Genomic DNA, 70436 nt, shown 5'->3' on the forward strand with positions numbered 1-70436 from the left:
AGACCTTGCCTCCTACGGCGGCGATGCCGTGGCGCCGGGCCATGTGCGTCTCCATGTGCGCCGGGCCATGTCCGGCAGCGCGATCCGCTCGCCGTCCTCCGGCCGCCACAGGAACGCGCGCAGCGTGGCCGGGTGCAGCGCGAGCACCCACCCCTGCGGCGTCTCGAGGCAGCGGTGGTCCTGGAGCAGGCCGATGGTCTCGTCCGTCAGGGACCGCCCCGCGACGCTGTACTGCGACTGGGGCTCGTCGTACTCGCCGCCGACGTCGTGCACCAGGAACGGCCGCCGTGCCTCTAAATAGTAGCGCTTCCCCGGCATCGCGTCGGAGTCGAGATCCGAGTCGGCCTTCAATTTGCTCCGGCTCCGGCTCGGTTTCCAGCAAAAATCAGTTTCCAAGATGAAGGAATCAAGCGAAAGTTTTGCTCTGGGCAAGTATCTGAAGGAAAGGAGTTTTCTTGGTTAGCACTTGGATGGAGTGATTATTCACTCTCCTGGAACGGATGCATCCGTTGACACTAGTTCATGGTATGGCGACAAACGAGGCAAGAAGTTCCGGGCATGGTTGGACAGACTTGTTACATCACAGATTGGTTCAGGTAGCTGGATGGTGAGGTTTGATCACTGGGAGATGGGAGGTCTGTCCTCAGCACTCCTCACATGACAAACCAACTGTTCGGCACCGGCAGTTGTCATTTTGTTCAGATGTTGCTACACGACATCTTCTTCAATTGTAGTATGCCAATATTCTTTTGTTTCTCTACCGCTTGCATTTTTCATGTAGCTGCTCTGGATTAAGTGTGCACTGAACTTTTCCATTTTATTTATCTGAGATTCAGTAGGTTAATGTTTCTTCCATCCGCAGGTGCACAAATCTTTTGCTGAATATGAAGGTTAAGTTCTCCTGATTATGCAAGAATCTTCTTTGTTCATATGGAATTATGGACTTGCATAGAGAACGATAAACTATTCCTGCATGATTTTACTCACAGCCTGAGAATGCAGAGGGCTTTGTGCTGATGCTGATACACATCCACATAAGCTAGCTTGAAGGACAGTCTGCTGGGAGCAAGCACACGGTCGTCTTGTAGTTCACTTAGTCATTTGCAACATGTACACTCTGACATAACAACAATTTCTTCGGAATGAGGATAGATTCATAGAGCAAAAAAAATGTAGTCCAAGATAGGAATTGATGCTCTCTTATCAGTTCTATCTACAAAGAAAAAGGTGTTGTATGATACTGTCTCGTGATGAACTCCATCAGATCCCTAATTAACTGAATGATCTCGAAACGATCATTTCTCGATGTACTTGGTGCTCCTGAACTGGTGAATGGTAGCATGGAGCCATGGACCTTCTTACTAAAGAAAATTCAGATGGCCTGAACATGAACTGAATCCCGTTTGGTGTCTCTTTCAGTCAATTTCTGTTAACTCGTGCTACACAAATCGCCTGACGTGAACATGAACTGAATTCAGTGGAACAAAAATACAAAATTAAGTTTCAAATAATTCATTCAGAGCTGGAATATGTACATTTGGATTCTTAAAGAACACATGGAAACAAGATTTGCAAAGCACTCTGAAGGAAGCTGACGTCAGATGCCTCACATCATGAAATTAATTCCTGCAGGAGGTCAACTACTCAATATGAAAATTATCCATGGTCTACAACTACAAGCATCGATGTCGCATCGTCCATGGCGGCAGCCTACTGGTTAGCTAGTACTAGTAGCCATGCGCAATGCAAGACTCCCAGAAGAGCCTGTTGCTCTCGGCGGCATGGACGCTTTCGCCGCCGGCAACCGCCCCGCCCTCCGATGCCGGCGCGCAACGACCGCCGTCATCGTGCGCCGCCGCACCCTCGACCGCCATCCGGCGCCACCACGGCACTGCCATCCAGCTGTCGACTTCAGCCTCGTCACCTTCCACGGCCACGTAGTCTCCGTCACTGTCGTCGTCGCCGGTGGTGGCGCTAGTAGCACAACCACCACCACAGACGCCATTATTGCCACCGCCGCTGCAGGACTCGGCATCATCCTCGTCTGTCACCGAGGGGTGGTCCCCTGCCAGCAGGACCGCCGACACGGGGGTGCCGGACTCCGAGTCGCCGGTGGCTTCTTCTTGCGGCGCGGCGGTGGGCGGCCCCGGCGAGGGAGGAGGCTCCGGGTCCGGGATGGGTATGGGCTGACGGTGCGTGCAGTCCATTGAGGAACGACGACGGAGGTAATCAATGGTCTCCAGCTGCAAACACGGTTTGGCTATATATGCACGGAGATTTTCGTCTTTCCGCTCTGAATTAAATAAAAGTTTATTAGGCTTTTCGAATCCTAGTAGGTCTGTTTTATAAAAGTTGTACGGTTTTGGAGGCATGTGTCGACTGTCGACTGATGTGTAATTGTAAAGCATAATATATAGGACCATCTAACTTTACCTTTACGTGCATAATTGTATAATGGAAGTGCCTAATACGAGTTTTACATATAACTTGCGGGGAAAAGAGCATCGGTTTTTTTTTCCCAAAGTTGGATAGGCATTGCTTACAAATTGGTTAGTGTTGCAAGTTTCCTTTTTTAGGGCCACTCAAAACTCCTGGGATAAAAAATAACAGTAAGTAACTATGTATGATTTACCATGTGAACTGACCGGTTCGGAGTCGGGATGACTCTACCTTTGGCTGGGTTTGTGTTGGTGCTGATTCTAGTGCGTCACTTGTGGTTTAGACTTTTTTTAAGTTTTTTCTCGATTATCAGCTATGACTTCTCAATATCGTAATCTTGTATTTTTCCTACTATATCAATATATAAATGCGCTTGTCAAGTAATGTTCGTTCAAAAAAATATATTAAATAGATATGCACTTGCATCGTAGCACATGGTTGCTTACATGGGCTTCGCGATCTACTCGTTGGCTATCAATTCTTTTTAAACTCCCACATATGCATCAAATTGTGCTTGAAATTAATGGAGTGTCGCCGGACATAAAAAAAAAGGACACAAAAGCAAAGCAGCGATGTATATGCTAGTACTTGCACATTGGAACAAAACATGAGTTGAGCGTGACGTGTCAGATAACTCAATGCCTGCACTGACCAGCGACTTTTGCAAAAGGTACATCCAGCTAGGAGGAAAGAAACAACAAGGCCACACCTAAAGTCGTGCCCTTTTTGAAGCAAGCGAAGTCGGCCATCTAGAGGCCGGCCGGCCGGCCGGCGGGGTCGTGAACCGTTCCTTTTAACTTTGGTACAGTAACCTGGTCTACTCGCACACGTATGGCTTCGTCCACCCATTTTCTCCGATCCGTCGCGCGGATTCCTCCTCCGCGTGGGCGCATGCATGCAGAGTGCCTCTATGCCTGCGGCCTGCCATCTAGAAGGCGTATCTCTATACGTTCTAGAAGCATGATTGGGTCGAGTCAGAGAGCTGCAGGCGGCTGCGCACGCAGCTACCCTGGGCACGTAGCTGTATCTTATCTATCTAGCCGACGAGACATCTGTGTACCGTAGCCGCTGTGCACGATGGAAACGTGGTGAGAAAAGTCCGTGGCCCTCTCTAGATCTCCTCCCCGCCGCGCGCCCACCTTTCTCACGAAACCCCCTTCCTTTCTCCGACTAGCCGTCGGTTGGCAACGTGCCCGACCCAAACCGGGTCTCCTTTTTGCACAAATTGGCCTGATATAATTGTGTATCATGTTGATATATACTTACTCCTACCTTGCGTTCATGGTAAACACTATCGTGTAGTTACTCCCTCTATCCTAAATTGTAGATCTTTTTAACTTTCTAGGTGTATAATTTTTGTTATGCACCTAATATTGTTTATGTTTAGATGCATACAAACATCTTTAAACACAATTTGAATCGGTACAAAACATATAATACACGCACAACGAGCACACACGCCACTGTCGTAATGTGTGATCGTTAAGACATTACGCGCGCCTTTTCATCTCGTTAGCGCAGGTAGCTAGCTATCTAGGAGGGCTGTTCATACAGCCGCTAAGCAAATGGTGATAGTAATGATTTTGCCAACGGTTTACAATTTATAATGAACTTATGTCTTCAACTGTAGGAAGTTAAGTTGAAGGGAGACTTAATTAATCACCGTGTCATTTTGCAGCATGTCCATCCTCACAAAACTTCATAATAGTGCAAATGTTGTCTTTTGTCTCTATATAGTTTGCATATTCCCCTTACAGTTTGAGTAGAAAATTAAGAAGTACTAGCAACAAGACCCAATGTTTTAAACAATGGCTTATGATATTTAGCGAAGAGCTATACTCAATCGCTATAGCTCCACTATAGTTTGATATAACGCCGTTATAGCCTGCTATTTAGTACAATAATAGAACCTAAGTTTGAATTGTGGTTAAATAATAAATTTCTATTTATCTCTCGTACTGTAGGTCACTAATGGTAAAAGAATTCGGATATCTACTCTAGCTAAACATGTGCCAAATGTGCATCTCATGCATATGAGTTTGTGCACGTGGAAATCTTATTTTTTTCATGCGTACTTTTTATTTTTATTTTATTTAGATTAGAGTATAATGTTCAGTTCCGAGTATCATGCTGCAGAAATATTCAGATCTACCTTGCTACTGCCTCCATCCTAAATTACTATTCATTTTGACTTTTCTAGCTACATAGCATTTGGATATGCACTTAGATATATATCTAGATACGTAGCAAAAAAATTATGTATTTAGAAAAGACAAAACAAATCAGAGTATTTTCTAGTGTTTTCTTTAATCTGTTTTCAAGTGTGTTTGCTCTGTTGCTAATTTGCTGCCCACCTGCCCTGTATTTTCAGCCACTCTGTTGACCTCAGCGGTCAGATCGGACGGCTCAACTCCACCACGTCGCATCCGACGTCCCCTCCTGCTTCCTCAGGCCGCTCACAGCCCAACCCACCCCCGCCGTCCCCACCACCAACAGCCCAGGGTTTATCACCCTGCGCCGCCGCCGTCGCCTCCTAAACCCACCTCGCCTCCGCCGCGGCGGCACCTTCCAGAACCGTGGGCGCCGGCGGGCCAGCCATGTGGGTTCTCCGGAGCCTCCTCCGGGCAGCATCGCCGTCGCTCCGCCGCAGGTGCGCCCCGCCCCCTTTCCCTCCCCTCGATTTGTGCCAGTAGCATCGGTTCTTCCCTCCTTCCCCTCGATCTCTGACACGTGCGTGTGCTTCTGCGGCGGGACAGCTCCGGGCGCCTCGCCGCGAGTGGGGAGGCGGTGGCCGCGGCCGCGGACTCGGCTACGCCGTCCGCGTGGTTGCTGGCGTCGGGAGCAGGAGCAGACGGCGGGTGGCGGCGGGCGATGTCGACCAAGGGGAGGAGCATGCGGAGCAAGGTGGAGAAGCGGATGGCCAGGGAGACGGGCCGCACCCAGCGGGAGCTCCGCCGCGCCGTCAAGCTCCGGAAGAAGCTCATGACTGAGGACGAGAAGCTCATCTACAACCTGCGCAGGGTAAGGAGGCTCCAAATTTCTCCCATTTCCCCTTCCCTCGTACATGTTGGTGGTGGTGCCGGCCAAATGCTCCTGTTGCAGTAGGGATGCTTGGTCAATCCCAGGGTAATCCGCTTCTTTGAATTTCTGTAGTTTTGTGCTGAAAGTTTTGCTGGCTAATGAATTGTGGAGAGGAATCCGAAATGTGTCGTGGGATGTTAAGAAAAGCTATCATCTCAGGCTTGGCTACATGTAAATGCGCATCCCAGAAAATAGCTAATATAGTTATATTGTTTGGGGTTTTGCTCTGTGGAACTGAAGGCATCAAATTAGCAGCCTTGGGAGATAGGAATAAAATACTGACATATGTGCCTGTCAATTGCAAGTTTTGATTTAGACAACCACCCCTGGTGCATGTGTACATAAGCCTTCTATGATTCCCATGGTTTATAGGACTTTAGAATTTTAAAAACTGTGGTAATGTTCGTTGTGAGTATGCCATAGTATTTGAATCCCATTGAAGCTTTCCTGATGGTCTAAATGAATAAAGGTGATTGATAGCGAACGTGCTTGCTTTATTTTTAAGCTTGAAGAAAAATCAGTGTCAATAAATAACACAAATATATGTTTTGTTTTTTCTAGTGATTGGATACTTAATACTCAGTTGCTGAGTTTGCACGCCTATTAAAAAGTTACAATTTCCAGATATATCGTGAAGGTCTAGCTAACCACAGCGTAGTCTTTGGCCTATTTCTTTTTTAATTTAGTAATGAAGTCGTTGACTTACCATACCAGTTTTATACAGGCCAAGAAAAAAGTTGCTTTGCTTCTACAAAAGCTCAAGAAGTATGAGCTACCAGAATTACCAGCTCCTCGGCATGATCCTGAGCTGTTAACAGCTGAGCAACTACAAGCTTACAAGAAGATCGGATTCAGAAATAGAAACTATGTACCTGTTGGAGTTCGTGGAGTCTTTGGAGGTGTTGTTCAAAACATGCATATGCATTGGAAATTCCATGAGACGGTGCAAGTTTGTTGTGACAACTTTCCAAAGGAAAAAATTAAGGAAATGGCAGCAATGCTGACAAGATTAAGTGGTGGAATAGTGATCAACATTCATAACACTAAAACAATCATCATGTTTCGAGGAAGAAACTACCGTCAACCGAAGAACCTTATACCTTTCAACACACTTACCAAAAGGAAGGTCAGTCCCACACTGTGGTGTCTGTCTCAGTTAGCATTTCCCTGCTATTTCCATTCCACTTTCCTCTTGCTTTGGATTATGCATATGATTTTTATGGCATTTACCAATTCTTATTGAGTACTGGTTTATTTAGGTTGCATATGGTTAACTCCAATGGAGTATCTTTTTCTTTCAAACTGATTATCTCCAGCTTTGCAAGACTAATTGGTTACTGAACAATTGTAGTTATAACTTATAACATACCCTTTTTGCAGGCTTTATTCAAGGCAAGATTTGAGCAAGCACTTGAATCACAGAAATTAAACATCAAGAAAATAGAGACACAACTCCGTCGCAAGGGTATCAATCCAGAGGACCCAGTTGCTATGGCCAGCATCCAACGTGTTGCCTCTACATTCTTCCGAGCCATAGATGAGCAGCAAGGTACTCCCTATGTTTTCCGCGGGGATACAGACCATTCTGCTGGGACTACTGAAATAAAAGAACCACATGATCAACCATCTGAAGATAGTGACCAGGAGGAGCTTGACCGGTTCATTTCAGAAATAGAAAGTGCAGCAGAGAAGCAATGGGAGGAGGAAGAGGCAGCAGAGAAAGAAGAATCTTCAAGAATGCGGTATTTGGAGAGAGATGAGGTGGGTGAGCGGAGGGGTTTCAATAGAAGTTATGAGAACTCAGATTATGAGGATAGAGGGCAGGGAAGATATAGGAGAGAGAATAACAACAAAAGGACATCAGATGCAAGGAGGTGGGATGATGATAGCGAGGTTGAGGCATCAGGTGAGGAATGGGACTCTGGTGATGATGGTGATGACAGGAATGTTCTGGGCTTCGACAATGATAGAGATTCTCCTGATGAGCATCCTCGACGATTTGAAAGCATGAGGAATGGGAAGAGCAGATCCAGTGGCAGGGAGGATTTTGTTCCTAGGGGAGAAGTGGGTGAGAGGAGGGCTTTCAATAGTAGATATGACAACTCAGATGTTCAGGATAGAGGCCAGGGAAGATATAGGAGAGATAACAACAAAAGAACATCAGGTGCAAGGAAGTGGGATGATGATAGTGAGATTGATGCTTCCGGTGAAGAATGGGACTCTGGTGATGACACGGATAATTTTCTTGGATTCAACAATGATAGTGGTGCGCCTGATGACCATCCTCAACGATTCAAAAGTACGAGGAATGAGAAGAGCAGATCCAGTGGCAGGCAGAATTCTATTCCTGGGGGATTCAGAAGTTCTAATCGGACCCCAGGAAATTCATTAGCTGCTTCTGATAGCACTACATTCAGAGACAGTAATGATGATGGGCTAGGCACTGAAGATGATGACTTGTGGGATTCAGATTATAAAGGGGGAGAAACGAACTCAAGAGCCCCAAAGGTGAATTTCCCAAATTTCCACAGCAGTAGCGACGAGGGCAGCAATGACGACTTTAAACACGGTGACAGTATTGGTAAAACGAAGAAAAATACCGACGAAAGTTGGGACAGTGACTGATACGCTGATGTGTGATGGACGAATGCCAGCGTGGATGGTTGTCAATCCAGGTTCTTTAAGGGCCTGTATTGCACATGTTTTTGTCCAGTGGAGATCTCGAGGAGCTAGAAGAATAAGCGTGGTTTCCATGATGTTTGAACGTTTGCTGCAAGTTTCAGACAATACTTGGGTTCCAGTATCCTGAAAAGGTGCTTCACCTGGATGAGGGGCAGAGATTGCCAATGGTGTTCTAGCCTCCTAGTCACATCTAGGCCAGAATACAGCATGACTTGAAAAAGCGGAGGAGAAGCTGCCGAATGTTTCTGGCTAGAGTTCAATGTTGAGCAACTAAATATCGAGATTCCTCAGAAATGTGATATTCTTGTTCTGCGGTCATTTTGAGACCAAATTTATTTTGATATTTTTTTATGTGAACAAAAACTTGCACATAGGTATATTTGAAGGTCATTTCTTCCTGTGTCTTCTGTGAGGATGTATCTCATTCGTACGACGATGAACTTGAGAAATTGTCTGAAAGTTTTTCACGGTGTGAAACTTTTGTCCGAATTCTCGAATACTTTAGTGTACCTTAACTTAAGCATAACAGAGACAATTTATGCATTCAAAATGTAAAAAAAGAAGGAAAAAAACGACAGCCTAATGAGAGCATGCGTACAACTTTTGGCTCCACGGACTAGGCTATGGCTACTTGATCATCTGTAGCTTGTTGATCGTTGAAGAAGAATATGGCCGCCGTCCGGAGTAGGATGCTTTGATCTACATGAGGGGCCTGATGGCAGCAACGACTATAGCGGCCACGGTCAGCGGCGGCGGCGGCCGCGGCGTTGGCCAAGGCGCTGGCCGCCGTGCCCGCGGCCTTCCCCATGCTGTTGTGGTCGGTGCACACACGGCTGGCTTCGTGCCGCCGGGAGGGTTCGGTGCAGTGGCGGTGGGCGCCTCCTGAGTCATGACGCGCGAGGGCGAGGTTCTCCTGCCGGCAGTCGGGAAAGCACGCCGGCGGCGCGATTCCAGTCGAGCTGCCATGGCGCGGTCCCACACAGACGGCGGCGGAGTCGGAGACTCTCGACGTCCAGGGGCGGAGAAGGGGATGAGGGCGCGGAGCATGGAGGGTCTGGCGAAGGGCCAAGAGAAGGTGCAGGCGCGGATCTCGGGCGTATCCATGCCGCGGAAGCCATCGCCGGAGGAAGCAGGCGCACCTGAGGGACGAATCTGAGAAATGGCATCCAACTCAGGGGGTTTACTGTAAATATTGGGATCGCGACTATTAATCGCGATCCAACTAGGGAGGTTATTGCAAATATTCGGATTGCGATTATTAATCGCGATCCAGATAGGGGGTTTTACATCAGATAAAGGGGTTTTATGTAATATTGGCGCGAATAATCGCGATCCCTACTGGGGGCTAATTTCAAAAACAGCTCCCCCTCCCTCCCGGCTCCCGCCGCCGGCGCCCGGCGGTCCACGGCCGGCTTTGATGGCGAGCCCGCGGGGCTCCCGTCCGGAAGGATACCACCTCAAGCTCCCTCCATCTCTTCACCGGCTTCGGCGGAGGACAGGCCAGCGGCGGGAGGCTACGCGGGACGGACGGCTCCCATCCCATCCTGTCCGCCACCGCCTTGCGCCGGAGACGGACGGGCGCATCATTCACAAGCTCGGTCGGGGACCTGGATGCGCAGCGCTTAACTGTGATTCCCAGCGCCTTATGCTACCTTCTCGCGTCGGCCGCCCTCCCTCCATTGGAGCTCCCAAGCCCCGGCCTTTCCTCGCACCCGTCGTATCTGGGAATCCATGGCGATGTCAATTGGCGAGCTTCACTCACTGAGGATCCATGCCTGCACTGAAATGTACCCAAGGATGTGCTCTGGACACTGGAGGGCTGGAGGCTGGAGCTAATGGCTCTGTTCGACCCCAATGAGGCAATCAAAGCAAATTATCTGATGCCAGCTGATGATCAGAAACTGTAGGGTGTTATCGCTATCTTATTTCTAGCAATGTCACCCTGAACTAAAGTTCAGGCACCTGCTCGTCATGAGATCCCTGAAGGTCTCGCAAATGTGAAATTCTTCTTGTGTGGCCATTTTGGGACCGTATTTGTTTTGATATTTTTGTTGTGAACAAAAACTTGCACGCTGTTGCTGTCGGTGCTGGCGCTAATCGTGGCGACACCGTTGCCGGTGATCTTCAGCCCCGTGCCGGCGCTGGGAGGGTTCGGCGCGGTGACGGTGGGGCGTGCTACCTGCAGACGTCGTCGTCGTCGGATCAGCAGCAGCACCGCCTCCAGCACCGTGCCGGCGCCGGGAGGGTTCGGCGCGGTGTTGTATTTTCGCACCGCCTCGAGCAAGGTCGTCGGCCATTCTCTGCTGTGCTGTGGCCTCATGTAATCTGAACTTTGCTTGCTGTCCCGACTAATATCCCTTAATTATTAAAATCGTAGCCTCATGGTGGGTTTGAAACTTACCAGTTGAAGCATATGGTACTACGTTCGAGTGAAAATAAAATAAAATAAAATAAAATAAAATGTGACTTTGTGTGTATTAGCGTATAGCACTGTTTAGAAAACAAATTATTACGGGATAAAATCTAATATGAATCATCAAGGGCACATGCCAACGCCAACAAAAAAAGGGAATATAATTTCTGTTTCTCCCTTCGCTCCCCCGTTGCCACTCGTCTACTTTCTTGACCGTCAGCGCCAAGTTAACAAATTCAACGACATTAGCAGCAGATGTGGGAAAAACACTCTTCGAACCACTATCGAGTGGTAAGCACACTCCGTACTGTAAATGCGACATGAAACGATAAAAGGACAAGATTTACACCAATTGAATTCCATTTACGATAATGGCCAGACTAGTCAACGAACCATCTCCAAAAATTTATCCATGGAGCCACAACAGACAACAAGAGAACATTCTACAACAATTCCAGGACCCACCCAGTAACCCAATGAAAAATAAGTTTCCACTACTTCCTGATGGAAAAAGAATTATTCTAGTGCAAGCTATTTGCTGCCTAAAATAATTTTCTAGTTTTGCCAACGCTCCTTTTTGTTGCTGTCAAATTGGTGGAGTAAACTAGATTTTACTGCACTGATCTGGGGAAAAAATCGGATAATCAGCGAGTTAGCAATATCTTGAACTCTCATCCTTTTATCCTAATGCCATAGCTTGTTGCAGTAACCGGTTCTCGCCTTCTTGCAGTTTATGATTTCCCCGAAAGAATCGATGAGCTGCTCAGCCAGGCTGCTTGGTTCTTCACTTAGTGTCTTGATGAATGTGGTCACAGCCCTACGCTCCTCGTCTGTCGATCTTAGACTATACCAAGTCAAGAACTTCATCCTGAAACCATTCTCAATGTGTCCATCACACTCCAGCTGCCTAATTACCTTCACACAATGCTCATAATCCCCATCCAACTGCCTTGTCGTTCCAGAAAGCTGTTTTTTATGGCAAATAGCAGAAGCACCATTCTGCTCACATCTATCAATGTGTGCGCTATTCACCTTGCCTACTGGCCGAGATTCAACAGCAGGTGGTTCTGCACTCCGGCCAACTGCACACGTTTCAGAGTCACCACTGTCATTTGATCTTACAAGTCCCTTCTTTGAATGATAATGCTTCGCAGTGGTGTAGTCCATGGCCACAGGCACCCCAACGTTTAGGTCAGGAACAGAAGACGCGTTGAAATGAAGTTTGCGACAAGCACCAGATAACTCTGTGTCTGTGGCACTTCTGCTCCATGAACCTTCATGTGTGTCTTCACACAACCCTTCAAAAGAGCCTTCTTCGCCCCAAGTCTCCTGCATCCTCTTCCAAAGACCTTGAATACTGAATCCAGTTGACTTAAAAGACTGGCTCCTGTCTCTTTTTTGTGTATGCGTGCCTCCTGCATTCTGTGTGGCACGCTTGAAAAATATCTCCTTGCTATTGGTACGACACCTGGATTCTGAATGGCCAAGTACCCCATCCTCAGTGAATGATATAACTCTGAAAGAATACTCTGTGCATGGGGAAAGGTTAAAAACCAATATTTTCCTTTCATCTTTGGGCACAATAACAGGCTTTTCCGCACTTGGTTGTTCTCTGCTATTCCAGTACCATAGCTGATAACCTTTGATTGTGTCAGATGACGAGGTTTCTTTTAAAATGACAACAAGTGAAGAAGGTGTTATGTCCACAAATTTGAATCTACAGGCAGCAGGTAATGAATCTGCAAAGAAAGAAGTGCATAAGCCTTCTGCAGCGACACCAAAACCATGATGCTAAATATTTTATAAAAGGATGATCATTACCTCGAAGATGCAGGTCAGGAGAACTCAACCACTCATCAGCTCTTTGAATTGCTGTAGAGCATAGTTTCTGCACATCAATACCAGCTGAGAACCTGCTTACAATACCACGTGCATTCTTTGCTGACATTCCATCAAGTGGGCCGACCTCACTTTCCAATCTTGCTTTTGCATCTTCGACAATGGCATGCAGTTCTTTAAAATGGCTAGTTCCCTCCAATAGCCTATAGCTCAAATAAATGCGTTGGCATAGATTATCAACTCGGCGAGCATCTTTGCCAATTACTAATTGCCTTTTCCAATATCTGCTACAAAGATTAATAAACAAGTTAATTAAACAAGTCTATCATGAATGACCAAAAGCCACAGCAGGTGTTCCAATAATGCCCCAAGTAAATACTGTATCTATAAGCAAATTAATACCGCAACTTTGACATTGAATGCTTGATTTCAATAAAAAACCGTATGTCAAAATTTAGAAGAGCTGGCATTTGATACACTGTTTGGGCAATCAAACAATTCCATGCTCCAAAAAAATAAAATTTTGAAAAGGCAATCCATCCTTTTAGGTTTGTTCATCCAAAATGTACATTTACAACTTTTAACAACAAGAGACCATTGCATCTAGAAAATATGTTATATACACTTAAGGAATAGCCCAACAGGACTTGTATGCCCACTGCAAAGATGAATCGGATCCTAGTAACCTAGTTGACTTGAATATTGCATGTTGTAAAATGGTTTTGACATAATTATTTATCTACTGACAGGAGGAGTGAAATTTCTGTCAAAGGTAAAGAAAATACACCACATTTCTAAAATGGTTTCGGACTTTATGCACATTAATTTCGTCACTACGGAGGAGCCAGCCAGTTCACATGCAGAAGAATTAAAAGAATCGAACTGCATTTGTCTGATGTTTCATATAAGTTATTAAAGGCATATCATGGACGACGCATCTATCTATCTATATAATCTAAAGCAAGTCCATTATGTTTCTAAATTTCATAAAAGGATATCATGATAGAAACAGGAGAACAAACCAAGCCAAAACAACAATGCGAATACTGAGACTTAGAAAATTAACGAGAAACTGTGCTTACCCTAGTATTCCAGAAATCTTTCCACATGAAGCACAAGAATAACTCCCATCGAGATGTATAATTTGCTCCAGATCAAAGCAGCCTACCCTTTTGTGTCGGAAAGCACATTCAATATGGCAAGAAGAGCCACAGCAATTCTTGCTGTCATTTTCAGATGAACAAACTAACCATAGACTAGGATCCTTGTTGTCATCAAACTTGTGACAAATACAACATGAGCACCTCTTGCAGAAGGAATCTTCTGATGGTCTAGCAGCTTTACATGCTAGATTTTTGCAGATCCAAGTGCTAGTGCGTTTCACATCCTTGATAGGGCGTTCTCCATTGACCACTCCCTTCGTACTAGCATGTCCATTTGTCACTGCTAAGTTTGGTGCAGATTGTTTCTGCAATTCAATGTTCTTGCTTGCTTCAACTGGAGGTGTTTTGGGCATGTCTTCACTTGGGTAAAGCAAGAAAGATCTCTGCCTTCCTTTTACCGACTAGCATGAATAATTCTCTTCGAAGTAAGAACTCCACAGCCACGTACAGCTTGTAGTCAAATGATTGCCCTCTTAATTACTGGTTCATCATTAAACCACAGAGTGCTTTCAATCAGCGAAATGACATCCTGGAATATTAATTCAACGGTAATCAGAACGTAATCAATGAAGGAGGAAGGTAACAAAGCTAACGGAAACAAATCCAAGATCATGATTAACTGGAAGAATTAATAACCGGTGAGCACGAACACACGTGACAATCAATTCATATAACGGTAAACAGAACATAATCAATGAAGGAGGAAGAAAACAAAGCTAACGGAAACAAATCCAATATCATGATTAACTGGAGGAATTAATAACTGGTGAGCACGAAGTCACGTGACAATCAATTCATATAACGGTAAACAGAACATAATCTATGAAGGAGGAAGGAAACAAAGCTAACGGAAACAAATCCAATATCATGATTAACTGGAGGAATTAATAACAGGCGGTTAAAACAGAAACCGGCGCATATGAGGACAGAAGCTCAGCAATGATCTATCCATAAATGCTATCTATATTAACGACAAAAGAAAAAGGGTTACATCAAATAGTACAACAACAAAAGCATCGGTTTCATGTAATGTAACGCTCCTAAAAGCAGTGGCGCAGGCAGGACAAAAATAGCTAGGGTTAGCCCGGATTGTACAGCTAACCTGTTACCCCACCCTAACGACGGAGCTGGTTGAGTAGCCAGTTCTCGTGGCATCCCATTCAATATCCGCAACATTGTCAAACAAACAACTACCCAGACAATCACTCTGAGCCCTGTGCGGCATGTCAAAACATCCATTCTACAGTGCTCTCGTTCTTGTAACTACATCTATCCACAGCAACATATTAACAACAAGAAGCAACATCCTTCATTTCCAGCAACCCGTAGGATCAATCAAACACCAAATCAACCAATCGCATCATCCAGAATCTCCCCGACGCGCACTACCCATGGCGGACGGCGGTTCCGTCTCCCTACAAACCAGAGTGCCGCAGCAAACAAGACGCACGGACGCCTAAGCCTATAGCCAATCAAAACCGGCGAGAAAAATTCACAACCATCGCGCAGCACAGAACAGGGCGCTGAAGGGCTTACCACCTCCGGTACCGGCTGCCCGCAGTCCAAGCTCCCTCCGGCGGCGGCGGCGGAGTCGGCGGCTAGGGTTTGGTCCCCGGGGCAGGCGTCGGCGGCTCCAAACAAACCAGCCGCGAGATCCCCAATGCTCGACGCGGCAGGAGGAGCCACGGGAGGAGCGGGGCAGCGTCGACGGCGGTCGGCGGGGGTGGTCTACGTCGACGCGACGCGGCCCGAGGTGCTCTCCCCGACGACGACGAGGAGGAGGGGCGCGGGTCAAGTCAAGCGCAGGCGGCGGGGGAAGAGGGGGAGGGGGGCGACGGGGAGGCCAAGTAGAAACGGTGGGAGCGGGGGGAGGGAGGGTTGCCTCCTGGCTGGCTGGCGGCCTTGATGCGCGTCGGCTCGTGTCGTCGAGTCGCGCGGACGCGGAGGCGGAACGTGGGGTGCTCGGGTCCTGGGCTGGGCCCGTTGCCGTCACGGGAGATCCGGAGCGTCGGCCGCTCGTCGGACGGCGGGGATGCGGTGGCGTGCGTGGCTTGTCTATGCGGGTGCTGTCCTCTTGCGCGTGCCGCGTTTACACTGCCGAGCGGCGGCTAGTTTTTTAGGTTTTCTTTTTCACCTTTTTTTCTTTCAATTTTTTCACGTCCTTTTTAATACACCCGAGCCACAATTTCGTTGCAGATATATATTTATGAACGGGATTTTTATTTACGAGAATCCGACTCTCTGTACCCTTTGATATTGTGATAGTCCCTGGATCAGTAGCTATTATGTACAAAACTCATTTCAGCATAATATTATTTCCAAAATCAGATCACAAAATTTGAGATTTACATCCGAAGCAACTCAGAATACGAATACCGTACATACCCCTTGGGCTAAATGACAAACAAAACTCATATGCAGCGGAAGCTAGGCCTTCAAGTCTTCGTCTCCGATTTTCACCATAGGCATCCTTGAGCGGAACAACGCAACCCTTCCTTCATGAATTCATCGTGATCGGTCTTCCTCTCCAATTTCATACATGCACACTCACTAACTGTCCCCAAGGAATAGGACAGGTCCACATCACCATCCGTATGCAAGCTTTAAGTGGCATAATTCTAGTATTCAAAAGTAGTCAAGAAGTAGGCTTAGGTTTCCTATGCCGCAACAAGCATAAAGAATAAAACTCCATATCCATCATCCCAATCTGTCAACACATCGGGTACACTCGTCTCGACAGGGTCCCTATCACCAACATCCTATCTCCATGCTAGGGTCGATGCGAAAGCTCCCTCCTTTCGCATCTCAACAATTATAGCCAGATCCAAAAGGCAGAAGGGAGCAACTTCTCCTCTCCCTGACTGCAATTGCGGCTCACCACACTCATATATAGCTAAAAAGGGGGAGGTGGAGATATCCTAAAACAATGGAGAGTTGTGATGTCACAGAGTTGTCCATGACCAAGGACGCAGCTATACGTATAGTTTTAACTCTGCAGAGTGTGTACACCTGGACCCATCTTGGAGTAAGACAACCGATGATCAGCCGACTAAACATCACCCTCCCGAGCAAAGAATCTGGGAGGTACGATACCATCCTGCATTCGGGCTCGGATGCGATCCTCGCAGAAGACCACCCCGGAACTATGAAGCACCCCACCGGGGCCAATCGGGAGCAAAAGCAAATTAGGGGGCTAAAGGTCAACACCACTCCCCACTACACTATTACTCTATCCTATGGTAGGTATGGTACTGCACTTGCCAGTCTCGACTCGAGCCTAAACCCATAATTCGGCGAGTGGCGTGCACGTTTAACATATTCCCGTGAAGCGCGGCGACTCACTCGGTTTCAGATTGGGGCGAGCTTCTAACTTCCACAAAGTGACTCCACAACGTGGACCGCAATGGTACCCATAAGAGGTTCCACCACCAACTCCTATGCTTCTCAACCATGTACTCGCAACAAGTACCAAATAGGAAACGTCCGAGAATAGCCCTAAGCCCTCAATCCAAAGATTGGGTTGTGTAAAGCTCACCCCGCAAGTATCCCAAAAATACCTTCTCATGCCGGTTTTTAATCCCACACACACCAAGAATCCTAATCACAATATCCCATACACATATAAGCATCGCACATAGCATATATAAGTAGCATGGCAGTTGGTCAAACAAGGATTCATGGCATAAAATAGGCTATGCATGGTTCATCATCATCATATGAAGAAATAAAGCGTAGCATACTAGTAGCGATGCCTAATAGGTATTCAAATCGAATGGGCGTGAACCTGGAGTTGCTTTCTTCCTTGTAATGGTGCTCGAACAGCTCCAGCTCTGACTCCAGCTCCGAGTCTCCGACAAGTCCTAATTATGCGATTTTCATTATTACCGGAAGTCTATTTGCAAAGAAAATATAAAAGAGATCCATAGAAGACCCAAACAAGAACAAGGACTAGTCTATTGTGTTCGTCATGTTTTTTAGAAAAATTAGGAAACTGGTTTCATAATTTTCGGAGTTAAGATGCATTAATTATGATTTTTTGACATTTAAATCAATTTTTGGACCAGAGTGGGCCACGCATCTTACTGACGTCATCAGTAGGCCCGGATGACGTCGGTGTTGACTCGATCAACGAGTCACAAGTCAAAGTCAATGGTTGACCGGTCCACGGGTCCACGGGTTAGTGGGCCCCACGTGCTGACGTGGTGCCCTGGTAGATATAGGGTAGCTATGGGTTGTCTTTAGGCTGGATGTTGGCTATCTGTAGCGCTTAGGTGACGCACATGCGTTAGCCACGCGGCTGCCGAGTTAGCGGCCACGTGTGATCTTTAGGCGGCTTTAGGGGGCTATAGGCTGGCGCTAAGGGTTACAGGCTGGCGCTAAGGGTTACGTGGCGCTCCACGTGGTCACGACATGGCTGCCACTTTGGCTCGACGGGCACGGGGATCCTCTGTGGCCAGTGTGGCCACGTCTTCATGTGGCCTCCCGTGTGGCTTGGTCCATGGCGCGGCTCGGGCGCTCGGTCCACCGTGAACCACAAACCGTGGTTCACGTGGACCGCGTCCACGGTAGGGTTGCCGGTGGCGGGGGGTTTCTTTTCCCCTCCGCCGCAGCCATGGTCGGGACTCGCCGGAGAAGGCTCTTCTGGCGGCCCTATGGCGAGTTACGGCCTAAAAATGGCTGCCTGGCCTTGTTTTTCACCGGTAAAGCAGCTTAGGGTGTTGTCGGGCGGCGGAACCCTAGGTTCTAGATGGCGGCGCTCGGGTGGCTCTGGCGAGTTAGTGTAGCACGCACTGGGCTGCGTTCTAAGGGGCAAAAGCGCGTGTTTTGGCTCGCAAGCGCTACACTGCGGCCACGCTAGCGCTCAGGGAGTCCTCACGGGGTCTAGAGGTGGCGGGCTAGCTCGGCAACGCCCGCGGGCGGGCGGCGACGTGCCAATGGGACGCTATACACGGTGGGCGAGGGCGGTTAGGCTAGGTCTAATGAGGCAAAGCTCGCTGGGGCGCAAAGGTCGCGCCTTTGGGGTTTCCTAAGGGCGGCGGCGGCACCACGGCGGCGCACCAGAGTGGCGGTTCACGGCGAGTGCGCGGCGTGCGCGCAGCGGTGGCACCTGCAGAAACACAGCTCGATGGCCGGACAGAGGCGCGCGCGGCGGCGGAGCTAGGCGGGCGCGCGGGCTCGCAGATTTCCACGGCCGCGGTCTCAACTATGGTGACGAGCGACGGCACAGAGTGGGGGCAAGGCCTCACCTTGGCGGCTTGGTGGCATGGACTCGGTGCAGTGGCGAAGGCGAGGCCGGGCGGGCTGAAGCCGTGCAGCGCGCGCGGAGATGCCGGTGTAGTCGTACGGGGCACCGGCTCGTTGGTGGCGGCGTCACGGGCGGCTCTGGCGACGGGGGCTCCCCTCCTCTACTCCGGTTCCTCCCCTCTCCCTTCTTCCTTTCTTTAGTGGCGGTGGTGGCTTGGGGGAAGCCCCTAGGGCAAGTGGCTGCCGAAGATGGTCAAAGGCGAGGGTTTTATAGGGCCGTGGCTAGGGTTTGGGCGCCGGGGTTTAGGTGGACGGCTGGCGATCTTCGGGATGTGCGCAGGGGCGGTGTGGCGCGCATTGGACAGCTCCTAGGGTGTGGGTTGGTGCGCGCAAGGGTCACAGGGTGCGGCGTGGGGGCTTCTAGAGGCCTCCCACGGCTTCCTTGTCGCGGAGCGGGAGCGGGTCGCGGTACGGGGCGGCGGCAGCGCTGTGCGTCAGCGGGAGAGGCGGGAGGTGGAAGGGAAAGCGGACAGGCGGGGCTCGCCTATCGACGAGGGTGAGCGAGGGAGCGGGCACGTGCAGGCGTGGGTGGTGAGCAGGCAGGATGGGTCGGTAGTTGGGCTGGAGGGAGCGAGCAGGCTTCAGCCTGAGGTGGAGGGGGTTAGCAGGCTGGCGGGGTAACGAGGTCGGTGAGGTTCGTGGGCCAAGAGGGAATTCGACCCAGGTTAGGTTAGGTTAGGGGTTTGGTTAGTTAGTTTAGGTTTTGAATTTTTGATTCAAATTTGAATTTAGAATTCAAATTTGACTGCACTCAAGAAATCCAATAAATCCCAATGAAAATCCAACTCATTCATGCAAGGGTCATGTTTAAATATTTTTAGTGCACAATTTTTGTTTACTAGGAATTTGGGAAAGAGAACAAATTTTTAACCTTAATTCGCAAATTATTTTCATGCCTCGCACAATTTAAACAAAATGTTTTGAAATTCACCCTTTTTGTAAAATTAACACACTGCAAATTTGCGGGATGTTACAACTTAATCATTTTAATTTTCAAGCTAAATATTTACCTCCAGTCAATATGTGTGCAATTTTTCAAGCTGTGAATGTGCTGTGCCATCATTCAAAAATCCGTCTACATGACAGGGTTCTCGTGCTGCTGTTGTTCTTGCTCATTGGAATTATCAGCTTCGATTCTGCAAGAAAAAAAAAGAATTATCAGCCTTGAGGCAGCGGTTTCAGATTACGAACTATAGTCCCATGACGTTCCTAGTGAAGTGCTACTTCGCAGATTTGCGGTTTAATAACTAGCTCCCTTCATCTCAAATTACTATTTATTTTGTTTTTAGATACATAAATTTTACTACATATTTTTATACATACAATAAATAGTAATTTGGGATAGAGAGAGTAGCAACTACGTGTGTTCGTGGCCATGAACATTCGATGTTCCGAACCTTCTGCTAAAGAGTGCAGCTACTACTCTGATTGTACCTGGCACACTGAATGTGAAGAACTAAAACAAAGATCAATATTTACATGGCATAAGGATGTGTTATCCGGAAAGTTTCAGACCTGCAATCCTATGTTCCGATACCGTCACCTTCCATTCCAGATGTACGTATGCCTGATATAAAAGGTTCTGCTCATTGAAGCATCAGGTCTGCACGTAATCGTCAAAATAGTAGACAGCATCCTCATCAACTCTGACGACGAGAGGTGGTGACCAGACGACCAGTGATCACAGACGTCGACGAGCCACAGCCGCCTCTGACGACTGACGAGTGGAGACGAGTAGAGATAGCCACATGAAGCCCATCACGAAGACGACGCTAAAGTGTCCGCGCGGTGGCAGCAGTCGAGTTGGTCAGTGGACACGGGCGCCACCGCTACCTGTGGTCCGTGGAGGCGCGCGGCGTCGTCCCAGGGTCCAGCCCAAGCTTTCCTAGCAGCGCCGATGCAGCAAGTACGGGTGGGTTACGTAGCTCCTGTTGCTCGTGCCGTGCGACGGAGGAGCTCACGTAACCGGCGGCGGAAGCCGGCCGGGGCGGGAGACGAAGCGGCACCATTGCTTGCATGGATGAGGAGCGCGGGTCGCTGCAGGGTGGGAAGCGGAGGATCTCTTCCACGAGTTCCTCCTATCACCGCCATTAGTGTGAGTGTGTGAACCCCCAAATCCTGGCCTCCATAAGCAGAGGAGGATGACTTCGACGAGTTCAAATGCAGAGGAGGATGACTTTATCCAAAAAAAAAACTCCCGACCTATACTGGAAAGAACTTGATTCTTAATGCTTGAACTGTTTGTTTGTTCTTTTTTTGTTTTTTTTTTACGAGCTACCGCTTGTTCATCTTTCCTTCCTTGATGAATTGCTTGGGCCGGCCTGTTGGGGGTTTGATGAATTTCTTAATGAGTCCGTTTCCCCATTTGCCAAAAAGGCCGAGATGGGCTGGGAATTGGATTTTGAACATCTTGGGCCGGCCGCCGGCCTGTTGGGGGTTTGGAATGTCAAGTCCATCCTAAGGGATCCAATAGAGCCGCGTAATATTCATATCTCGCGCTGAAAAACTAAGTCAAATCTCTGTGCTACATTCTGCATTATATTGTCCATCGCCTTCATCCAACTATCGTCAGTCAAGCAGTTACGCATTCATCCAACTATAGTCAGTCAAGCAGTTACCGAATGATTTTCGCAATCACCAGGTGCCCTCAACATTACATATCACATCTTTTCAATCATGAAAAATAGCACCCATTTAGAAAATAAAGTTACTTTTATTTAACAGAAGTACATGGAGTGGAAGTGTCAAATGAACAGCCTGCAGCTTAACTCCGCCAACAAGAAGACTCACAGATTAAAAAAAATACCCTAGCAATAATCAAAATAGCGAAGCAGTCTGTCGTGCTACAAACTCTGATAAATGATCTTCAGACAATGGAAGGCAACATGGGTAGACTGGAGTTAAACTCAGAATTTGAGTTTAGGTTTGGCAGGTGAAAATGTCTCGACAAATCCTGAAAATAACCTACTTCTATTTCTGGTCATTTGCTTCCAAACCTGCCGTTTCCTTCATATGCCTTATGGTTCATGGTGTCATCCTCATCTCCTTTGGTTTTCTGGAGTGTAAACATGACTTTGCATCCAGATGTCTTACAAAGACATTCCTGTTTGCAGTGACTCAGAGACAAGAGCATCGTTTCTGTGTTACTGAATGTTTCTTCTTGGTCCAAATCGGACGTTCAGGTTGTCCAAAACACGGGTAACATTGAGAAGTCGTGGATCGTCAGCAGGGATTTCTCGTTCCTGTATTTGGAAAAAAAACAAGGAATCACAGACAGAATTAGAATCATGAACAACCAGACATACCGGTCAAGTTTTTATTCTTGAGACTTTACACCAACGTGCTGTGATGCTTAATAGAGATAGCAGACAATTTAGTGAAATGATTTCAATATTCAAACAATTTCAGATCTGTATGAATGTAAGAGGATTCATAGATGCCTTCAAGGCGAAGCAGGTGTACTGACTACTGAGGCACAAGTTCGAAAAGCTGAAGCTTACCTTCAAACCCTTGTGGTATGCTTCAACAGCAGGTAGGGATGGAGTGATATTACGGCTTTGCAGGAGATCCCAGACATAATTCGCAGTCGTATATCCACCAGTCTGAATAAATTTACAAAATCTAACTTCAGTCATTTGACCATTTTCTCCTGTTTGGTACACAAAGGGCAGTGGTTGGTGGTGCTTACCCTTTCACCAGCAGCTGAAAGTAAGAGATCAGTTCCCATCCTCGGATTCAAGAAGAAATTTCTTGAAACCATTTTCTCCTGAAAAATATTGTTCATGTAAAATTTCAAAAAACTGAAGCCAGCCAAACTATAGAACAAAACTGAAACTCCGAAAGAAAAGAAAATTACTATGGTTTCTTGAGCAACTTGCATTCCTCTTGGAGTGTGCCCAATCATAGCTCCCTCAGCAAGTGTCTGCATGTCATTGATGCAAAGAGTTCAAACAAACACATGCAGGAGCACATAATACGAAATAAAAAGGATTGACAGGTTTCGAATTGACAAAAGAAGTAGCTAATCAGCTCCACCATACAAAATATGTTTATCCTATTCAGAGAGATAAAATATTTCTGAAGTCTCCAGTTTTGTGCATCTGGATTCCTTTTGTGTGACAGATTTAATTTTGTTTTTTATTCATTCTTTTAATTTGCTAGAAGAGTATAAGCATTTCTAGTTTTGTCCAAAGTCAACTATATTAACTTTGTCCAAGTTTACATAGAAGAGTATCAACATCTACCACATCAAAGAAGTACACTATGAAAATGCATTTTATAATGGATCTAATAATACTAATTTGATATCGTAAGTGTGTAATTCTTTTCTATAAGCTTAGTCAAACTGAGGATGGTTTGAGACTTGGGAAAAAATTGAAATGCTTATATTTTGCGACGGAGGGAGCCATAGATAGATTTTGACAGACAACTAGTCTGGCTAAGTTTTTTAAATTCTTTAATGAACAGATTTGTTGTCACATAGGTGTAACTCACCACGTACAACTCTGCAGCTGGAAATCTTGAACTTGTATATTCTTCAAACATCTTAATAGCAGAATCAATATCTCCACAACGTAGATAACACCTTTTTCAATTTAGGCACATCATATTAATCAAAAGAGATGAAGCATGATAATAATACAAAAGGAAGGTAAGGCATAGGGATTATAGAACCAGGATTTGCATGCCAAAAAATAGTCACTTAAGCTATCTCATCTCATCTCATGCAGTATAATAATGGCGGTCATTATTATTTATTTACAATAATGAGATCTCACTGGTACATAATTATAGACTGAGCATGGCATATATCAGTAACACTCCTAACAATCATGCAATACACATATCATCAGATCATACTATTCAGAGTAACAAAATAGTAAAATATAGAATACTACCTCATAGCTTGCATCACCATAAAGGCATCATAACTAGATCCATCTCTATTATCCTTATTGAACATTTCAAGAAGTGCTTCAAGTGTCTGCAAAATTTTCAAGTAAATAAAACTTCACAAGCTAACCACACTACCTTGGCGACTTAAAAATATACTAGGTGTAGAAAAAGTAACAAAGTTATGATCATGCTGATTAGTCATGGCCAATGTGCAATAACAAAATATTTATTATGGAAAAAGGTAATGCAAAAGCAAAATAGCATACCTCTTTGCTCCGCAGTTCTGCACAAGCATGGATAGCAACATGATAAACTGTGAACTGCTTAAGGACAAATCCTCCTCGTCTATTTACATATTCTGCTGTTGGTAGGTTATACAACTCTTCCTCTGATACATTCATCATTACATTCTCAGCATTGTCCTTTGACACTCTTTCAACATATTTCCAACCTTTTGACTGCTCGACAAAGTCAAGAATCTGCTCGAAAGAGAACTAAGTTATAAAACACTAAGATTAGGTTAAAATAAAACCTTACACATGTGCCATGTACCTTTGCCATAGTCTCCTCAGTGGTTGGTGTCTTGTTCTTGAATGCAGTTATCAGTCCAGCATAACAGTACTTGTTTAATCCAAGACCAGCAGCACTCATATCACTAACTATTGCATAACTATCAAAACAAATTATTGTTATTGGTTTCTCATGCAAGCAAGTAAATGGGTAAATCGGAAGGAGGATAAACTTTAATAAAAAAAACTCTTAATAATCGCAATGTAATCTCTTAAGCAAAACTGTCACATGCTTTCTATTTTTCACTGGTGTGTATGTACATCTAAGAAGCACGTGTGTGTGTGTGTGTGGGGGGGGGGGGGGGGGGGGGGGTTGTATTCTAAAATCTTCTTCTCATTAATGCAAAATGATACACATCCCTCCTGCGTCTCTGGGGAAAAAAAACTGCTACATGCTAAAGAGATAACCTAGGCACTGATGGAATAAGTGTCTTCTGCAAACATCTTCAGAATAATACAATTGTCAATCCTACCCGGCAACCATGCATCCTAGAGTCTAAAGACTCCAACTTGGATGTATCAACATGAGACTACCAGCAAGTTGCATTACTGTAAGCCTTCAAAGTTGTGAGGCCAATACTCACATATCTTTCACAACTTATAGCTAACTGTTGATGCTTTAATCTTTTTTTTCCTCAAAGAAATCATGCATCTCCATGTATATTCATCCTATAGCAGTTAGCAAATTGGATGAACCTTTACAAAACAAAGCACAAAGAACAAGCATAACTCATGGAATGTCTGTTACGCCTTGGTTAATATGTTTAACTACTTTGTATCTGATTTGGTAAAATACTTCAAATCATTATGCTAAGTGCGGTCAAAGGCCATAAATGGCATGGAACAAGTGATATCATGGTTCAATGTCAACTGTTGCAGCATTCAAACTGTTTGAGCAAATAAATACTGCAAAGCAGGGTGCCTTACACTTGATCAGTTCGCCCTGTTGCTGCAAGTGCATTCAACAGACAAATGTAGGTTTCTCCTTTCAACTTAACGCCATGCGCCTTCATTTCTTCTAAAAGCTTTGTTACATGTAGAAAAACGAGAGCATCCATGAGCATAAAGAACAAAAGAAAAGCAGTTCAAGTAAGGTAATGAAAGAAACTCAGTTAGCATTCAGGTACACGAAAATAACTAACCATGATTGCTGCATCTGAGTTCTTGCATTTTCCGCAAGTGGAGATCAAGAAGTTATAAATGTTAACCTGGAAAACTTAAGAACATCAGACTAATGATCTCCAAAAAGGCAAAAAGGAACCGCAGAGAGAGAGAGAGAGAGAGAGAGAGAGAGAGAGAATGAATTCAAAGAAATCAGTGGTCTAACATCAGGCTGCAAGCCCATTTCTTTCATCTGATCACGGAAGTAGAGTGCATCTTGTAGTCGGCTGCCTTTCATAGTACCGACTATGAGTGTGTGGAATGTGTCCCGCACAGGCTGCACGCCGTCAAGCATCATGTCATCATAAGCATCACGCAGAAGGTAGGGCCTAAAACAATGAGTGCAATTATTAAACTTCAAAAGTATACATGCTTAGTAAACATTGGTTTCTGGCAAGCTGTCATCCTACTGAAACAGAAATTCAAGATAGGCATAGGCACAGAAAAATGACAAAACCACAGTACATAAAGTAGTTTTCTTAAAGCTATATGAAAAAAAATATAAGAAAATGGCAGACATGCAAATTAATATCTTACATAAAGTAGTTTGCTTAAAGCTATATGAAAACAACTATAAGAAAATGGCAGACATGCAAATTAATATCTTAGAAGCTACGGATACCCTTAAGGGCTAAGAACTGAATAGGCTTACATACAGGAGGCCGTCCAAAAAGGCATGGAGACCTATGATACCTAAATAGTGCAGCTGCACAACTAAATTAAGAAAAATCAGGCATGGAGCTCGCTGACATCTTGCAAGGATGGCTATGCCACCAAACAAGAAGGCTTCCTGAGCTAGTATTGAGAATCCTCATGCATAAAGTGATACACTGGCGTACAGCTGCAGAGCACCGCGCATAGTTTTCACATGCCCATGAAGCCAACAACACAAAAATGTAAGCAAAAGCATGCTCGCCCTCCACGGTACATCGTCAACGCAACAACAGAAACTAAACTAGATCATCTCAAGAAAAATGCCCCAGCTCGGCAATGCGTCGAACAGATGGCGCGCAACTGGAATACCAAGAACCGAAAACCAACATTTCCTTGCCTGCGCTGGGCGACGAGGGACCCCATGACCGTGTTGTACTCGGAGGCGTTCTCGGCGTAGTTCCGGCGCTGGTACTCCTCCGTCGAAGTCGCCGCGCCGCGCCGCGCCGTGAACGCCGCCGCCGCCGCATGGCGCAACCTTCCTGCGCAGCCAATACCCAGAGGTGAGTCTAGAGATCATGGGACACTGGGTACAACGAGATCACCAGACGAAAATGGGAGGGGGAGGAGAGAGAGACCCTGGAGCAGGACGGAGTTCTTGAGGAGAGCCATGCGGAGGCCGGAGGGGGTGGTGGCCTGGTGGGCGCTGCGGGGAGGACCAAGACGAAAGGAAGAAGAAGGGTTTTAGGCTGCGGTTCACTTCGAGCTTCCGCCGTCGGATCTTGGCTTGGACGGTTGAGATTAATATGGGCCGAAGCTTGTGGAGATTAGCCCCCGTAGCGAGTTCCATCTGTGGCCCAAAATAAGGCCTACACGGCGCTAGACAACCCGACCGACCCCGGCCCACCACCGCGTCGGCTGTGTACGCGCAGGAGCCCCGACTTTTTTTTTATTATAGCCCTTTTCGCGAAATATTTTCGCAAATAGGCTCGTGGCGGAATCAATTCCAAAAATAGATCCTTAGCTTGGCGCTAGGATAGCTGGCGCCAAGCTACAACATCTTGGCGCCAGCCTCCATAGCGCTAAGGTCCCCACCGTCGCCGCTGACCGGGCAGCTGATGTGGCGCCAACATAAGGCATCGCCCCTTCTTCCTGCCCGAAACTTCCTCCTCATCCTTCTTCACTCTCTCGAGTTTTTACTCTCCCTACTTCGCCCTATACTACGAATCGATATTTTAGCTTAGGAAACTTTCATTTGATCCGTGGATCTTGAAGAGCAAAGTATCCTCTCTCCCTTGTAGCTTTTTTTCACATCAATTCGCTATATATTAGTTGCATTTTTAACTTAGGGTTTTATGCAAATGTAGGATGCCGAGGCATGGAAAAGCTAGGAAACTAAGGTAACCCCAGCGCACGTAGTTATGTTATGTGCTCATTGTTGTGGATCAAATGAAAAAACTTAATTGTAGGTTTATTGTTAAGTGCGTTTGGTTCTTACAACGAAATAAACTAAATTGTAGTTATGGCGCCAAGCTGACCGGAAATGCCTTCGATCCATTGCCTCTGCCTAGTGGTGTTCCAGTGCCTATGTGCTTTTGCGGCGATCCTTGCAAAGTAGCCAAGTCCGATGAACATGACACGTATAGGCAGAGGTATTGGATGTGTTTCAACTTTGCGTTTGAACCTACACTTCGTCAGTGCCGCATTAACAAGTTGGTAAGGAATTGTTGTTGTCTTATAATTATTGTCCATATTTTTTTGTTTTATAATAATTGCATTTGTTGTAGACCCCTCCACCGCTATGTGATTTTGAGCAGTGGATCGACACCGGAGATCGATCCTGAAGACAAGGAGTTTTTGATTATATGTTGCACTGGGATGCAGAGAGGAAGGAGATGATGGAGAAGAGTCTCAGAGAGGAGGCTGCGGAAAAGTAGCATAAGGAAGAGGAGGAAAGGAGGCGTGTTGCTACGACAAGGAGGAGAGGGAGAAGAAGCTTGAGCGTGCACGTCGAGCGAAAGCAGCGATTGAGGAGGATCCCGATGCCTTGAGGAAGGGAAAGTGGCCTCGTTGCACTCAGTAGTCATAATTAGTTTCAAGTTCTATGGTTTATTTATGAACAATATTTTCTACAGTGAGACTTTTATTATGTTGTCATGTAATGATGCACTTTAAGTATGGACATGCAAGTGGTAGACGACCTATGTTTATTTTGCGATGTAATGCACTTCGAAGTTGTACTCTAGTGAAATTTCCGCAGAAAATAAAAAGGTACTTGTTAGTGAAATTTCGGCAGAATTTCCCCTACTTTTTGATGCAATCCATGCAAAATTACGAGATGAATAGTGAACATAAATACAAACATACAAGCATATGACACATTCTCGATGTTTCGAACCCCAGATCCTATGGAAACTTCTCACCAACTTGCCGCACCTTGGCAAAAAATCTGTTATGTGCTATCTCTTTTGTGTTCTCGATTTAGATTTTGAAAAAAATCAGAGGCTTCTCGGAGAAGAAGAAGTGAAGAACGAGAGACGCCTGGCGTTGGATCTGGTAAGTAGGCTTAATAAATTTTAGAGTAGATGACACAAAAATAAACTAACATTGGGCACTTATTATTCATGATCCTTCCTGAAAGTTACATGGCATTCAGCGGCGACGGTAAGTCGTCAGAGCTACCATTGCTAGGTGAGGATGGTGGTATGATCTTCGGTTGAAAGGTCTTCGTCCCAATCAAGTCTTGCTCCGTTGACATAGGCGGTGAGTCATTGGAGCTATCACTGTTGGGTATGGAGGGTGGTATGATCTTCAGTGGCAAGGTCTTCCCAACAGCCTCATGTGCCATCAACATAGGAGGCGAGTCATCAAAATAGTTGTTGCTAGGCCTGGAGAGCGGTATGATCTTTCCTAGCAAAGTTTTCCCAACCATGCCCTGCGCCGCCGACATAGGCAGCGAGTCGTCAAAGTAACCGTTGCTAGGGCTGGAGGGTGGTATCATTTTTCATGGCAAGGTTTTCACAAACACTTCTTGCACCATCAACAGAGGTGATAGGTCATGGGACGTTCCGGAGCTCGGCAGTGGTGGAGAGATAAGTTCCCACATCACTCATGAGTTGATGTGGGTGCGAGATTGCGACGGTAGGGAAAGCTGGTCTAAACAAGGCCGAGCATCCACCCCATTGTCGTTAGGAGTGTGCCAGTGTGGTCACTAGCAGTACCAACACCGCCGCCGCTACCACAACTGGTGGTACGGTGGCTCCGGCAATGGTCTTCCTACCGCTAGCCATGGTGTTGTGTGATCTTTTGTGTAGGAGTACTGTGGTGGATGGAAGTTTGGACCCACGTATATATGCCCAAGCTATGAATGTTTTGGCACTCATTTATGAGTTGCTTCATTTTACAAGTGCATGCTGAGTAATGCCAGCACGACCTGATGTATGCACACTATAATTTGTTGAGGTGGATATGGATGGTAAGTGAGTTCACTCCAGTGCGACATTATTAGTGACAGATGAGATCACTACAACACATTTGCATGGAGTGGAAATTTCTCTAGTATACTAGAATCGGCACTGTCACGCTACCTTTAATATTAGAAAAAAAAAGTCTATTTTGACCATCCAACTATTGCCTCCGTTTGAATTTAGCCATCCAATTCCAAAACCATTCACTATTGATCATTTAGCTGTTTTGAAAGATGATTTTGCTGACGTGAATGACACATGGCAATAGGGCCACACGTCAAATCCTCTTTCTTTCTTCTCTCCTCTTGTCAAGATCTACAGCTCCGCTGGCCGCCTGCCCTTCTCACCCGTAGGACCGACGCCACCGTCCGCTGTGCTAAGCCGCTCCGCCACTGTCCACCCCTCGTGGGGCCGCCGCCATCCACCTCCACGATAAGCAGGATTGGGAGAGCAGCGCGAAGAAGTGGTCAGCCGAGTCATCCAGCAGGCGGTGGCGAGTTAGCAGTGCGCGGAGGAGATGAGCGTGGCGGAGGTGTGATGGTGACTGGCGAACAACTTCTCTAGAGTGGGGCGAAGACAAGGTTGGAGTTGGTAGGGAAGAGGAACGCCATTTTGGGCTGTTGCCTCTTCTTCCTCCCGTAGCAGCCAAAGAAGGAGGTGGTTGTCGGGGATAGATCCCCGGTACCCGTAAGGAAGGAAAAAGACGAACTCCTACTAGGATTCCTCTGTAATCCTACTAGGACTCATACCTTGTAATCCTACTAGGACTCCTCCTTGTAACCGACTAGTAATCCCGCCTCCTGAAGTATATAAAGGAGGGCAGTGGTATCTAGATCGGCAGCTCAGACCAATAGAGGCGAAAACCTCATAGAACTATAACAGAGGAACAAATCCTCAACACAAAACAACACCCAAGCGCAGAGCGCAATATACAACACCCCAAACAGGACATAGGGTATCACGCTACTCTGGCGGTCCGAACTTGTATAAATCCGTATCTTGTGTCCTTGCTTTTACCTTCGAGTTCTAGGTCCGGCGATCCCCCACCAACCAATCTACTACCTCGGGATACCCCTCGGTAGGTTGCCGGGTATAAAACACCGACAGGGGTGGCAGCGCTGACAGGGTCGGTGGCGGGCGCGGTGGCCTTGGAGGCGGGCGCGGAGGATAGGAGGACAACACGGTGGAAGAGCGCGAGGTCCTCTATCTCGTCGGTGTCCGGGATGGCCGGGAGCATTTGTAGTGGGATGAGGCGCAGTGCGAGGAGGATGACCACCGGGATGGAGAGCACCAGCAACAACAACGACAACACGTACGGCGAGGCGGCGCCATCTCCTTCCCTCTCTATCCCTCGACCACCTGGAGAACAGAAACACCGATATAATCCCTAGGCTCCGATCAACTGACAAAAAATGACGGGAATGGAAACACCAAAAGCAATCCAAAATCTGCGATGCAGGAAGGGTTTCTTTCCCTGTAAGGATCGGATCTCACGAGCATTAATCGGAGGATGGTGGGAGGGGGTAAATCAGGGAACCCCGCGGGTTGGGCTCGACGTGGGTTGGGACGGTGGTGGTGGTGTACGGCAATAGCTCGTCATGATGTACGGCGGCGGTGGCCCTACCGGTGAGGAGGGCAGGGGGCCGGTGGGACTGTGGAGCTTGAGAAGAGGATAGGAGAAAGGAAGAGTGCCTGACACGTGGGCCTAGTGCCATGTGTCATCCACATCAGCAAAACCACCTTTTAAAATAGCTAGATGGTCAATTGTGAATGGTTTTTGCAGTTGGGTGGTCGAAAATTCCTAGTTTTAGAATTGGATGGCTAAACCTAAATGGAGGCAATAGTTGAATGGTCAAAAATAGACTTTTTCCTTAATTATAAAAAAAATGCGAGAGGCTCTCTTCAAGAACACACTTACTACTTTGTTTTGTTTGAAAAAAAACTTTATTTGGGCATTGTGGCTAGATCCGTCGATCTACTTCCTCTATTCTCAAACAATATTGATATAAAACACATGCAGTCACTAACTTTGACAAGTATTCCCTTCGTTCCAAATTGTAGATTATTTTGGTTTTTCTAGGTGTATAGATGTTTATATGTACCTAAATATAGTGTACCTCCAGGTGCATACAAACATGTATGCACCTAAAAAAGTTAAAATGACCTACAATTTGGAACGGAGGGAGTGACCAATACCCCTAAATAAAAATAAACTATTACTCCCTCCATTTATTTTTATAAGACGTGATATGACATGGTACGGTCTTCCAAATTACACTTTGACCATTAATTTCTTTTATATTATATTTTTTAGTTTATAAACTTATAATCTTTGGAGAGTAAATTTGATTAGAAATCCAACCATTTCAAGTTTACATCATAAAAATAAAAAATTATTAGTTAAATTGTTTGTCAAAAATAGCAAAGTTTGAATCTTGATATGTGTGTGCGCCTTATAAAGATAAACGGAGGGAGTATATTTAGCATGCAAAACAATTTAAAATAATATTAATGGTTTTGTCACGAAAACATTCCCCATTATTATTATTATTATTATTATTATTATTATTATTATTATTATTATTATTATTATTATTATTATACTCCCGCGTAGTACAAGATTTGAATTTTGATACTCATTTCACCTCTTTCTCTCTACCTCGAACTCAAAAGACAAGGACACAACAATTAATTTGCCTGCGACACACTGGCATTATGAACGAGAACTCGCCGACTTCTGGTCGAGAGGAAAACATCACAGAAATTTTGGAACTTTTATTCGAGTAATTGCCGGTTGCCATGACCAAGAAATGACAAGAATCTTACAAGCTCAACAAATAACAAGCCTAGGATGGATAAATGCATGCTGCCAGAAATACACCTCTTGGCTCACGCGTGCATGCCAGCAAGCATCACGCAGGCGGTGGTTGGAAGCTGTAGCTGTTGCCCCCCTCGCTAGGCCCGGAGGGAGGGATGACCTTTCTCGCCGCCAAGCCGCGTCGACTCACCAAACTTCCCGGCAACGGCCGAGAGCCGCCGCCAGACGTCGCGGCTCCTGGCGCTTTGGAAGAAGAAGCAACAACCTTCTTCACCAGCACGCCGGCAACGATGGAAACCTCGAGCAGCTCGACATCAGTCGCCGGCACTAGCGGGGCAGATGGCGGTGGGGTGGGGGTATTGGAACGCGCCGCCGATGCCAGCGAGATGAGCATCGCCGTCGCCGGTAGTAGAAGCAGAAGCAGCAGCGCCGCCGGCACTCTGGTGATGGTTGGCGTGTTGTGCATGCTGCCCATCCCTTTTTCTCACTCTCTAAATAATCTCCAAATTGTAGGGTTGAGTGAGACAGTGAGATTCTTATAATCTTGTAGATGGATTATTTTTTATAATCGATGCAAGATTTTAGGATATATATAGATCCCATCAAGATTGTTTTAATTGATTTCTATAATCTTCATGTTCTTAGATGCAGAATGAACATATTGCAGCTTTTTGGGCCTAAGATCTTGCGGCTCTAGATCGTTATGGCTCGGCCCACTAGCACGAGATTGATATTTTCCTGCACATACACTACAGATGAATAGTTTTCAATTTCGTTCAATCAATGATATCATGAGCATATATAAGCTCACAAATTTGTTGCTCATAGTACAGAAAAAATAAATCCTATGCTGGCCTCTTTAAAAAAATTGCACTCAACCAATTTTAATTAAAAGTCACACCTCTAGCATTTTAAAAGAAAAACTCTCAAAAAACAAGACCGAGCCAAAATGTAGTTAAGCACTAAGCCTCTTTAAGGACAACCACCATGCTTGGGCAAGATATCCGTAGCCCTGATCTTGAGCGACTCGGCAAGCTCACTTTAGATATGATCTCTTGCTCTCCTTCCATAGAATGCTCTAACACCGGCGACCTCTGCGTTGTTTTGCTTGTTTGGTAGTTTCTGTAGGCAGTCTTCTTTTCGATGTTTTTTTTTAATCTTGCATGTTGTCAGTTGTATGGGTCGTAGTTTTCAGTTGTATCGGTTGTTCCTTTAGTTACGTGTTTAGGTGTGGGGTGAGTGGGGTTTTCTGTTTTTATGCTAGAGATCGTCTGTTACTGCATGCGTGACATCTTGTAATTGTGTTATAAGATTTTATTTTAGTATGCGTCATTATAATTCTACTCTTCTTCTTAATGAAACACGTGCTCAGGAACGTTCACAGAAAAGATGTTGGATATATTTCTTATTATCACAGTCTCACAGAAACATCAGTCATCACCCTTCCGATATCATTTTGACAAATATTATTGCTCATAAACCATGTACTCGATCGTCATCCTACGGCTTCCTCAGCGCCGACGACAAGTCGGCAGGGTCCTCCGGCAACGCTGCCGGTGCCCGCTCATCTACGGATCGGCGGGCAAGTCCATGTCCAGGCGCCCACCGGAGTGTGGAGGAGGTTTGATCGGCGACGGGTAGACGATCGGCGGGTTCCACGGGGTTTGCGGCGTCGGGTAGATTATCGGGGCTTCCCATTTGCCATGACCAGGATGCTTGCGCACCGCCTCCGACACCGTGGAGGAGAGCATCAGCGGCAGCAGCATGAGGAGGAGCGCCGCCGTGGCGGCCGGCGTCGTCGTCGTCGCGTTGCTCTTGTGCCCGGCCGCCGCCATTGTCGGTAGCAGCTGGCTTAGCCTGAGCTTCTTTCGATCGATCGATGCTTCTTGGATGAGTTGTGCAAACTCTGCTCAAGGGGGGCGGTTGTATATAGTGTCCAGTCGCTGTCTCGATTTGATTACTGCTTGAAATTGAGTGGGTTAGTTTGGCAAGCGCGATGCTTAACTTTAGCATGGATCGATTATTGCGTCGGCTAAACTAGGAGGTGATTTAATGTTTGGTTTGAGCGAGAGATGCTAAAACTAGCAGTGTCTAGCAGGACGATCGATTATTTTGGAATGAATTTTAGTGCTCCTTATTTATAGTTTCCCTTTGTTTCTCCTTTGTTTAGTTTTTTCTAATATTCGAGACATAACTTCAGGTCTTCAGCTAGTACTGTTTACTACATCTTATAACTTGATATCAATATGTGTTATTCTCCCTTGCTGCAAATATATAAGTTGTTTCATATTTCCATCAGCCAGATCCTTTTGCCTTTGACCACCGATATATATAAAAGTGTTACATAGATTGACAGTGCAAGGCTAATGTTGGTAATAGGTTGACCGTGAAAAAGGTTTTTAATAAGAAATCCCACATACTTTTTTCAAGAATTGCATGTCCAAGTTGTACCCTGTAAACAATTGCGTGTCATTGTTGAACATACCTGTGATATCACAACCATTCACATCCATCGCAAAATTTATACAGACCAATATATATAGGTATGATTTGAGATCTGACTTTGCGACCAATATGTTCGAAATTGTACCACTAACATTTTACAAAGGTCTGCAACAAGTACGTTCAAAATTACAAAGATTGGCTATACGAAACTTACATTACCAATGCCTTTAAAAATGAGTTATGATTTTGCAACTCTCGCTAATCACAAATTGGTCTCAAACATTTATCAAAGAATAAATAAAAAAGAATAGGTATGATATCACTAAGAAACAATCATCCAGCTTAGTTTAATTTACAAGATCAAATGGATGCAATTAGCTTAATTTTTATAGCTCGTTCAAGGATATAATTTATTTAGTAAAATACGTCAGGGTCCTTGAATTTTTTTTCCTGAATTCTCACATAAAGGAAACTAAGTGGTTCACTCTAAAGACAATGGTCAGATGCACGTTCTTCTAATTTGTTTCCCGCGAACGTATTCGGAAGCACTCCATGTTTTCAGCTCCACTCCAAAACCTTAAGCCAAACTCCCTGGTTCCACCAACTCCAATTCCAGAAACAACAACATAGACCAGGCTTGATCCGAATTCTGAGCATTGCTGGGCCGGTCGTGAAAATGTTTACGGCCGGCCCTTCCTGGCTTGTGATCTGTGGCCCAAAAAGGAAATGGAAGCAAGACGGGCCCACATACATGGCAGCTAATCTGGTCCGAGGACGTCATATGTTGGGCCATTCCCACGTTAAAGGTCCAACAATGAAAATCAATCACACGCTGGCATCAACTTTCAGACTTGAAGAGCAACTGATGGACAAAACAGCAATCACAATTCTTTTGCGCGCTTGAATGCATGCTTACAACATACCGCTATGCCAAGGACAGTTTTCACACAGTGATAACCACAAGGATAAACCTTAAGAAACTCTTATTATTCCTCAAAACATTCAGTCACCCTACGGCTTAATTGCCCGGCGCCGACGGCCAGTAGGTCTGCGGTGGCGGCGCATCCGGGTAGCGCCCGCCAGGGCGCCCCGAGGGCACTTGGATAATGTACGGCGACGGAGCCGCCGGCGTCGTCACTCGCAGAGGCGGCGGCGATGCGTCTCCTTTCTTCTGCGGCGGGGGAGAGTCAGGGAAGGGATAGACGACGGCGCTTCTTCCACCTAACTGGCGCGCCACCGACGCCGCCGTTGAGGACAGCATCAGGAGGAGGAGGAGTGCCGCGGCGGCGTGTGTTGCGGAGCTCTTGTGCGTGGCCATTGTTGGAGCTCGCTGCCCGTGTCTGAGCTTCTATGGATCCGATCGGTGCGGTGCTCGGTTGTGTAACAACTTGTGTTGCATGGAGCTGCGGCTATATATAGCATAGTGGTCGCTTGTCAGATGGCTCGAAGTGGAGTGCGGCGGTTGCTGCGGCCTAAAAATAAACCGCGCCACCTTACAAAAGTAAAGGCTTGATCGCTCAGCTTACTAGTAGGCATGCAAAAAAAAAAGGTTTGTCCTGATCATTTTGGATAGACCTAAAATCTTGAAAAATAAACTAGAATAAAATTTTATATAATTAATCAGCCGAATTAGAAAAATACTATCTGGGATCCACTCACACCACTAGCTAGCTGCCGATCAAAATTAAGTTTTGCCACGGGACAAAGGATAAATCTGTACGAAACAAAGATCTTGCTATATGTTCCAAGATGAAAACATGACGATTTGACATGAACGATTTTGCTACATATGTATATACTTATTCGTCAGATAAAAACGTTTTCTCTCGGCACTGATGGCTAGTAGACATGCGGGGGCGACACGCCCACGCCGGGCTGCCCGGAGGGCACGTGAATAATATTGGGCGCCTCGGCCACCGGGGTCGGGGTCGGAGGATGGTTCGGTGGCGGCGGGTAGACGATTATGGGATCATGGGGGAAGGGAGGGGTCCTTCCGACTGGCCGGCGTGCCGTCGTCGCCGGGGTCGGGGCCGGAGGCTGGTCGGTGGCATGGGGTAGACGATTATGGGATCGTGGGGGAAGGGAGGGGTCCTTCCAGCCGGAACGCGCGCCGCCGCCACCGTGGTGGAGGAGGAGAGCATCAGCAGCAGCGGGAGCAGCAGGAGGAGCGCTGCCGCGTCGGCGGAAGTTGTGGCGGCGTTCTTCTTGTGCGCTGCCATTGCCTGAGCTGCCTCTGGGTGCTTCTTGGACGTGTTGTTTGCGAGCTAGCTGCGTGCATGGGGTGTTTTATAGTGCGGACACTGAGATCCAAACGTGCCTGAAGGATTTCCACCATTTACTGCTATGCGATAATGCCATGATGACTGTATTGCAGTGCATAATTGAGCAAGGATTTGTGTCGGCTAAATACATAGGGGAATCATTTTCGTGCCTGCATTAAGAGGGCGGGCCGGAAATGATGAATTATGAGCGCTTCCACTCCCGGCCCGGCCCGCTCCGACATGTTTATGGCCTTTTTGGGCTTGAGGCATGAGGCCCGACAGCAAATGGAGGGAGAAAGGCTGGCGAAGAAGAGATTAGCAAAAACAACGCATAGGCCGATACCCTTCCACCTCTTTCTGGATCCCTCAGCTACAGTTGAGAGAGGGCAATAAGGCGGCGCAGATACGGCGCCAATCTCCTCCGTCCCCCCTCCACTCCGGTGGCCGGATCGGCTCCGAAGAGGATGGGGAACGGGGATTGAGGTGGCCGTCATGCCTAGTATAGGTAGTTTAGGTCCAGGCGGTGTTCGTAGGGTGGAGGCAGCACTGCGATCATGGAATAAGCGTCTCCCGCTCCTTCTCCACCTCGTTGGTGCGTGTTCCGGTGCCAGCGAAGAGCTGTTGAGGTGTGAGGTGTGAGCTCATCAGATCTGGAGACCTAGTGGCTGGTCCAAATCTCGTTGGGTTCTCTTCTTGTCCCTTCCTTGTCTCCGTCGACATTGGCGATGTAGGTCTTTCTAGTGGGAGTCTTGGGAACTATGTCTACCAATGCGACGTCGGGTTGGCTTTTGGTTCCCACCTATTCAGGTGGTTTAGTTCCCCTTCAGGTTGTGTTGTCATCTGGTGAGCCGGGGTTGCTGGTGGTTCTTGAGGCGCCAGATCCCTTGTCTCTCGACGATGTGATGGCTGGTGGCCATCTTGTTCGGCCAGAACGTTCAGCGGTTATAGAGCATGTTGGTGTGTTTGATGTGTTGTTCTTAGTGGCAACGAAAAATTGTGATGTTACTTCGTCGGGAAGGAGGTCGGCTTCAAGTTGCAAACTCGGTGTGTCTCCTCTCCAACCTTTGGTGTGATGGGAGCGCGTCGTGTGCCTACTCCGACTGCCGGCGGCAAGGACAACCGGAGGATCTTGCAAGGACTTAGCTGTATTTTTTCTTTTCTTCAAGGGTGTCTTTGTAAGAACTGTAATGTAAGCATTAAGAAATATACGTGAAATATAAATCCGGTTTCAAAAAAAACAACGCATTGACGTCTAAACAATGAGATATAACACTGATGGCTGATGCATAATTCTCCTGTTCAAATGAAATCCAAGTGCTGTGAAAGTTCAAAACATAACAACGTGAGTACCTGATAATTCACATCATGAACTCATGAATTCCATCAGTAACAATTGTTTATTGCCAAGTTCGATCCAGTTATCCAAAAGATCAAAACAAAACCCAAACAAAACAAAAGGATCATGCTATTACAAAGTACGATTAGCACGATGAAGGCTCAACGCATGACAATGGCGGCACACACATCAAAATCGCCACACACGCAAGCTCATCAGATTTAAGTCGATCAAGTACGTGTCACCTAGGAGCTACCAGTCCGCGCGCTGTCAGCAGCGCTGGGACTCAAGCGCTCGTTGTCACTGGCGGAGCGGCGGCGGCGGCGGGGGGTCGCTGGTCATGGAGTTTGGTCCATTAGGAACCTTCCTCAGAACCGAGAAGTCGTCGGTGCTTGTGGCTGCCGCCGGCGTAGGCGGCGGATCGCTGGTCATGGGGTTAGGTCCAGTGGGTACCTTCCTCAGCACCGGGAAGTCGACGATGGAGCTCGTGGCCAGTGCCGGCGGTGGCGGGGGATCACTGGTCTCGCGGTTCGGTCCAGTGGGAACCTTCCGCAGCACCGGGAAGTCGACGTCGGAGCTCGTGGCCACCGCCGGCGGCGGCGGCGGGTCGCTGGTCTCATTGTTCGGTCCAGTGGGAACCTTCCGCAGCACCGGGAACTCCTCCGTGCTCGGCGGCGGCGGCGGCGAGCGGCGCGCGGCTGAAGCGGTGGAAGTGAGCATCAACATCACCAGCGGCAGGAGGAGCAGGGGGAGCAACGCCACGGCGGCGTTCTTTTGCCCGGCCATGGCTTGCTACTGGAAGTTCTTTTTTTTTTTTTTTGAAACGTACTACTGGAAGTTCTTGTGCTTGTGGGTGTCGTAGCAACGCTCCACGGTGCACGTATTTATAGGGGTCTCTGGCACTGCGAAGCTTGTAAAAATGGCAGGTTGATAATTTGTTCAACGCTGAAACGATTACCTGGCAGTAAATTCAGTATACCGGTGCGAGAAATTTGGCACGGTTACCTAATATAATTACCACCAATTAATCCTCTCAATCGGTCTCGCTGAATTTTCTCCTCTGGGCCCGGTTTTGCTTTCCATTCTCCTGGCCGTGCTGCATGCGCCAAATCAATTCAAACCAAACCAGAATTAGGAATGATTTCGTTTCTACTCTCAGCCTGGTGGCATTTGGGACATCGTGGATGTACACCTTCGTTGGGCCTTCACCGGAATGAGGAATGCAGGCCCAATATAAATGAGACAGGGAAGGGGGAAAACATTTGACTATATATATCAAAATGATCATAGTGTCCGATATGAACAGGACACTGGAAATATTCGATTATCATAAAAATTGAGACGTTGAAGCTCACTCATGCTGGTATTGATCGGGAATCTAAAAGTCATGTGTCATGAAAATCTCCGAACCATAGCGCCATGACAGGGTGTGATGTACTGGGCTTGGGGCAATTACTTGGACTATGAGGGCGCATCTTGTGGGTTAAGACTTCTGCAACTGTTCTTCGGTTCCCTTGTGCGATCAACCGATTTTATCTGCAGAATGAGACCCGACCCAGCAATACTGGCAAAACAAAGGTCAGATTCCCGTGGCCAAGCTAAATTTCAGTGCAAATTGAACATGGATTATGCTATCGAGGATAAGTAAAGATTTTAGTTTAGGTTTGTAATAGCATGACTGTGTCTGTGTATAGGGGAGACGACGTGAGCGGGGCGAGCAGCTTGTGCGTGGAAGGGTCGAAAATAATCCTAACAATATAAAACTGAAAATATGTTAGGAAATTGCCCAAAAGAAGATATAAAGACCCAACCGAATTCCAATCTTTTTTTCAAGAAAAAATCTCACAGCTCATCTCCATCACTGGCTAATAATTAGCTCGATCAGCGGATCAGCCACTGGCCACTGCTAATCGTGTCAGTGACTACCAAATCTGCCATTGACAGCGCAGCTTCACACCGCGCACCCAGCAGAGGCTATCGAGCCCCCTATAAATATCAAAGCAAGGTCGCCACTAGACTCGCAGCACAAGCAGAACAGGAGGCTGTGTACTGGTAGCAGAGAACAGCCAGTTGCCATGGCCGCGAACAAGAACGTCGTCGCGCCGTCGGCGGCGGCGCTGCTGGTGCTCCTTCCGCTGATGATGCTGGTGTCCACGGCGTTGGCGGCGCGCCACTCGCCGGTGGGGGCGTCCCACCTGGCCCTGACACCTCCCTACTTCCAGCGCCGAACTCCCCCTCCGCCGCCGACGGCGAGCGCAGACGACGACGCCTCGCCGCTGAGGAAGGTTCCCAGGGGACCCGACCACAGCCCGAACGACCCCTCGCCGCCGCTGCCATCGGCCCTCGTCACTGCGAAGCTCCCTCTGCTGATCGGCGAGGAGGTCGCATCGGAGCATACTACAGGGTATTCGAGAGACTCCATCGACGGACCGAAGCCGACGGTGGAACACTAGCCAGCTTCCCGGTGCCGGACAAGACGTAGAGCGTTTGCTAAAATAAACGAATCGATGTATATAGATAGATTGTTCGAGAAAAGAAATGGAGATCATGGAGGTATTGTATTTGTGAGGTGTTTCTGGATGCATGCGCCACCGCCTTTGTTTGTTCCTCCATGCTTCGTGCAGAAACTGCTTTTGTGTAATGGCGTGATGCATCTCATATACTGACCGAGTGACGCTCGTGTCAATTACTCCATGGAAATAATTTGCTCCGCAAACGCAAATTACTCCTATATCTTGCAAATCTACAAGGTAACTTCTTCTACTGGCAGGGGTAAACTAATTTCCCAATAATCCATCTCACGGAATTTCTCCTGTCGACATGATGAAATACGGTTCTCGTGCAAAAATAGGCCGTTGCTGCTACAAGTCTTTCTCCAATAGAAGAAACTAACCAGCCGGACAAATTGAAGTGACAAGAAAATGCTTCAGGCCAGTTCTGTAGTGAGTTTATAACGATGCTCACCTCACCATGGAGGATCGCATCACACCTGATGACCTCCGTCTCCGGCAATCAACCTGTTCCTGCGTCCACCTTGACAAACTCAAGTGTCATGCCATCGTCGTCACTCATGTCTACCATATGTTTTTTTTTAAAAAAAACTTTCCTGAAGCTCTCCACTACGTAACAGATCAGTTCAACAACTCGGCCACCCAACAAAGACTCGGTTCCCAACCCATGATCAGGGGCCCATGCAAGACTAATAATCCAAGCTCCGCTCCAAACCTGATCCAATCGTTCACAAGTTCAGGAAGACATCGATGTCAAAGTTTATAGTACCATGCTATGCTGTACAAGGTTCCACACCCAAAAATGTAAAATGGAGCCTCCAAGCAACCATCGGAATTGTTGCCTATCATCATGTCAAAGTCGAACAGCAGAATCAGATGCTCAGCTGTCCCTGGTACCGATAATGTTGCTTGGGAAATGCAGTATATTTACATTGCTTGACCAGACAGATTGGAAAAGCAGATTTTTCGATGTTACATGGATCTCTTTCTCAGGGAGCGTATTTTTTCTTTACTAGACAATCAATTCAACTTTCCAGACTTCCACATCAGTTGACTTGCCATACAAATTCTCCCTTGTCTTCTTACAGTTAGTTCATCAGACATCATGATGTAGTACTTGCTAAACGTGCTAGGGTGTTTGGTCCCTAACTAAGCACATGCTGAAAACAGATGGTCATATGACCATGGCCTTCCTGCAAACCCAAATGAAAGAATGTCAAATACTCATCAGTAGAATGGCGTAGTGTACAGAACTATTAACAAGATAAAAAATGTTCTCAATCATGTCAGCTTATGTTTTTCAGTCCATGCAATTGCTTGTGATTATCATGGCAAGAATACTTTATCGAGCTACTACCATTTTTGGAAGATATACTCAAAAGAGATAACAAAAGGTAGCATCCTTACCGTAGCGCTCTCTCTCTCTAGTCATTCCCAGGGTCCAAGTTTTGAGCATCTAGGGGAGCGTCGTGAGCTTGCTTGTATTCCTGGACATTGCACATCCATCCAAGCACATAAGGGCTAAGGCATAACCACAACTCATATCTGAGGTAAATAAACATACTGACAGGCTAGACGCATACGTCACCTTGAGTAGCATGTGAGCTGCAGCCTGACAATAGCAAGCTTTCGCCCAGTCAGGTCGCATCATCCTGCACCGATAACTGACAGTGCACCTTCGCCATCACCCATTAGCAGTTTGCAGAGGCTCCTGTTTGAATATAGGGTTGCGTCTGGTGCATGATCCAGCAACTATGGTAAAAAGTGACAAGTTACATGACTAGATTCCCCAAGATTAAATGATAACAGATGAAAACTAGATTTTAACAATGATGTGTAGAAATGTAGGCTTTGACAGGACAGCAGACAGAGAGAAACCTGTCTACAGACTTCTTGGACTAGCGTTCAGTGCGTGGTATTGTACTGGTATAGTACAAGGATGCCTTTTAACAAAGGAAAGGTTTATAAAGTTATGCTATTGCTTCCACATGTCCTGGTCTCATAAGCTGAAATTGTCCAATGGAGCAATATCACACTCCCGATTGTCCTAAAATCTACATGGACTATAGTATGTGGGAATATGTTTCATTCTATTTCAAATGGTTAAAGGTGTCTATTTTGGGGCATTCTTAGTTACTTAAGTCCTTGAGCAGTACATATTTTAGTTTACCCATTATCAGGTCTACTCAAAACTTCATCAAAACACATAATCTTTTGGAATCGTTGAACTCCAGCATCACCTTTAGTACAGAGTTGTCAGAATATTTCCTTCTCCTTAACAGATTAAAATGCGACCAAGGTGATATGCTTTCCCCTCTTCATACAGAATAGAAGAGTGCTTGTCCCTATCCTTTACGAAAATAAAAAATGTTTCCCATATAGCAGAATAGATTACCTCCTAACCTATTACAGATAATGTGCAAAGACCTACAAAGTCATAAGCTTTAGATGCCACGTCATACTCCTTCCGCCTGAATGCCATATCTACCTGTGACTTAAGAATAGCTTTTCTTCTTTTACTTTGTCGTTCATCCTAAACAATTAAATAAAAAATTTAAATGCAACCCTCATTGAACATTTGGATTCTAGTGCAAAACATTGTTTTCTAGGATTATTTACACAAGAAAAAACTTAAACATCTCTATCTCTAAAATTCTTTATAGGTCGGTAGCTAAAAGGCTAGCTCTTTACACATGCTTATGCAGCAATGCAAGTGCATATGCTACTATGCTGAGATGTCAAAGCCTCAGAGCTCTTAGCCTCCAATCTTCATCAACCACAGAAGCCTAATACTAGAATGGGTGTAAAAAATTTGGTATTGCAGATGAGTATTGAGTGGGGTCTCAAATAAAATTGATATATCAGAAGAATGGTTACTATAGTGATTACTTCTATTTGTTAATGTGGGGTTCTATTTAGAGTTTTGGACACAAACATGAAAATCAAGGTCTTATAAAGGACCAAACTCAAACAATAATAGATTCAAAGGGAATCATACAAAATTAAAGGTCCAAAAGTAGCCTCAAAACTGAGGGACAAAAGGGGTCTCTCTACTTCAAAGGAATATCACAGTAAAGCAGCCTATCGCAACATTCAAACATCATTTTATGACAAGAGCATTCCAGTTATACATAACATACCAATGGCTTTGAATTTTTCAATTTTGCATGCGAGATTACTCCATCAACACTCCAGTTTGGGACGTCTGGAATTGGCAAAGTCAAGGGAAACAGCATTTTGACTTCGTCTCTGCAATCATTTAAGGCAGCAAGCTCTATTGGCAACCTACCCAGCTGCAATAGGAAGAGGGGACAGTCATTTCTGTAAAATTAACAACAAAATTCAACAAATAACTTAAAGGTGCCTAGAATTGAACAAAGAACCAGGATATAGAGAATTTTGGAGCAAGATTTCAAAAAGAATTTAACACAACAGACATATACTCTCAATTTTCTAGCTTTGGAGAGTGGTGCTGTTAAAACTATGCTATTGACAACTAGTGCATGTTGACATGGGGGAAAGATCTTCCATGAGAAAGGACTCAAAGAGATGTACTAATGCAAGAGTTAAGACTAACGAAGTAACAAGAATATCTAGTTATATCCTGCTTTACACAATTACACGTCTCCACTCTCCATCAGTTATACAAGAAGTAGCCACATCATTTGGTCCACGACAACACCAGGTAGAATGCATGCTGTGATAAATGTATTGATATAAAGTATAAACTAATAGAATAGAAGGCAAAAGAGAAAAATATCCCTAATGGTTGGGCACAAATGTAATGTATTTTTTTTTTCGAGAATACGTAGGAGAGCTGCGTACCTTTGTATTAAGAAGAATGAGTAGAATTGTTACAACGCGGGACTACCGGGCTCACGCACACGGAATTGTTACAAATGTAATGTATTTTCAAAGCAGCCAAACTCATTGCTAAAATAGCCACCCAACACAATCAAAGAAGTTGGATAATACTAAGGATAGAATAATCAAGAGAACATCTAGAAAATATGTAAAACATACATCATCTGGAATGTTAGGGTCTGCTCCAGCCTTTAACAGTAACTGAATGAAGTTGGTATAACCTCCGTGCTCTGTAGCGATCAACAGAGGGGATGTAATAGTACCTTTGCCATTAACATCAGCACCAGCCTGTGAAAATGATTGTACAATAGAAATAATAAAGTCCATGCAGTTGGTTGGAGTAAGCAAAACACCAACACAACGGTAGTTGATGGAAACAAGTCAAGAAAATACTAGCCTTAATGAGCAGCTTCATGCACTTCAATGAACGGTTTACGAGAGCTCCCATCAGTGGATTGCCAACGCCACTGAATATGAAGTTGGGCTGAAGGAAGATTATGAGCATTTATTACTCTCTTGAGTAACAAGAAAAACCAAAATCTATAGTCATGTCAACTAATCAAGATGAACTAGAGAGATAATACAGCTCTACAGCTCTACTTATAATGCTTGCAACAGTCATCAGATTGTAGGCTGTAGCTATACAACATAAATGAAGGGTTCAGTTGTCAATGGAGAATATACACAATGATGAAGGGTTGGAATATATAGTGTTCAGAGTTATTCTTTTCACTGTACTGCCTGTTCTTCCAAACAAGTACCAAAACATGCAAGTTTAGGTATATGAAAAAATATTTTTAGACATGTAATATAAGAAACAGAAGGACTATATACATTTGCATGGTGATCCAACAAAATCTTCAGTCTTATCCTGCCCAACCATGGCAGCGTGAAGTAGTGGTGTCCCATGGCCAAAATCTATGTCGACAGGTATCCCTTTCGAAAGCAGGAACTCTGTTACATTACAGGATCCTGCAGTGTGAGAGGAAACCCCATAAGTCACGATGACAGAATAAACAGAGTAGACAATAATAAACAACCAGTAATGACCAAATTGCAGCACTACAGGTGCATGGTATAGGAGTGAGCTAACCATCCAAATTTGGCCAGTAACATATAAAAAACAAGCAAGCAGTGATAAGCCACGCGTAAGATGAAACCAGCAGATTTCATGTGAAAGAGCTTTCATAATTCGTATTGCAGTTCATTAGTTCCCTGCGCACCAACATACTCAATAATACAAAACATAACTGGCATGCACATATGTGGCAGAGAGCAACCTGTAAACGCAGCATGGTGCAGAACAGTGCATCCTTTTTCATCTGATTTCATTAGTTCACCACCATGATCAAGTAAATACTTCACAGTTGAAACATCACCAGACTGAGCAGAGGCCATAACTGGCGTCAGACCTGCTATGAAAAGCATAAAAGCACATTTTACACATATCATACAGCCAAGTGCCAAAGGTCATATGTGACAGCAGCCGGTTTCCAGAAGGCTTGAAGAGTTAGGGAAGGACCTTCAGCTGCATCTGCAGTGATATTAGGATCACCCCCAAGTTCTTCCACCAGATACTTACAAACCTCCAGATGGCCCTGGCATGCCGCACAGTGCAGCACCCCAAAGCCATGCTTTTTTTTTAAAATACGCAGGATAGCTGTGTATCATTTCATTAAGAAGAGAATAAAAATATTTTTTACAACGTGGGCCAACTGGGCGCACGCACACGGATACAAAATTCGAGATTCCCTTTACATGTTATTACAAGAGCACCCTAGGAAAGAAAATCTTGGAGAATAGTCTCCTAGCTGGTAGCAGCAACATGCCACCCGAGAGCTGTGAGGCAACGCGCCCCTGCTGCACACCTGAGAAGGGCTTCTTCAGTTATCGCCCCGGTTAGCTGCGCTGGGGTTTTGTCCGTCGCCCTTGCGAAGACTCGATCGTTCCTTTCCTTCCAAATCTTCCGAGAGACCAGCATGAACGTTGAATCGAGGCCTCTTGTCCTGATTGCGTCGAGTCTGCTTCGCTTCTGTATCCACCATTCCATTAGAGAATCATTCAGAGCCGGTGGGACGTTCTGAATGCCGATTATTTGGCTGACAGCCAACCACACCTGCTGAGTGTAGGTGCATCGCGCAAGGAGGTGTTCTGCCGTTTCAGGCTCCTGGTTACAGAGTGCACAATCGTCGCTATTCTGGAGCCCGTGACGCTTGCGACATGCAGCCGTCCACAGGCGTTCTCGCAGCGCTAACCAAGCAAAGATCAGGGGAGCCCATGCACGCCACAGAGCTTTAGTTGCTGGGAATGTCGTCGAGCCGAGGAAGAAGGCTCTATATGCCGAGCGTGCTGAGTAAATCCCAGAACTTTCCCACCTCCAGGAGAATCGCTTGCCATTCAGGGCGTCGGCCACCGTACGTGTTTGTTTGATCTTCGACTTGATCATGTGGCAAAGTTCAGGAGCTAGTATACAAGGGGGATGATTGCCCAAGCCAATTATCAGTCCAGAACAAGGCCAGATTTCCATCGCCTAATTGAACATGAATCGATGCCTGGAAGATACTTAGGAGGTTGCTGTCCCTCTCAAAGTCGTTTGACAAATGTTTCCAGGGTCTCTGTCCATCTGTTCTCTTCAGCCACATCCACCTCAATCTGAGAGCAAAAGATGTAGTGCGAAGGTCTGAAATTCCTAAACCGCCAAACTAAAACGGCCTGCAAGCAAGTGGCCAGGCAACCAAGCATTGTCCCCCTGAGCTTTCGCCTTTCCTACCCATAGAAAGCCTTGTCTTCGTTTGTCTATTTCTTGCAAAATCCAATCAGGCACCTTCAGGGAGATCAGGCTTTGAGTGCATATGGAGCTCATCACTGATTTAACGACTGTCAACCTCCCCGCCTTGTTCATGAGCTGTGCTTTCCATGTTGGGATAGTGTTGGATATCTTGTCGATAAGTGGTTGGAAATGCACCTTTCTCAACCTGCCCACTGCTAGCGGCAGTCCCAGATATTGGATTGGGAACTCAGTTAGCTGTGCAGGGAAAAAATTCCTGATCCTGTCGATCTGTTCTTGTGAGCAGGAGATCGGTGCAATTAAGCTTTTTTGTAGGTTCGTTTTCAGGCCTGAGGCATTTCCAAAGAAGTCAAGCACCTGCTTTATTGTGATGACGTCCTGTACGTTTGGCGTTGAGAAGATGACCATGTCGTTGGCGTACAGAGAGCACTAATGGTGGATGCCCTGATCAGCCGGGGGAGCCAAAACCCCCTGTTGTGCAGCCTTCTTAAGTAAGCGATGCAGCACCTCCATCAGCAAAATGAATAGCATGGGGGATAAGGGGTCCCCTTGCCTTAAACCCCGTGCGTTGTGTATGATGTTGCCTGGTATGCCGTTCAGAATAACTCGAGTGGTGGCAGTGCAGATGAGTACCGACACCCAGTCACGCCATTTATCCCCGAAACCCTGTGCTTGGAGTACTTGCAACAGAAATGGCCAGCACACCGTATCAAATGCCTTGGAGATGTCTAGCTTGAGTAGCAAGCTGGCCTTTCTCTTTCGGTGTAAAGCTTTCGCTGCCTGTTCGACAAACTTAAAGTTGTCATGGATCGAGCGTTGTTTGACGAAGGCACTCTGATTGACATCAACCAACTTATGTAGCTCAGGTGCTAGCCGATTAGACAGTAGCTTTGCCACCAATTTGGTGAAGCTATGTATGAGGCTTATTGGCCTGTAATCTCCCGGTGAGGCAGCATCTTGTTTCTTGGGCACTAGTGTTATCTGGGCGCTGTTGAGCCGGCTGAACTGAGCACACGCATTTCGGTAGAAAAGCGTTGAATGCTGCCACCACATCCCCTTTAATCACTGGCCATGATGCTTTGTAAAATTTTGCAGTGAAGCCGTCTGGTCCGGGAGCTATCGTGTTCCAGATTTCTTGCCCGGAGAAAGGCGCATCCAGGTGACCAAGCTCGAAGGCCTGAAAGTCCAGCGCCAGGAGATCAATGTGTTCTGTTCTAGCTGAGGGCGTCCCCATGATCGCCTTGAAGTGATTGAACAGGAGCTGCTCTTTGTCTTCCTGGGTGAGCGCGACAGCACCATCGTGCTCTAGTTTGGCAATGTACTTCTTTTTTATGCTGTAGCTCGAGTGCATATGAAAAAGATTCCCCCCCCCCCCCCCCAAGGAACAGCAATCGTGAACGCTGCCTCGCCATAGTTCGCTCAAGGGACGCCAGGCCAAGTGATTTGCACTTTAGCTGTTTCCTGAGGTCCCTTTCATCAGCAGTAAGGATTCTTTGCTCTTGTGCTTTATCCAGCCAGAGAATGAGAGTCTTCGCTACAAGGAGCTATGTTCTGATTTGGCCAATACTTCGACTGCTCCATTTTTGAAGCTCTTTCGCCGTATTCTTGAGCTTGTGGTCCAGGCAGACAAACGGATCCAAGGAGGCGCAGCGAGAAGACCAAGCTCGGGTGACCATGTCCTGGTAGCCAGGCAGTTTCGGCCACCAAGGCTCAAAATGGAAACGGCGTTTCACTGTAAACGTAGCATTGGTGGCGAGATGTAGGGGGCAGTGGTCGGAGGCATAAGAGGAGAGGGCCTGAAGGAAGGCAAACGGAAAACGCACATCCCAGTCGATCGAGACCAGCACCCTGTCCAGTTGCGCCATTGTTGGATCCTCTCGTTCGTTACTCCAAGTATAGCGGCGGCCATGCAAATAAACATCTTTGAGTTGCAGTTCATCGACGAACCGCCGAAACCTCCCTAGATTGCGTCGGTTTATGTTGTTTCTGTTCTTGTCAGACGCACGCAGGAGGAGGTTGAAGTCGCCGGCAATAACCCACAAGGCCGTGGCGAGTTGCTGAACAGAACGTAATTCGTCCAAGAACTCCACCTTATCTGCTTCTGGCTGGGGACCATAAACGGCTGTTAGACTCCAAGGCGCGTCCTGCCCGTTTACCGTCACTGTGGCAGTGATGGAGTAACGTCCCGCGTGCAACAAGGTGCACACGGCGTCCGGGTTTTTGCAGGCGATCAGAATGCCCCCTCTGGTGCCCGAGGCCGGCAGAGAGACGAAAGTGGAGAAGCCGCTTCCTAGCATCTCAGCAACAAGAAAAGAGTTGATTACATTTAACTTCGTCTCTTGGACGCACACAATGGAGGCGCCAGCTTCGGCAACCGCATCTCGTAGGACGTCGCGTCGACAACGGGCGTTCAAGCCACGAACATTCCGCACCAGCACGTTGACGTTTGCAGCTTCCATGGCGTGTGGAGACGACCGGCAGTGGAGCAGCAGACGCGCCGGACGTTCAGGCGCTCACCCGTCCTGCCTGGGCCGCAATCTGCAATAGTTGGGAGTCAGACAGCTCGTTAGCCATGGGCAAGATATCCCTGACAGCAGCAAAATGCTGTGGCTGCATTGCGGTGGACAGAAATTTGTCAAATTGTTGCGAGGAGATGCGGTCAGCATCAGCATCTTGGCTGATGACGCCGAGCTTCTTCATGGTGAGAAGCTCACCCTTCTTCGATGGCCGGATTGTGAGGTTCAGAGGTTTGCTCGCGAGACGATCGCTTCGTCTTGGCGTCGTCGTCGGCATCGCGGGTATGGGCGCAGCTGGGGCGAACTGCCTGTCCACCAATGGCGTTTGAACGGCGAGTCGCAGGCTGTTTATGAAAGCCGCTGTCTTCTGTCTTGCCACCGTCGAGGAGCCTGGCGCAGCACGCGAGTCCGGAGGCGCAGTTCGTGGGGCCGGCGTGGCCGGGGACGTCGGACTGCCTGGCTGGCCGTTGGAAGGCGGTGGTGTAGCGCCGCGCGGTGGCGTGGGTGTGGCCGCGACAGTCTGGGCGGTGCACTCATTTAGCTGGTCAGTCACTGCATCTTGCGGGGGAACGTTGCTTGTGCGCGCGCGCCGGGAGTAAGTTCGAATCGGTGAGGTGTGTTGCGTGGGTCGTGGCACTAGGCTGCACGAGCCGTTGTCGTAGGGGCTGGCCGTGCTTGGCGCTGGGGTCTTGCACCGGCAGGCAACAACTTCGATCAGCATAGGGTCTTCATGGCGCCTAGTTGGGCTGGGCTGCCGTGGCAGCAGCTCAACAGGGAGTAGCTCGGCGCTAGCAGGCGTAGGGGGATCAGATGTGCGTGAGTCACGAGCCTGCGTTCCCGCGCCTGGAAGGACGCACTGTAGCGTCATCTTGCCAGGGCATGGGCGCGCCGCTTGCTGGTCAGCAACAGTGGCACCTGTCGCCGCCGTCGCCTCACGTCTTGGAGCCTGTGCCATCACGGGAGGGCGCGGTGCTGCTGTGTTCGCCGTCTTGGCGCCCAAACGCGTTGACTCAGTCGCCGTCGCCGGAACGCGCCCTCGGGGCCGCCATTGCCGCGTCGCCGGCGTCCTGGGGGAAGACACCTGGTCACGGCCGAGTCGGGGGAACGAGGGAGAAGCTGCATGCGCCTGCTGCACCGTGTGCGACGGCGGCGGCGTAGCGGCAACTCTCCTAGCACTCGGCCCGGCCGGCGCGACGTCGTCGGGGTTGTAGCTGGAGCCATGCTTGTTAGTATAAGTAAAGACTGCTGCTCGGTTGCCAGTTCCTATGCCAAGGGTCTTGATGATGCCTTTCGCTCAAAGCAAACACAAAAGTAAAATTATCACGCTGAGGAAGCAAATTATCAACATATGATGCACAATCACAAACCACAACCTCACCAAAATGAAGGTAACGAAGCAAGATGCAACAAACACAGCATTCTACAAGACGCATATCACAAAAAATTACATAGTACTTGAGAATATGTAAATCGAAGAGGATGGAATTATAATAATGGTATATCCCACACCCGGTCAAGCACTAGAGTTAAGATCAATAAACTAAGGGTGTGATCCTGCAATCACTATGTGACAGAATAATTTGCCATGCACACCAGTAATACAAAGCCCAATGCTAATTCATGATCAGAGCAGAGCAGAGCAGGCATATATCATAACCTTTTTTCAACAAATAACTTCCAAAGACACGGCACAATGAAATGGATTTTATAGCCGAGGTACACGCATCATCATTGCAGATTAACTCCGAAGAGGTGATGTAATCAAGTTTATATGCAAGCGTGAACACAAATCAAACATGGCATAGCATCAGGGAGTGAGGACCAATGGTGGTCACCCTTGGATGATGAGTGATTGACAACGTTGTGTTGGTTTGATGTTTCTCTTGGCTTGTGATGTGCAGGTGTAGGATGCGACGTGGCAGTCGACGGCGTGCGGTGAAGGTCAAGCGAAAGGTTCATGCCGATGGACCAAGGGCGGTGAAGGATGAACGCGAGTAGGCTTGGACCGATGGACCCGAGGAGTCCGGGCGAAGTCACGGGCGATCCACATGGTGCACGGAATGGCGAGAGGGCATGACAGGTTGGAGACGGTGTCGGTCGAGTCAAGCAGGAGGCTTGGCGGAGGCCGGACACGCGTCAATGGACGGTTTGGGTGGTTTGGGCCTCAAAACCACCACGCAGGCAGGTTTCCCGGTTTGGGCCTCAAAACCGGGGGCGAGCCCGGTGCGGCCGGAGCTTCGAGAAGGAGGGCACGTGGCGTCATCGCGAAGCTTGCGTCGAGGCGAAGCAAAGTCGTGAAGGCGGCGTGTCCGTCCGGTGCACAGATAAAAACTTGGACCAAAATGCCCCTGCGTGGGTAGTTATCTTAGTTGTAGCTGTAGGGGTAGTATAGTCTTTCGTCCTGGACTATAAATAGGGATGGGGGGCTGGTTATTTCAGCACCTCTTGGCTTATCAACTCATGATCTATTTGCTTAGAGGCTAGTCATGTGCTTAAAGTGAGAGGAGAGAGGGGGATTAGGGAGTGATTACTCTTTTCTCTTGATTTCTTCATCTTTAGTGGGTGGATGAAGGGAGGAGGCTAGTCCTCATCTTGTATAGAAGATATTCTCGTGATTTAGCTTTATTTGTTGTCTCAAATCGTGCTAAATCTTTGATTCCCGAGCGTTTTTCTTTTTCCCTATTTTCGGAACTATTTTTGGGGATTTTTCGTTCATCATGTTTGAGCCCGAATCTCGTGAGATTGGTTGAAGGGAAATGTTGCTAGGACCTTGGAGAACATTCGTGATATGATCTCCTTTCAAATCCCTCACGAATCCGGCTTGATTTTGAGTTTTTCCCAAATCGCGTTCTTGAGTTAGGGTTTCGGTTTTCTCCAAAATCCGTGATGGATACTTGAGCTTTTTGAGATCTTTTTCATGGATCCATTAGCCCTTGTGGTTGCGTATCTATAGCTCAAGTTTCGTCTCAATTCATGGAATATTGAGGATAGATTTTTGAATTGAAGTTCGAACCGAGCTCTCGGTGCCTTTTGTTTTCTTTCTGTTCTTCAGGTCGAGCAGCAGACGAGAGGTACGGGACAGCGCACGCAAGTCTGCACCAGAGCAGCAGGCCAGCAAGTTGCGCAGCAGGCCGAGCAAGCTGTGCCGCAGGCCAGCTCGTTACCTGGGCCGGATTGCATCTGGTGGCCCAAGCTGCAGCAGCAGGTGCTCGCGGGCCAGGCTTTCAGCAATTCCAAGCAAGCACCCGCAGGCCATCCAGTGGCAGCAAGCCTGCCACTCACGCAAGGAGCAAACCAGCTACAGTGAGCTTATTCTTCTGTTCTTTTATTTAAGTCACGCACCTTGGTAGTTAATTCCTATTTAGCTACTAAATTAGTTTTAAATCTTGCTAATCATGCCGAGCTATTTAAATTAAATGTTTCTTCTTGCATGCTTAGTTTATTTAATTAATGGCTAATTCTTCCATGCCTACTTAAATAAGTGATTAATAGTGTTCTTGTTTTGTCTCATCCGTGCAAATTTGATAGAATCAATTCATGCTATATTTCCGCTGTAATTTGTGCGTCTCTTATCGTTCCTAGGGTGAGCTAGTCACGAGTTGACTTGCGTCATCTTGACGATTGAACGCACCGTGTGCTTTGGGGTTGCGTTTGGGACATAGGCCTTGTTTTCGTTGAGAATTTTTTATAGGCTCCCATTCACCCCCCCTCTGGTCGCCCCTTCGGTCCTTCAATTGGTATCAGAGCCGGTTAAGGTTTCTCCATACCCTAATCGGTTTCGAAACCTATTATGGCGACCTCTGAGCGTTCTTCCTCGACCGCTGCACCCTACTTTGATGGCTCTGATTATCGGTATTGGAAAACTCGCATGAGAGCCCATCTAAATAGTAGGGGAGCAGGGGTTTGGGAAATCACTCAGGATGTGACTTATGTGATTCCTGCTACTCGTGTGACTCAGGATGAAAGGGATAAGTATCACGCCAACAGCAAGGCGGTTGATATTCTGTTTGCGAGTCTGAGTCGTGCTGAGTTCGATCGAGTCGAAGATCTCTCTCTTGCTCATGAGATTTGGTCTCGACTTCAGAGTTTCCACGAGGGAAACAGTCAGGTGAAGGCTAGACTCTTTGAGACTTATAGGCGTGAGTATGAGAACTTTGTTCATTTGCCTGGTGAGTCTGCCGATGCTTTGTTTCAGCGTTTCTTGGCTATTGTGAACAAGATGAAAGCAAATATCACCGTCTTACCCTACACTGATCATGATAGAGCTTTAAAGCTCTTGCATGCCTTGGATCACGAAGTGTGGGGTACGAAGGTTGATGCTATCATCGAGTCACCGAATTATGAAACACTTTCCATTGATGAACTCTTTGCCAAGTTGAAATCCACGGAGGTTGACAAGAGGCTCCGAGCAAAACAAGGAGGCCCTACTGATCCAAATAGTATGGCTCTCATGTTAGGCTCTGGACAGCCTAAGTCTTTGAGTAACTCTTCTTCTATGTCGTTTGCCTTGTCTTCTTTGGTTTCTGTTTCAGAGGAGCAGCTGGAGGTTCTTGATGATGATGAGCTCGCCTTGATCACGAGGCGATTCATGCGCTTCAATGACAACCGCAAGAACAGGCGAAAGAACAACAACAACTGCTTCGATTGTGGCAAGCCAGGTCACTTCGCCGCCGATTGCCCCGACAAGAACAAAACCAAGAGGAAGTACGACTACAACAAGCACAAGAACAAGGACGGCACCAAGAAGAAGAAGAAGTACACCGACCGCGAGAAGAAGGAGTATCGCAAGAAGGCCAAAGCACGTGCCTTCATCGCCTCCCTCAGCGACGTCGACTCCGACACCGACGACCACACCGACTCAAGCTCAAGTGAGGAGGACGACGACCGCAAGGCAAAGAAGAAGGACGGCAAGAATTTCAATGGCCTCTGCTTCTACTCCGACAAGAATCGCGACGGGTACTGTGTCATGGCTCTCAACTCCAAGAAGGATGACAAGGAAAGTGACTCCGACACAGAAACTGAGGTAAAGTCTACTCCTGAACAACTTGCTCTAGAAGTAGAAGAACTTAATGATTGCCTAATCAATCAAGATAAACTGCTTAAGAAGGCTGCTAAAGAGAGAGTTGAGCTTAAGGCTAAGTTAGAAAGTGCCTTGATTGAGATAGACATGCTTAAATCTGCTTCTACTGTTTCTGATGTTGTTGAGTGTGATGAATGTGGTGTTCATATGGCTAGTCTTGCATCTTTACAATCTAAGCATGCTTTGTTGGTAGATGAATTGGATTTGACTAGGGCTGCTTTAGATGAGATCAAGAATAGGCCTGTTTTGCTTAGTGCATGTAAGTCTTGCCCTGCTTTGCAAGTTCAGTTGGATGATGCATGTGCTAAGCTTAGTGCTTTAGAGAAGTCTGAGTTTATTGCTAGATCTAAACTTTCTGAATGCACTGTTTGTCCTGAACTCAAGCTTAATTTGCAACATGTTGAGGATGAAAACTCCTACTTGCGCACTGTTCTTAGTTGGGTGTCAAGTAGGGAACCTCAGCTAGGCATGATGATTCAGGAGTTCAAAAGGGCTGATGGTTTTGGGCTTGGGTCGGTTATGAAGGGATGTCTTTTTAATGGGTTGCACAAGTTCTTTGATGGGTTGTGTGAGAAGGTGGGTCAAAACAGTGGTGAGAGAAAGAAACCAAGCTACAATCAGTGTGAGCCACCAATTGACTACACCCCTCGAGAGTCACCCACTAAAAATAGAGAGCAACCCAACCCAGCTTGTGAGCAAAACTTGTCTGAGTGTGTGAGAGATGGGATTTTCATTGAGACACCACCTAAAGCACCCAAGAAAGCCATTTGGGTCGAAAAGCCAAACCACCTCAAGAACAAACTTGACACACTTCCAGATATTGCTCCTAAGAAACCTCCACCAAAACCTCAAGACAAGCCACAACCTAGAGTGAATCCTCAGCCAAAACAGCCTGCTAGATTCCACTGTGAGTATTGCAAGAGATGGGGTCACCTTGAGGAGTTTTGCTTTCGCAAGAAGAAGGCTTTGAGGCGTGAGCGTGAGTGGGGCAACAGGGACATGTACCACCCTTCTCATGGTGTACATGCGCCTAGAGCAGCTCCTCCACCTCGTCGTGTGGATAGTGTGCGTTTTGCTCCTTCGCGTGTTTTTGCTAGGCATGCTCCTCGCCATGATCAATATGGCCCAGGACAATATGGTCGTGGCTTTGAGTCTCGGAGCTACAACGGACCACGTTTTCCCCCTAGCGTTGGCCGTAGTCCTCCTGTGAGACGAGAGATGGTTGATTTTGATAACCCCACTCTTGAGCAAATGGTTCGACACTGGTATTCTACTTGTTTTTCTAACCCCAGTGTTGAGTCATTTGCTCATCCTTGGTCTCCCTTTGTTTGAGCAGGTCGGAGGCCTGGAGAACACGTGGCTTATTGATTCCGGTTGCTCTCGACACATGACCGGTGATCACAGATGGTTCTCCAGCCTCACCCCGGTGATGACCAAGGAGTACATCACTTTCGGGGATAATAGCAAAGGTAAGGTGTTGTCTGAAGGTGTTATCAAGGTGAGTGAGAATTTCATGCTCAAGCGAGTTGCTCTAGTTGATTCTCTTGGTTTCAATTTGCTCTCTGTGTCGCAACTGCTTGATGATGGTTTTGAGGTCCGTTTTAAGCAAGGGACCTCAAGGATTTTAGACTCTCGAGGCGATCTTGTGTGTATGATCGTCCCCGAGGGTCAAGTGTTTCGAGTTGATTTTTCCAAGTCATTTGGTCTCTCTCGGTGTTTAGTGGCTGGCTCATCTTCTGAACTTTGGAAATGGCATAGGAGATTGGGTCATTTGAGCTTTGATTTGCTTTCCCGCTTGAGTAATTTGGATCTTATTCGTGGTTTGCCCAAATTAAAGTTTGAGAAAGATCTTGTTTGTGCTCCCTGTCGACATGGGAAGATGGTTTCTGCTTCCCATCCACCTGTGAATCAGGTGATGACTGAACATCCAGGCGAGCTGTTGCATATGGACACTGTTGGTCCAGCTCGTGTTTGTTCAGTCGGTGGGAAGTGGTATGTGCTTGTGATCGTTGATGATTTTTCGAGGTATTCATGGGTTTTCTTCATGGAATCTAAGGATGAGGCATTTCCTTTTGTTCGAGATTTGATCTTGAGGTTGAGAAACGAGCGACCAAAAGATGTCATGAGAGCTATCCGCAGTGACAATGGCACAGAATTCAAGAACGCTCATTTTAAAGCCTTTTGCAATGATCTTGGTCTTGAACACCAGTTTTCATCGCCTTATGTCCCTCCTCAGAATGGTGTTGTTGAACGGAAGAATCGGACCCTTTGTGAAATGGCTAGGACGATGCTTGATGAGCATAGGACTCCTAGAAAATATTGGGCCGAAGCCGTCAACACTGCTTGCTATGTGTCAAATCGAATCTTTTTGCGAGCTTTCCTGAAGAAAACTTCTTATGAGCTGATGCATCGACGTTCCCCCAAAGTGAGTCACCTGAGGGTGTTTGGTTGCAAGTGTTTCATTCTCAAGCAAGGAAATTTGGATAAATTTGAGTCTCGTTCTACGGATGGGATTTTTCTTGGTTATGCTTCTCATAGTCGTGCTTATCGTGTGCTTAACCTTGAAACTAACCGGATCGTGGAAACTTGTGAGATTACATTCGATGAAACTATGCCTTGCACAACTCCTGTCTTTGAAGTTGCAGGTGAACATGAAATGGGGCAAAGCATATTTGAGGAAGAGGAAGAGCGTGTAGATGGTGGTGAGGAAGAGGATGATGAGATTGACCGAGCTCCAGCTGTTGCACCTGTACCTTCTACTTCGACTACGAGAGTTGATGGCCCTACCTCTACTTCCACTACTTCAAGCCATCAACCAGTACCACTACAGGATGAAGAAGAAGAAGAAGATCAGAGTGATCCAGCTGCTGTTGAGGGGGAGGCGACTTCAGAGCGAGAGGCTCCACGGCACATTCAGCGGCGTCATCCTCCACAACAGATGATCGGTAATTTACATGAACGCACCACTAGGCACAGCTCTAGGCATATTTCACACTTTGCACATTCTGCATTTGTTGCCTCTTTCGAACCCCGAGATATTGGACATGCTTTATCTGATTCAAATTGGGTTAATGCCATGCATGAGGAGTTGGAGAACTTTGAGCGAAACAGGGTTTGGGTTTTAGTTGAACCACCTCCAAATTGCCATCCTATAGGAACAAAATGGGTTTTCAAAAACAAACAAGGTGAGGATGGGTTGATTGTGAGAAACAAAGCGAGGTTGGTTGCCCAAGGTTTTAGCCAAAAAGAGGGGAAAACCTTTGCCCCTGTTGCCCGTTTGGAAGCAATTAGAATCCTTCTAGCCTTCTCTATGGCTAAAGGTTTTAAGCTCTTCCAAATGGATGTGAAAAGTGCCTTCCTAAATGGTTTCATAGAGGAGGAAGTGTATGTGAAACAACCCCCTGGTTTTGAGAGTCCTAAATATCCTGATCGTGTTTTCAAACTCCAGAAAGCTCTCTATGGCCTAAAACAAGCACCCCGAGCGTGGTATGCTAGATTGAAATCATTTTTGCTTGGGAATGGGTTTGAAATGGGATCAGTTGATAAAACACTCTTTCTCCTCAGGCAAGGCAATGACTTATTGATTATTCAGATATACATGGATGATATTATCTTTGGTGGTTCTTCTCATGCTTTGGTTGCCAAGTTTGCAGATGACATGAGCAGGGAGTTCGAGATGTCGATGATGGGTGAGTTGACCTTCTTCCTCGGGCTACAGATCAAGCAAAGCAAGGAAGGAACCTTCGTGCACCAAGGGAAGTACACGAAGGACGTGTTGAGGAAGTTTGACATGGCTGATGCTAAGCCACTCTCCACACCAATGGGTACGACGACGGCACTAGATGCGGATGAAGATGGCGAACCGGTGGACCAGAAGGAGTACAGAAGCATGATCGGCTCCCTCTTGTACCTGACGGCGACGAGGCCGGACATACACTTCGCCGTGTGTCTGTGCGCTCGTTTTCAGGCTTCACCGAGGACATCTCACCGTCAAGCAGTGATGAGGATGATGAGGTATCTCCGCTTTACCCCTGAGTTCGGTTTGTGGTATTCTGCCTCCTCGACACTCACGCTCCGGGGATACTCCGATGCGGACTTTGCTGGGTGTCGCTTGGATCGCAAGTCTACCTCGGGAACTTGCCAGTTTCTCGGTTCATCTTTGGTCTCTTGGTCTTCTCGCAAACAATCTAGTGTTGCTCAGTCTACCACCGAAGCTGAGTATGTTGCTGCTGCTAGCTGTTGTTCTCAGCTGCTTTGGATGATTTCCACTTTGAGAGACTTTGGTTTGGATTTTACTCGTGTACCTCTTCTTTATGACAGCACGAGTGCCATTAGTGTAGCCAAGAACCCCGTTCTCCACTCAAAAACTAAACACATTGATGTGAGATATCATTTTCTGAGAGATCATGTTGAGAAAGGGGATATTGACCTTGGCTATGTTGCTACCCAAAATCAACTCGCGGACATTTTCACCAAACCCCTGGATCAAGCCACTTTTGCTCGTTTGCGGGGGGAGTTGGGTGTTTGCTTTCCTTTCTGAGTTGGGTTTTTGGAGTTTCTCTTGTATTATACTTGTATCATTTTTGTACAAAACATGGTAGGATAGTCACTTGTTCATGATAGCTTTGAGTTCTTCATGTATATCTTATCATGCTATCTTTTGTGATATATTGTGGTGGATGATACATATGAACATCATGTCATGCTTTACCTTAGTTTACATTTGGGTATGGCATGTTGTTCATCTGTATCATTTTAGCTTAGTTTCCATGCATTTTGTGTCATATTGCATTTTGTATCATGTTGCACTAGATGAGCTTCTCCTATATATCTTGTGTACTCCCTTATGCTACTTGTGAGGTAGTGCTGTGGTTGATGATTTTGATGCAATGTGCAGTTATGCTCTTGATGATATTGTATACTTGTTGAGATAACTGTTTTTGAAATTCAATGCTAAATTCTACTCTATTAACTTGCTTATCACCCATGAGTAGATGCTTGGTTATGGTTTGCCCTTGGTTGAATACTGGTTCCATATCTAGCTTATGTTTGGAATTCATGTTCTTTTCAATTGGGTCAAAGATCTAAGTATCATTGCAAATGTTTAGCCCATGATGCACCCCTTGGGGAAGCATGGCTTCTTTGTGCCGCAAAGGCACTTCATGTATTTTGTTTTGTGTGAATACTGAAAAGAAATATGCTGAAAACTTCATAAATTCACCAAGTTTTTGTGCTTAATGTGATATTATTGCTTGCTTAGTTGTTACAAGATGTCTACCAAAAGAAGTAGACACTTTGTTTCAACAAGCTTTAAACATGACTTGGGATGCATATGTGGGTGTTTGCAATGATCTCTTGTTGAGAATGGATTTTCCTAGTATGAGCTCTTGATGGACTAATCTATTCTTGCTTGGGTGATTCTTAACTAGGTGAATGCTCATGTGGTGATCTTTTTATACATTGCTAAAACTTGATACTTGCTTCACCTCCACTGTTGTAACTCGATATCATCTTGTTGGCGATGCTATTGTTTCTTATGATCTATCAAGCGTTATCTCCCTAGTAGCCTTTGAGAGTGCATTGTGATATATTTGAGAAGCTTGTTAGGTTCTACATTTCCATGGCATGCACTTTGTGCTTTCATACTTTTCTTGATGGTTGCATTGTCAACAAGGGGGAGAGAAATCTACACAAACTCATTCATCTGTCAAGGGGGAGACTTTGCATGTATGCATGATTTCAGGAGGAGTGCGTATGTTCAGGGGGAGTAGTTATGAGTTGTTATACTTTTGTTATGCTTTTATGCCCTTGTACCGGTCGCGTTGAGCTGTTTACCTCTTCTTGAGGAGCCGGTTTTGATTTGAGTTTGGATTTTCATGTGATTGGTGTTGAGCCCATTTTCTGCCTCTTCTTGAGGGATCACATGATTTTGTCTCAGTTGTGTAGAGCCGTTGCCCTTATCTTAGGGGACTGAGATTTTTCTATTTTGAGTTTCTTGTTTTTCTGTTTCAACACTATGAATTTGTGGGGTGTTGTCAATGCACTCATCAAGGGGGAGATTGAGGACCAATGGTGGTCACCCTTGGATGATGAGTGATTGACAACGTTGTGTTGGTTTGATGTTTCTCTTGGCTTGTGATGTGCAGGTGTAGGATGCGACGTGGCAGTCGACGGCGTGCGGTGAAGGTCAAGCGAAAGGTTCATGCCGATGGACCAAGGGCGGTGAAGGATGAACGCGAGTAGGCTTGGACCGATGGACCCGAGGAGTCCGGGCGAAGTCACGGGCCATCCACATGGTGCACGGAATGACGAGAGGGCATGACAGGTTGGAGACGGTGTCGGTCGAGTCAAGCAGGAGGCTTGGCGGAGGCCGGACACGCGTCAATGGACGGTTTGGGTGGTTTGGGCCTCAAAACCACCACGCAGGCAGGTTTCCCGGTTTGGGCCTCAAAACCGGGGGCGAGCCCGGTGCGGCCGGAGCTTCGAGAAGGAGGGCACGTGGCGTCATCGCGAAGCTTGCGTCGAGGCGAAGCAAAGTCGTGAAGGCGGCGTGTCCGTCCGGTGCACAGATAAAAACTTGGACCAAAATGCCCCTGCGTGGGTAGTTATCTTAGTTGTAGCTGTAGGGGTAGTATAGTCTTTCGTCCTGGACTATAAATAGGGATGGGGGGCTGGTTATTTCAGCACCTCTTGGCTTATCAACTCATGATCTATTTGCTTAGAGGCTAGTCATGTGCTTAAAGTGAGAGGAGAGAGGGGGATTAGGGAGTGATTACTCTTTTCTCTTGATTTCTTCATCTTTAGTGGGTGGATGAAGGGAGGAGGCTAGTCCTCATCTTGTATAGAAGATGTTCTCGTGATTTAGCTTTATTTGTTGTCTCAAATCGTGCTAAATCTTTGATTCCCGAGCGTTTTTCTTTTTCCCTATTTTCGGAACTATTTTTGGGGATTTTTCGTTCATCATGTTTGAGCCCGAATCTCGTGAGATTGGTTGAAGGGAAATGTTGCTAGGACCTTGGAGAACATTCGTGATATGATCTCCTTTCAAATCCCTCACGAATCCGGCTTGATTTTGAGTTTTTCCCAAATCGCGTTCTTGAGTTAGGGTTTCGGTTTTCTCCAAAATCCGTGATGGATACTTGAGCTTTTTGAGATCTTTTTCGTGGATCCATTAGCCCTTGTGGTTGCGTATCTATAGCTCAAGTTTCGTCTCAATTCATGGAATATTGAGGATAGATTTTTGAATTGAAGTTCGAACCGAGCTCTCGGTGCCTTTTGTTTTCTTTCTGTTCTTCAGGTCGAGCAGCAGACGAGAGGTACGGGACAGCGCACGCAAGTCTGCACCAGAGCAGCAGGCCAGCAAGTTGCGCAGCAGGCCGAGCAAGCTGTGCCGCAGGCCAGCTCGTTACCTGGGCCGGATTGCATCTGGTGGCCCAAACTGCAGCAGCAGGTGCTCGCGGGCCAGGTTTTCAGCAATTCCAAGCAAGCACCCGCAGGCCATCCAGTGGCAGCAAGCCTGCCACTCACGCAAGGAGCAAACCAGCTACAGTGAGCTTATTCTTCTGTTCTTTTATTTAAGTCACGCACCTTGGTAGTTAATTCCTATTTAGCTACTAAATTAGTTTTAAATCTTGCTAATCATGCCGAGCTATTTAAATTAAATGTTTCTTCTTGCATGCTTAGTTTATTTAATTAATGGCTAATTCTTCCATGCCTACTTAAATAAGTGATTAATAGTGTTCTTGTTTTGTCTCATCCGTGCAAATTTGATAGAATCAATTCATGCTATATTTCCGCTGTAATTTGTGCGTCTCTTATCGTTCCTAGGGTGAGCTAGTCACGAGTTGACTTGCGTCATCTTGACGATTGAACGCACCGTGTGCTTTGGGGTTGCGTTTGGGACATAGGCCTTGTTTTCGTTGAGAATTTTTTATAGGCTCCCATTCACCCCCCCTCTGGTCGCCCCTTCGGTCCTTCAGGGAGGTAGCCGAAACAGCCCAACACCAAATTGAAATGGACCGCGTAATTCGATTCCGCAGGGGTGCAGAGGAGCACGCAAGGGCAAGCAAACTTCACAGTTCACACTGGATCAATGGATCGAAGCGGTGAAGAGGAGAGAGTATGGCTGGCTGGTGATTACCTTTTGACGCGGGCGAGGTCTCCGTCGAAGGCAGCCTTGAGGAGAGCGTCTTCGGCTGCAACACACATACACACAGAGCGCGCGAGAATGAGAGATCGCCATCAGAAATCGCGCCCCTCTCGAGATCAGTAGAAGAAATGGAAGGGGAAGGGGAAGGGAGCGTCGACACCGTACTGTTGCCTTCGATGGAGGAGCGGCAGTAGATGAAGGGCGCCGCCATGACTCCGCTCGCCTGATCGCCTGGGCTCGTCTCGTGGTGGGGAGGGAGGAGAGAAGCTTCCGGTGGAAGGAAATGGAGGAAACCCTGCGCCGATCCGCGTTGTGGGAGTGGGGTTTCTAGAGAATCTCTCGAACAGACTGCCCATTTTTTACTATCTCTATTTTTTATTTTTTTTCTATTTTTTGATTTTTTACATACTGCCCATTCAGGTGTACCTTGAGTAATGGGCTCGGCGTACCAAGAATCGGTGCACGGGGCACTCGGCTGCGCGCGCGCGGGGATGGAGATGCGCTATGGAATTTCGCAGCCCAGTAGCAGCCAGCCAGGCCCCCCTGAATGGGCCTAGGTCCCAGCAAGCCCCCAACTGAAACGCGAAAGAAAGGGAACCTGTTGCGGCGGCGACCGGCGACTGACGGCGGAAGGCAATGGGATGGCGTCGTCTTCCATTGGCGGTGGTGCCGGACGTCATCGCGGTGACCTCTACTATGTGTCCCGGAGCGGCAGGCAGCGGCCACGGCTAGCCTTTGGCCGGAGCAAGAACCCTTCCCCCTTCAGGATGGATCGTACTGACAAATTGAAACCAACTGGTACTCACTACACTGTTTCAGTTACATAGCGGCACAATTTACAATCTTCACCTTGGAAGATCACATCTGATCAACTGCATATTTTCCAGCTCTGCGTAGTTGTATCTTCAGCTGTGACTGTGAGGTCTGAAGATGAATTGACTTGGAAGATCACATCGCACCTGAATACCTGATCAATTGCACATTTCACTGAAAGAGAATGGGAGAGGGATTCTTCAGATGTACCATTGTATCTTCAGATATAGATGTTCTTCAAAATCCACAGCTCTGAATTTCATTGGACAGCAAGTGCTCAGCACCAACCTGAATGCTAAGCAAAAAGCCAGGAACCAAACACGAAGCAATTGCATTGGTGGAGACAGGTTTGCTGTGGCATGATTCTGGGGTCGGCCAAGCTAGGGGCTGGCCATGAAACCAATCACACCCTTTGACATCTAAATAAAAAACCTGCTCCAGGAAACTCTGCTCTAGATAACAGAGTAGAACAACTCGGCCGCACACATGCCTGCAAAGAAGTGACATCTTTCAGCCGAGCAGTAAGTAGTGGCAGACATCAAATTCTCCTTCAATTTAAGGTTACATGTCGACTCACCATTCCATAAAGCATAAACATATTTCGAGGTTTGCTGCATTTTGATCAATCATAAGAAAATCAGTAGGTAAAGGGAGATCACAGGCACCATAAAACAAATAGCAATGGCAAGTTTGCCAGCTCCACATTACATCTTTCAAATTTGCTGAAACAATTTTTTTACATCAATTACAAAGTACTTATGAATTATTAAAATGAAGCTGCACCAGAGCCTTGCGTTATTGCTGCAAGTAGTCTTGGCATTGGGGGTATCTCAAACTCCTGGAGACCCTCAAGAGCCCGAACCACTTCAACCATTTCCGGCCGATCAAACTCACTATCTTGGATGCACCAACATGCAACTTTGCAAACTCTTACAGCCTCTTGCAGATTGAAATCACCTTGTAACTGTGGATCCATCAAACTCTGCAGGTCTCCCTCATGAAGTTTGTCAATGGCTTGCACAGGGAAATAAGCAACATGATAACCGTTACTATTGTGTACTTCTGGTGAGTTCCTCCTTCCTGATATGATTTCCAACAGTACCATGCCAAAGCTATAGACATCAACTTTTGGTGTGACAGCGACACCGCTAAGCCACTCAGGGGCAAGATACCCTGCAGTGCCTCTGAATGTAGTTAGAACTCGACTGTAATCCCTTCCTACATAGGCTGCCATCCCGAAGTCTGCAATTTTAGGAACAAATGATGCGTCCAACAATATGTTTTCTGGCTTAATATCACAGTGTATGATGCATTCGCGGCAACTCTTATGCAAATAGAGCAATCCTCTAGCAACTCCTATGGCTATTTGATACCTGGTGCTCCAACTAAGGACGGGAGCATTGCTCTGAAATAGATGGCCATCAAGAGACCCATTTAGCATGTGTTCATACACAAGTAGTCTCTTATCACCTCCACAACAAAAACCAATCAATTTAACTAGGTTGATATGCTGGATCAATCCGATTGAGCTCACCTCAGCCCTGAATTGCTTCTCCCCTTGTCGGGCACCATCAAGCCTTTTCACTGCTATAGTAGTTGAGTCACTTAACACTCCCTTGAATACAGATCCAAAACCACCACCCCCAAGCCTCTCGGAGAAATTTTTAGTAGCACGGCATAAATCATTGTATCTAAAGGCTATAATTCCACCACCACTACCTTGAATGCCATGTAATGGCACACCACACAACTTGAATCTGCTCCTCCAAATCAACAACAGCACGAGCATTAGGAACCCCAAACTAGCAATACAAGCAACAATAAGAACTTTTGGTATTCTTTTGTTATTTTTTGCAAAACTTTGCAAATCTCTTGCAGCAAGGCGAATGTAAACAACATCTTGAGAAGCAATGTCATTGCCATCATCCTGATTTACATTAAGCAATTCTCCATGCCACACAGAGCATATACTATTGTTATAGGCATAAGCAGTGCAGGAGCAGTCGTTGAGACACGCTTTTGCGCAACTGCTTTGTGTGGTGGCATCTTCTAATCTCCGGGGACCATAGGGCAGTGTAACATGAGCTATAGGGTGGAACACATCTGTGGAACTTGTTGTGCTTTTGTTGCTAGCAATGCAGTCTAAAGGAGTATTTCTGGCACACCCTTCTGTTAGATCATCAAGCTGCCAATCCTGAGGCGACTTTTGATAGAAGCTCTCCATACAGTTACAGAATGGACTCGAATTACCATTGCAGACCGTGAAAGGTCCACAGACGGCATACGTTGTGCAGAAATCAGAAGGCTGGGCATATATGTTCTGCCAAGACTCTGTGGCTTGCGACCAAACTTTCAGCTTAAGTTGACCAGTAATGTCTACTGGAACGAATACAGAAGATGATTCATCCAACGTACACCTCTTTGTCGTTATCAACATACGTGGGCTTAAGTAAACCTTTGGTCCGTGGATCCATTTCTAGCAGTGCACTCAGTGCTGATACAAGTTCTCCTAATTTTCCAGATGGCCAAGACCAGTACACTACAAAGGGGGGCTTGCGACTTCTGAGGAGCAACACTCCGTTGGTGTCTATTTCGACAGAGTATGAGCCAAGACCTGGATCAATCATGCTCTTCTTTGAGATGAACTTATGGTTAAAACCAGTGACCTTATTTCGGCCTACCTTGGCGCCAGGAAGCCCAACATCCGTTGGGTCGTCAAAGCTCTGCCATAACGGTGCTTCATCAGATAAGGTTTCCGGTATGAGGGCAAGGTTTCCATTATTCATGAGAACGGCACTAGTGGTATTGTTTGTGCTATTGAAAACAACGCCAGTAGTAGACCAGATTATGGATTCAGTACTGGCATTATTGTTAAAGATGATGACAAGATTGCCATCTCTTGAAATTTTGAGCTGTCCTTGCTTGAGGTCATGGTCAGTGATGGGCTTCTCCCTATTAGCGATCCAGACAGTGGTAAAAACTGGTATCTTATTGAACCATATGCCAAGGTACCAGCCGGGGGAGGAAGTGGTGGTGGTGGTGGTGGTGTTGGGAGACTTACTGGTGGTGCCTGGGCTTTGCTGGAACTGGAAGAAGCCGAGCGCAAACTTGCCGTTTCTTGATATGAGCTTGTCACCAGCGGCAAGGGCCTCACCTGCTGCAAGAGTATCACCATTCGCAGTTGCAGCGAAACTTGTAGTGTGCAAGGAAGAGAAGAGAAGAAGCCCTCCGAGTAATATGTACAGGGGTGACATGGCCGGAGAAAAGCTGGAGAAGTGACTGACGATGGATGGATGGGCTGCCATTCAGAGAAGGTAGAAGAGGATATATAGAGAGTGGATGCATCGAATGTAATGAACCTTTGACTGCAGCTGCATGCATGATGCATGTTCAGCTAATGCAGAAGAATCAGCAACGACCCTGCAGATCCAACTGCCTGCATTTTCAGCACTACCTATTTTTGTTGCGAAGATCAGCACTGCCCAGTGCCCACCAGCCTGCCAGTTGTACAAGCTAATTGGTACAACCAGGCCACGAGGTATTCCTTAACCCCAAAATAGGCATCACCTGATCGACAAAGGCTATGCTCTGGTTACCAGTTTCTATGGAAATGTCATTTCAAATAAAAGGATTTTATGTTATGAAACTATTTTTTAAGGTGAATATAACAACAATGACTTTATGTTCCCAATCTACATGATTTTTTTATCGTTTTTATTGATGAAAAAAACCATACAAATTTGACCGGGCAGAATCCTAAAGCTGTCTCAAATTTCAGATCAAAGGGAGTCCCACAGGGGGGGGGGGGGCGTGGGCTTAGCCGCCCTATACATTCTAGTCTTTTATTTCAAAAGAAAAAAAATTCTAGTCTCCCTCAACTTAATTGACCAGGCAGGGCTGCCAGCCATGCTCAATCACGAGGCTTCCCACCAAGCTGCAGGTGCAGGCGTGCAGCTGATGCCTCCTGGCTCGCGCAATACATGGAGCTGAGATGCTGCACATGGTACATGCGTGAAAGAGTACAGCTTCACATTCATGCCATGTTCTGGGGCAGAGAATTCTAATTCTGAATGTTTAAAGCACCCAAAATAACAAACAGAGTCTCCTCCTGTGAGGCTCAGAAGAAAGTACAGGGATAGCAAGAAGAAAAGCCCCCAAAACCTTCATCCAAAGAACAGAACTTGGAGTCACTTTGACATCTATATTTTTTTTTATAAAAAAACAGCTCCCAGAAGCTCTGCCCTAGATATCAGAGCTGAAAAACTCAGCCAGCACACATACGCTGTGAAGAAGTGGATCTCTAAGGCAAGCAGTCTGTGATGGCATACATACAATTTTCCTTCAATTTAGGATATATGTCGACTCTCCCATCAATAATGTTTCTAGCTTTGCCGTATTTTGCTACAGCCAGTCATTAACAAAGTAAATAGGCAAATGGGAGACCACATGCACCAAAAAAATTAATTAGAAACTGCAAGCTTGCCCTTTTATTACTTCAGCTCCACAATACAGCTTACAAATTTGCTGAAACCACTTTCCGGAAAAAAAAACATTGCTGAAACGAAAAAGAAAACACCAAACACAAAGTATTGACGAATTATTACACTGAATCAGAGCGTTCCGTTATAGCTGCAAGTAGTCTTGGCATTGGGGGCATATTGAGCTCCTGAAGGCCCTCAAGAACACGGACCACTTCACCCATTGTCGGCCGATCACATTCATTGTCTTGGATGCACCAAAATGCAACTTTGCAAACCCTTTCAGCCTCTTCCAAGTCGAAGTCACCATGTAACTGTGGATCCACCAAACTCTGCAGGTCTCCCTCATGAAGCTTGCTGATGGCTTGCACGGGAAAATAAGCAGCATCATAACTGCTCTTACTGCACACTTCTGGTGTGTTCCTCTTTCCAGATATGATTTCCAATAGTACCATACCAAAGCTATAAACATCAACTTTAGGTGTTATAGCAACTCCGCTAAGCCACTCTGGGGCAAGATACCCTACAGTTCCTCTGAATGTAGTTAGAACTCGGCTAAATTCCCTTCCTACAAATGCTGCCATCCCAAAGTCTGCAATTTTAGGAACAAATGACGCGTCGAGAAGTATGTTTTCTGGCTTAATATCACAATGTATGATGCATTCACGGCAACTCTGATGCAAATAGCATAATCCTCTAGCAACTCCTATGGCTATTTGATACCTTGTGCTCCAATTTAGGATGATAGCATCGCCCTTAAATAAATGGGCATCAAGAGACCCATTTGGCATGTGCTCATAAACAAGTAGCCTCTTATCACCTTCGCAGCAGAAACCAATCAATTTCACTAGGTTTATATGTTGAATCAACCCAATTGAGCTCACCTCAGCTCTAAATTGCTTCTCTCCTTGGCGAGCACCATCAAGCCTTTTGACCGCAATTGTAGTTGTTTGACTTAACACTCCCTTGAATACAGAACCGAAACCACCACTTCCTAGCATTTCTGAGAAATTTTTAGTTGCGCGGCCTAAATCGGTGTACCTAAAGGCCACAATTCCACCACTATTTTGAATGCCATGTATTGGCACACTGAACCATTTGAATCTGTTTCCAATCCAAACCATCAACAACACCATGAGCATTAGAAACCCAAAACTAACAATGCTTGCACCAATAATAACTCTTGGTATTCTTTTGTTGTTCTCCCTCAAACTTTGAAAATCTCTTGCAGCAAGACGAAGGTAAAGAACATCTTGAGAAGAAATACCAATCCCATCGTCCAGATTGACATTGAGCAATTCCCCGTGCCAGACAGAGCATTTACTATTCTCATAGGAATAAGCGGTGCAGGAGCAGTCATTGAGACAAGCTTCTGCACAATCAGTTTGCGTGGCAGCATCTTCTATTCTCTGTTCGTCATAGGGCAACGTAACGCGAGATATGGGGTGAAACACATCTGTTGAACTTGTCTTGCTTTTGTTGCTACCTATGCAATCTAAGGGAGTATTTCTAGCACACCCTCCTGTTCGATCACCAAGGTCCCAATCTCGAGACGATTTCCGAGAGAAGGTCTCCATACAGTCACAGAATAATGGGCCCGAATTGCCATTGCAGACCGTGAAAGGTCCACATACAGCATATGCTGAGCAAAAATCAGAAGGCTGGGCGTATACAGTTTCCCAAGATTCTTTGGCTCGCGACCAAACATTCAGC

At 46.5% G+C, this 70436-nt stretch overlaps 5 protein-coding genes and 1 pseudogene across 7 annotated transcripts in view; 1 reads left to right on the forward strand and 5 right to left on the reverse strand.

Moving 5' to 3' along the window:
- The first annotated feature begins 4931 nt into the window (after positions 1-4931).
- LOC117848146 (uncharacterized) lies at positions 4932-8679 on the forward strand. The gene is made up of 4 exons (XM_034729475.2): positions 4932-5089; positions 5196-5460; positions 6245-6646; positions 6901-8679. Exons 1-4 carry the CDS (start codon positions 5037-5039, stop codon positions 8143-8145), a joined length of 1965 nt encoding a protein of 654 aa, XP_034585366.1. The 5' UTR covers positions 4932-5036; the 3' UTR covers positions 8146-8679.
- A 2278-nt stretch (positions 8680-10957) lies between these two features.
- Positions 10958-15466, reverse strand: LOC117848147 (VIN3-like protein 1). Of its 3 annotated transcripts, none has more exons than XM_034729478.2 (4): positions 15157-15466; positions 13537-14146; positions 12437-12741; positions 10958-12354 (listed from the first exon to the last, which is right to left on the reverse strand). In XM_034729478.2, exons 2-4 carry the CDS (start codon positions 13968-13970, stop codon positions 11300-11302), a joined length of 1794 nt encoding a protein of 597 aa, XP_034585369.1. In that variant the 5' UTR covers positions 13971-14146; positions 15157-15466; the 3' UTR covers positions 10958-11299. The 3 variants fall into 3 exon arrangements, with proteins under 3 accessions (XP_034585369.1, XP_034585367.1, XP_034585370.1); XM_034729476.2 differs by having other exon boundaries at positions 15154-15466; XM_034729479.2 differs by having other exon boundaries at positions 12437-12738; positions 15154-15465.
- A 6148-nt stretch (positions 15467-21614) lies between these two features.
- On the reverse strand, positions 21615-26982 carry LOC117850571 (pentatricopeptide repeat-containing protein At4g35850, mitochondrial). The gene is made up of 13 exons (XM_034732428.2): positions 26837-26982; positions 26599-26740; positions 25714-25876; positions 25529-25594; positions 25314-25411; positions 24370-24487; positions 24084-24296; positions 23820-23905; positions 23416-23506; positions 22778-22843; positions 22610-22687; positions 22422-22523; positions 21615-22163 (listed from the first exon to the last, which is right to left on the reverse strand). Exons 1-13 carry the CDS (start codon positions 26868-26870, stop codon positions 22065-22067), a joined length of 1356 nt encoding a protein of 451 aa, XP_034588319.1. The 5' UTR covers positions 26871-26982; the 3' UTR covers positions 21615-22064.
- Positions 26983-42209: 15227 nt separating this feature from the next.
- Positions 42210-53459, reverse strand: LOC140222089 (uncharacterized; annotated as a pseudogene).
- A 13188-nt stretch (positions 53460-66647) lies between these two features.
- On the reverse strand, positions 66648-67550 carry LOC117847482 (G-type lectin S-receptor-like serine/threonine-protein kinase At4g27290). Its single transcript, XM_034728696.2, has one exon. The coding sequence runs from the start codon at positions 67548-67550 to the stop codon at positions 66648-66650; it is 903 nt and encodes a 300-aa protein (XP_034584587.1).
- Positions 67551-68705: 1155 nt separating this feature from the next.
- The window catches only part of LOC117847480 (G-type lectin S-receptor-like serine/threonine-protein kinase At2g19130), a 2702-nt gene continuing 971 nt past the window's right edge, over positions 68706-70436 (reverse strand). The window contains exon 1 of the mRNA XM_034728694.2: positions 68706-70436. This exon is cut by the window's right edge and continues 971 nt beyond it. Within this exon, the coding sequence (XP_034584585.1) occupies positions 68846-70436 (1591 nt within the window). The 3' untranslated portion in view covers positions 68706-68845.

This window comes from Setaria viridis, chromosome 3 (genome assembly GCF_005286985.2).
Source record: "Setaria viridis chromosome 3, Setaria_viridis_v4.0, whole genome shotgun sequence".
In the NCBI taxonomy this organism is placed as follows: Eukaryota; Viridiplantae; Streptophyta; class Magnoliopsida; order Poales; family Poaceae; genus Setaria; species Setaria viridis.

Excerpts from the sequence above, each read along its gene's own strand:
- LOC117848147 (XM_034729478.2), bottom strand. The coding sequence starts at position 13,970 with ATGCCCAAAACACCTCCAGTTGAAGCAAGCAAGAACATTGAATTGCAG. Across the intron at positions 12,742-13,536 it reads AAGATTTCTGGAATACTAGG|CAGATATTGGAAAAGGCAAT; the intron begins GTAAGCACAGTT and ends TAATCTTTGTAG. Across the intron at positions 12,355-12,436 it reads TCCTGACCTGCATCTTCGAG|ATTCATTACCTGCTGCCTGT; the intron begins GTAATGATCATC and ends CTTTCTTTGCAG.
- LOC117848146 (XM_034729475.2), top strand. The coding sequence starts at position 5,037 with ATGTGGGTTCTCCGGAGCCTCCTCCGGGCAGCATCGCCGTCGCTCCGC. Across the intron at positions 5,090-5,195 it reads TCGCCGTCGCTCCGCCGCAG|CTCCGGGCGCCTCGCCGCGA; the intron begins GTGCGCCCCGCC and ends GCGGCGGGACAG. Across the intron at positions 5,461-6,244 it reads TCATCTACAACCTGCGCAGG|GCCAAGAAAAAAGTTGCTTT; the intron begins GTAAGGAGGCTC and ends AGTTTTATACAG.
- LOC117850571 (XM_034732428.2), bottom strand. The coding sequence starts at position 26,870 with ATGGCTCTCCTCAAGAACTCCGTCCTGCTCCAGG. Across the intron at positions 26,741-26,836 it reads GAACTCCGTCCTGCTCCAGG|GAAGGTTGCGCCATGCGGCG; the intron begins GTCTCTCTCTCC and ends TTGGCTGCGCAG. Across the intron at positions 25,412-25,528 it reads ACTCAGATGCAGCAATCATG|CTTTTAGAAGAAATGAAGGC; the intron begins GTTAGTTATTTT and ends CATGTAACAAAG.
- LOC117847482 (XM_034728696.2), bottom strand. The coding sequence starts at position 67,550 with ATGGCAGCCCATCCATCCATCGTCAGTCACTTCTCCAGCTTTTCTCCG.